This window comes from Schistocerca cancellata, chromosome 5 (assembly GCF_023864275.1).
Source record: "Schistocerca cancellata isolate TAMUIC-IGC-003103 chromosome 5, iqSchCanc2.1, whole genome shotgun sequence".
Classification (NCBI taxonomy): Eukaryota; Metazoa; Arthropoda; class Insecta; order Orthoptera; family Acrididae; genus Schistocerca; species Schistocerca cancellata.
The window spans coordinates 736214441-736286529 of record NC_064630.1 but is presented as its reverse complement, the minus strand read 5'-3'; the positions used below and the strand labels follow the sequence as shown (position 1 = coordinate 736286529).

At 42.1% G+C, this 72089-nt stretch overlaps 1 non-coding gene across 1 annotated transcript; it reads left to right on the top strand.

Annotated features, from left to right (window-relative positions):
- The first annotated feature begins 54926 nt into the window (after positions 1-54926).
- Positions 54927-55033, top strand: LOC126189819 (U6 spliceosomal RNA). Its single transcript, XR_007538230.1, has one exon. It is a non-coding gene; the product is annotated as a U6 spliceosomal RNA (small nuclear RNA).
- The last annotated feature ends 17056 nt before the right edge of the window (positions 55034-72089 follow it).

Here is a 72089-nt window from a genome sequence, read left to right as displayed (position 1 = left end):
GAAAGAAGCAATGACGAAAATAAAAGAAAGGTTCAAGTGTGGGATTAAAATTCAAGGTGAAAGGATACAAATAGAAAGATTCGATGATGACATTGCTATCTTCAGTGAAAGTGAGGATGAATTGCAGTATCAGTTGAGCAGAATTAACTTCATAACGAGGACATAATGTATACTGACAGCAAAACGATAGAAGATGAAAATAATCAGGTGTTGAATAAATGACACTGACGATAAACTTATCAAAACTGGGGACACGAAGTATTCGGAGTTACGGAGTTCTGCTACCTTGGAAGCAAAATAAGATATTGTGGACGAAGCAAGACGAATATGATTAGCACAAGCGAATAGGAACCAAAGAAGTCTACTAGTTTCACATATCAGTCTTAATTCGAGAAAGATAATTGTGAAACTTCACGTTTGGAACAAAGCGTTGAATGGAAGTGAATGACGGACTCGGGGAAACCGGAAAAGAAACGAAGTGTTTGACATGTAGCTCTACAGAAAATATTGAAAATTAGATAGACCAGAAATGAAGGGGTTCTCTACAGCATCGGCGAGTGTATGAACATATGGAGAATGACGTGAAGGGACACTATGAAAAGACAGTAGGGACAAACTTCGGCATTATAGAAATATGTATAGGGCAAAAAGGGTACTGGAAGACAAGGACTCGAATATATCCACTAAATAATAGAGGACGATGGTTATAAGTGCTACTCTGAAGATGAGAGGATATTACAACGTAGGAAGTCTTAGTAGGCCGCTGAGATCATTCAAGAGAATGACGATCCAAATTTTTTTTTACACTCCTACAGCCCTAATCCTTTTAGTTGTCATTCACTGCAGATTTTGCACTGAACTCCAGTTCTTCCATATTTAATGAATGTTTTTTGTTAATTAGCTCTACGACATTGACTCAACAAAATCCATCTCTGCATAAAAAGTTTCCTACCGGGTGCTTATCTAAACCATCACTGCATGATGATACTCAACACAGGATTAACAAAATCCAACAACTACAAGGTACCAGCCAGATCCCAATAAAAGGATGTTGAGGAGGTTTGTGGGTATTTAGGCTCATGCCACAGCTGTAATGAAGTAAGAGAGCAGTCTTTCATCTTACCTCTTCGGTAGCTTGAAGATTGCTTAGATGTAACTCTCCACCCTAGTCTAAACCTTAGATTTTTCTCCAGTTCCGCCTAAGTACTACACCTTAAAACATGCTTCTTACACTGCTTGTTGCATTCAGTTGGTTTCCCTCTACATTTCTGAACCTTTTCCTCCCTCGCACTTGCGTCCATTAGCAAATTACCTGTCCTTGATGTCTCAGTGTGTCTCCCATCGATCTTCACATTGTTTTGCCAAATTGTTTGATAAAAGTCTTTCTTCGCCTACATCTCTGTGACGTAAAAACCTAAATCGCGCTATCACTCCAGCATTTACAGGTAGAAGTAGGTGGACGAAATATTTAGTTGAAAGAATTCTGTAATTTACCCGTCCTGAGGAATGGGGGTGTCAATTTTAATTAGATTGGGTGTTAGTGGACTGGGTGAAATTCCAAAGCTGACCGTAAGTGATGACGTGGTGACCGAAAACAGCAGGTCCACGAATTAGCACGGCTTTAGAAAGCATCGCTCGAACGAAAGTCACCTTGCTCTTTCCTCACGTGATACACTGCCAGCTATGGATGAAGAACATGAAACTGATTCCATATTTCTGGATTCCCCAAAAGCATTCGACACTGTATCCGACTGCCTCATGTTGAGGAAGGTACGTGCACACGGAATACCCTCCCAGATATGTGACTGACTCGAAGATTTCTTAAGTAATAGAACCCAGTAAGCTGTCCTCGATGGAGACAAGAGTAACATGACGAGTGCCCCAGGAAAGTGTGATAGGATTGTTTCTATTTCCTGTAAATAAAAATGATCTGACAGACAGTGTGGGCAGCAGTATGCGGTAGTTCGCTGATGATGCTCTGGTGTACAGGAAGCTGTCAAAGGTAAGTGACTGCAGGCTGATACAAGATGACTTAGACAAAATTTCTAGTTCTGTGGTGAATGGCAGCTGGCCCTTAATGTAGAAAAATTTCAATTAATGAGGATGATTGAAAAAAACCTTAACGTTCGTATACAGCGTTAGTAGCGCCTTGCTTGACACAGTCATGTCGTTTAAATATCAGGGCATAACGTTTCGAAGTGATATGAAATAGAACGAGCATGTGAGGATTGTGGTAGGGAAGGCAAATTGATCGACTTGGGTTTATTGGGAGAATTTTAGAAAAGTGTGTTTCATTTGTAAAGGAGTCCGCGTATAGGACGCTAGTGCGACCTATTCTTGAGTACTGCTCGAGTTTGCGGAGTCCGCACCAGGGACGGATTACAAGAAGACATCGAAGCAATTCAGAGGTAAGCTGCTAGACATCAGTGGGCGTGATCAGCATGCAAGTGTTACGGGTGTGCTTCGGTCGCTCAAGTCAGAGTCCCTGGAGTGAAGAAGTCATTCATTTCGAAGAACACTACTGAGAAAGTTTAGAGAACCGTCATTTGAAACTGACTGCAGAACGGTTCTACCGCTACCAACATACAATTCGCGTAAGGACCACGAAGATAAGGTACGAGAAATTAGGTCTCATATGGAAGCATATACACTACTGGCCATTAAATTTGCTACGCCGCGATGATGACGTTCTACAGACGCGAAATTTAACCGACAGCAAGAAGATGATGTGATATGCAAATGATTAGCTTTTGAGAGCATTCACACAAGGTTGGCGCCGGTGGTGACACCTACAACGTGCTGACATGAGGAAAGTTTCTAACCGATTTCTCATACACAAACAGCAGTTGACCGACGTTGCCTGGTGAAACGTTGTTGTGATACCTCGTGGAAGGAGTAGAAATGCGTACCATCACCTTTCCGACTTTGATAAAGGTCGGATTGTAGCCTATCGCAATTGCGGTTTATCCTATCGCGACATTGCTGCTCGCGTTGGTCGAGATCCAACGAATGTTAGCAGAATATCGAATCAGTGGGTTCAGGAGGTTAATACGGAACGCCGTGCTGGATCCCAACGGCCTCGTATCACTAGCAGTCGAAATGACAGGCATCTTATCCGCATGTCTCAATCCCTGAGTCAACAGACGGGGACGCTTCCAAGAGAACAACCATCTGCACGAAGAGTTCGACGACGTTTCCAGCAGAATGGGCTATCAACTCGGAGACCATGGCTGCGGTTGCCCTTGACGCTGCATCACATACAGGAGCGCCTGCGATGGTGTACTCAACGACGAACCTGGGTGCACTACAGCATCATGATGGTCGCATCCGTGTTTGGCGTCATCGCGGTGAAAGCACATTGGAAGCGTGTATCACCCGGCGTGATGGTATGGGGTGCCATTGGTTACACGTCTCGGTCACCTCTTGTTCCCACTGACGGCACTTTGAACAGTGAACGTTACATTTCAGATGTGTTACGACCCGTGGCTCTACCCTTCATTCGATCGCTGCGAAACCCTACATTTCAGCAGAATAATGCACGACCGCATGTTGCAGGTCCTGTACGGTCCTTTCTGGATACAGAAAATGTTCGACTCCTGCCCTGGCCGGCACATTCTCCAGATGTCTCACCAACTGAAGACGTCTGGTCAATGGTGGCCGAGCAACTGGCTCGTCACAATACGCCAGTCACTACTCTTGATGAACTGTGGTATCGTGTTGAAGCTGCATGGGCAGCTGTACCTGTACACGCCATTCAACCTCTGTTTGACACAATGCCCAGGCGTATCAAGGCCGTTATTACGGCCAGCTGTGGTTGTTGTGAGTACTGATTTCTCAGGATGTATGCACCCAAAATACGTGAAAATGTAATCACATTTCAGTTCTAGTATAATATATTTGTCCAATGAATACCCGTTTATCATCTGCATTTCTTCTTGGTGCAGCAATTTTAATGGCCAGTAGGGTAGATTGTCGTTTTTCCCTAACTGTATCTGCGAGTGGAACGGGAAAGGAAACGACTAGTTGTCGTAAAGGATAATCTCCGCCACGCACCGTACGGTGGCTTACGGAGTATGTATGTAGATGTAGAATGTTACACCGTCAGTGCTCTTTTTGCTGCCTGGGGACTTTGAGCTACACTTCTCCTCAGCATTGTGCAGTGAGGAGCAGGATGCGCGCCGCCCTCTCCTTTCATTTATTTATTACTGATGCACTGCAAATCAAGCGCAATACAACGATCCAAAAGCACCAATAGCAGTTAACTGCTTGCCACATTAACAAATCCGACACATCGTGGTTGGGTGACGGAAATGCACTGTCAAGGTCATTTCGCAAGCAGGTGGTGTGTGAGTGTTACGGCACTATTAAAGTCAGTGTTCTGTATGGCACTCTAGTAGTAGTTAATCGCCCTAGGCAAATCTGTGTCGAGGTGTGAAGGAAAGCGAGTACGCCACGTGGTAATGCGGGGAGCGTCCTTTGTCGCAGAATTACGTGAGCTGTGCCGCGCGCCGGGCAGCGTGGAAACGGCAGAACCGGCCATAACCGGTTTCGTGCCCAACTGAACTATCCATGTCCGGCGTGTCTCGGACAAGTGGCGATTGCCGCAAAAAGAAAAGGTAAACCCCGCTCGCCGGTAACATACGCGGCGTTGCCTAAGGCGCTCAATCGTGAGACAGCTCCGCTACTAACTGCGATGTTATCTGCAGCGCCTCCACGGCTGCTCTGCTCTCCCTTCTCCAGCGCGAGACTACTCTTGTCTTCAGTGTGTGCTGAGAAGGCAGCCTGTGATATATCTCACGGGGGCACAGAATTGCATTCTGCTTCACTTATCACCGTACATGGAAAAGCGAGGCCAGTTCTTATGTGAGCAGGTTAAAATTTCAATTCCCGGTACAGATGTTGAAAACAATTGTCCTCCCCATAAACTATCGTTGCTGCGATCTCACTCATATCCCGTACATATTACCTTACACTTCCGATAAATCGTACATGGTAAGTGGGAAAGGAACTAGTGCAAAGGTCCGTTCGTGAACCTCATATTAAAAATTTAAATAAATTTATGTTACAGCCATAAGTTGGTTTCTGTGAATAATGCTTTGTTATCATTTTCAAGTCTACCTTCATAACGAAAGGGTCGGCCGATGTGGCCGAGCGGTTCTAGGCGATTCAGTCCGGAACCGCGTTGCTGCTACGGTCGCAGGTTCGATCCTGCCTCGGGCATGGATGTGTATGATGTCCTTAGATTAGTTAAGTAGTTCTAACCCTAGGGGACTGATACCTCAGATGTTAATTCCCATAGTGCTTAGGGCCATTTGAACCATAAAGAAAAGAAAACTACAAGAAAATATTAACCGTACAATTATTTTTATAAATGACAGTTAATTGAAACCTTTATCCCAGAGAAGGTGCACGGTCATCAATGGTATCTGTTCTTTCGACTACAGTTACTATCTTCATATATTGTTAAAGGCTACCCAGCCATTGATCTTCGTCTGTGTGAATACTCACAGGTTGCCCAAACTCTTATGAGAATCGTCATCTTAGTTGACGCAAGTAATGAGCGGATGGGCAAATATCTATTAGGAACATTACGTATGTAGATTGTGGACAGCTGGGAAAGTGGGTCTCACGGGAGGCGTGCAAGGGATAAGTCCCTGCAGTCGCGCTATTCATCTGTATTCTCGGTGGCTCAGATGGTTAGTGTCTGCCCTATGAGCAGCAGATCCAGCGTTCGAGTCCCGGTTGGGGCACACATTTTCAGCTGTCCGCATCGACATATATCAACAACACCTGTTGGCAGCTGAGAGTTTCAATTAATTATCATTAATCCTAGAGAAGCTGCACGGTCATCAATGGTATCTGTTCTTTCTAGAACAGTTACTATCTTCATATATAATTATTTTTATATACATGGCAATCGCAGTTACAAGCAGAAAATTGAGCATAAGTTCTTACATGAAAATACATTGTAATAAAATATCTTGGTATGATACATTAACAAGTAAACTGTCATATCCAAATTAACAATCGTCTTGCTCAAAAAAGTTTACCTCACAACCTAGAAGAAAAGACGATTCAGAGGTCGGCATGTGTTGTGCTACACCATATATGTATGAAGAACGAAACCACATTACATCAGCTAATGCCGTACAGTCCACAATGGTCAACTCAATCTATTCACTATACATACGATAGATATACGTAAAAAAATACCTTCGATACTGCTGCCGTACGTTCTCGACATGACGTAACAACAGAGGCCTTTCACAGTCGTACGACGTACATCAACACGTCTAACGTCTGCAAATGAGACTCTCGCTGCAGAGATGTTGCAGACTATAAAATAAATAAAATAAAAATATTGTTTAAATATTAATTATTCTATCTGTATGATGGTGATTGTAATTGTAATTGATATTTGCTTATCTGGAACGTGGACGTTTAATTATTCGGTATCAGACGCTTGACAATGGCTTTTTTCGTAAAGGCAATGTTACTCGTAGTTGACCGTGAAATAAAACTGAAATAATCGGACTTCGTAAATAAATCGTTTCCAAAGACTGCTGCGGTAGGTGCGGACTCATAATCTAAATCTCAATATTTCAATAGTTTGCCAGCCATGCCAATACGTCGTACAGAGGTGATTGTCTACTAAACATAAAAAAGTTACACAGTTAGTTAAATCAGATATATTCAATGAATAAGCCTACAGTTCATAATCCTACTTACTTTTATAAATATAAATTCTTTACAGAATCGAGTGCCTAGTCTGGTTGCAACTCGCAGTATTCTTCTATAACATGAAATATGGCGGTGTGCCAGACAATAGAATAAAATACGTGCTTCTCGCACCACTTCTACCAGAGCTCTCTCATTTCTTAATCAAACATAAGAGTAACGTAATTGTGCTTTTGTTTTATCAGCGACACAGCGCTGCAGTTGTGTGCCATAGGCTTTATTTATTTGTCACTGATTATTTATTTAATTAATATTTCGAGTTTCCGAGGAAGCTCACGCTCGGCATGCAAATGGGCCTTTATATTGCCCCCTGAATTGCGAGGCGAAAGGACACACCTGCAGGCGAGCAATTCACCTAAAGGCACAAGAAAATCTAAGTTATCTACAACTATTTACATGACCTACATTATACACATTATACACATTATATACAAAATTTGAATGACGCGGGTGCGCCGTAAAAGTTCTTATGTTGGCAGATAGAGTGCGCGCATGCGCAGAAGCGTCTGTGTGACTCTGGCACTGCCGTTATATCGTACAGTTAGATCACGCGGCACAGTATTGCAGTTCATATTGTTCGTGTGCGCGCGTTTCTCAGTCGTTGCACAAAGAAAATATTCAACCAAGATTACATATGAAGACTACATTCTATGACAGGTAACTTAGTTTTAAATTTACAATATTTGTTATAACACAATACAACTTAGATTGTTGAATGTTCTTAGTTACATAGTATTGTTTTGAAATACTTCAAAGAAAAATGTCCGTATGTTTCAGGTGCGTTGACCTATACACATCGTGTCGTTATTACAGTTCATATTCAACTGCTGCACAATAATTTTTTACAGGTTAGTATCGTCGTGGTAAAGTTTTTTGATCACAGTAACATCGTTGTATAACAACGTGATTAATACATAAGCGTGTCCATTTCCCATTTCCATTATAGTCGTTGTGATGCAGTTCGTTGTGACTAAAAGCATTGCTTATTACAGATCAGACGTGACCCGTCGAGTAATTGGTCCACGTGCAGTTCGTTTTTTACATTCCGTGGAAGCTTGGTTGCAGAACCTCGGACGGCACATAGCTGGCGTCGATCCTTGGACAGTCCAGGTAAGAGTGTCCGTCACATTTCGAGAACATTTCATTCCCTGAAGTTCCAACCAAAATTCTTCCACCCGTCGTGTTGTTTTCTGGACAGGCACTTTGTGTCCATTTAATCCAGTTAACATCTTGAAGTTAGGTACTGTAGTAATGTCACTAGACGATGCACGAATTATGCCCTTCACATTTTCAGTTTTTTGCTGAATATAGCTCACCTAAATGTTCGTAGTTATTAATCAAAGAAATCATTCATCGCGTTTACATAGATACGCTGCATAATGAATGGCATTAACCGTTTCTTTCACATAGGTTTCTGCGTAGTTGCAGAGTTAGTAATGTTCGTTAATGTCCGTGAACAGAGGTTCACTATGCAATGTCTTTTTGGCACTCGTTTTGTTCAAATTTTTACATAGTAACAGTTACATGATACATCAGTTAAAAAAATAAGTAATTATACATACACACGTCACATATTTTCTTAGCATAAACATAATAAAGTTGCACATAAACATGTTTGCATCATCATTACATAGCTGTAGGTTATTACATTGTGTCACGTGATGTCATCTGAAATTAAGATAGGTTAGACACAACATTCATTACATCAGTAGGCAAGACCAGGCGTTTTCACTACTCAATAAATATTCAAAATAGTAAGAGAGAGAAAATGTTCGATTCCTCGCGTTTTGTGCGTGTGTGTAGAGTATCTGTGTGGCCTTGACTACTGATAGATGCTTTTCGTGTTGAGAGATGTGCGTCTAATCTATTTCTCAAAGTAAAAGATCGCTTCACAGATGACGTCTGTCGGTTCGTCAGGTGTCATATCAAGTCAGTGGTACCTACAATAACAAATGTTCAGTGAAAAATTAATATATCATTCACTGCTACGTAATCATGAATTTCATTTTGATATTCCGTCTTCCAGGTGGTGGCGCGCGCTGAAAGAAGAGTTCTTCTGCCTTCAACTGCGACTCTGGAACCGCTGAAATGAAAATTTCTACACTACTTATTATCTGTGTTGTAACAACAGAGTTTTTCGAGTTGCTTAGCAATATTTTGATGGGTATGACTTTGACATTATTCAGCATGAAATGCTCTAAGATCTCGGTGTGCGTATTTTTCTAAAATTCTTTGAAGTGTGCCAACGTGTTCCTTCCAAGACTGTGTAGCTATCAGTATATCATCTACATAGTGTGTGACTGTCTCAACTAAATCGTCGCCAAGCACGGTATCCAGGGCTGTAATGAATACCCCAGAGCTGACATTCAGTCCGAAAGGTAGAACACAAAACTGATAGGTTCGCCCCCCGAACATAAATGCAGTATATTTCCGTGAATCAGGAGTGATACCCACCTGCCAAAACGAATTAGTGAGATCTATTGTGGAAAAATATTTTGCATCTAGAAATTTCTGTAATTGCTCTTCTAAATTTTCGGGTTTTGTGTGAACCGGTAAAATTATTTCATTAATTGCTCATGCGTCTAACACTAACCTAATGCTTCCATTTGATTTTTTGACAACAAGTAGAGGACTACAATAAGGTGAGGTGGATGGTTGAATGACCTTCCAGTCTAACATTTGTTTTAATTCTTGCCACACAGCAGGTCGTTGAGATAACGGTACGTTATATGTCTTGTGGTAGAAGATCTTGTGAGGCTTAACTTCAATCTTGTATACATACGTGTTGATAACACCTAATCGTTTGGTAAAAACTTGTAAATATTTGGATAACACTTCCTGTAGTTTTATACGTTCATGTACACTGAGAGCTGTAGCTTCACTTATCTTATGATCAAGCAATGTTTTCAAGTCCAATAGCTCTGTGTCAGATGAGTGTGTTTGCATATCTTGAATGTCATTGTCAAGTACTAACTGAACCTTGTACCCTGTACAGTGTTTGTCATGCTTTAGAGTTCTCCTGTCCAAATCAATAATAATTACACTGCCTTTATCATTTAAAATACATTTACCTTTGGAGAAGTCTATAATAGAGTCCTTCTCGCTCATAATATCTATTCCTAATATGCAATTAGTCACAAGGTTTTGTACAACCAGGAATGGCCATTGTACCGTTCCATTACCTATTTTAATGTTTACAAAAACTTGCTTCGTAACCCTACATGACTTATTACCTAGTGCAGTAGTTATTTTACAGTTTTGGGCAGGAAACTCAGGCACAGGTTCCAATTCACACATCTTTTTATAGAAATTAAAAGACAAAACGCTCACAGCTGCACCTGTATCTAGGATAATAGTAGTTGGAATCCCACCTACTACACCAGTAGTAGATGCTAAAACAATTTCATTCGTGTTTGAACGACATTGTGTACTGTCTTGTAAAAGTTCATCTGATATATTGTTATTGTAGTTGTATCTTATAAATAAAACAGGTAATTTTTGTTTAGAATTATTCGGCATATCATTATTCTGTTGTTCAAGTGTGGTGTCAAATAACTGATTAACATTGAAGTCGCCCCCCAAGAATTCTTCAGCCACGACCTGGGGCATAGAAGTGACTGTTTCTAGTTTGTTGGATTAGCATTTGTACTAGGTACTGACACAGATTGAGGTTGTGCATCAGGTGTCATTTCTATTATATTCACATTTGGATATTGCCTATTATGATCTCCAAACTTTTGCGGTTGTTGTTGCTGTTGCGCATTATAACTTACCTGTCGGTCGTAAGGTATGCTCCAATTTTGTCCTGGTGGCTGCTGTGGTAAAGCAGAGTTTGAATGAAAGTACTGATCGTTACGAGTCCAACCTTGATGCTGTCTTGGCTCGTAGTTATTATTGTTTCTATTTCTGTTTGTGTTTTTGTTGTTGCCTTTGTATCCGTTGTTACCGTTGTAGTTATTACCGCGGTGCCTTTTGTATGGATTGCCGCATGAAGTGTTATTACTGTTGTAACTATTGTTTGTATTGGAATACGCGTGTTGATTTTGATTTTCGTATTGAGACGGCATGTGAGTTTGCTGCTTTTGCTGTACCGCGTATCCAACTGTGGGCGCGCCAGAATTGAGTTGGCAAGCCTGCATGTTTTGCATACCACTAGTGTAAACATTGTGGCTGCTGTTTTGCCGCGCGAAGCGCTGATCTTCAAGTAACATGTCAACCGAATCTAAGGCTGTTAAAAAATAATCTGAATCGTCATCCGGGATATGTAGGAGTTTTTCTTTAATGTTGAAAGGCAATTTGGCCTTCAACGCACGGAGTATATCACGCGTTGCGACTGGTTCGTCTAAAAAGTGTCCCATGTTCAAGTATTTTTCAAAATATCTGCGTAAGTTGCCATTTTTACTGTTAAAAGTTTCAGGTTCTAAAATTTGTCTTCTGAGTCGCTCCTGGACGGATTGCGACCAGAATTTGTTCAGAAAAGCACGCTCAAACTCACTGTACGTGGTACATACGTCAGCTTGACTGTATGCCCAGACAGCTGCATCGCCTTGGATGTAACCGACAATATATGAAATCTTTTTCCGGTCACTCCAAGTGCGTGGAAATGCGTTACTAAAAGATTTAAGAAAACTCACCGGATGAATGGTTCGTTTTTCTGGGATAAAAATCTGAAATTGCCTGTGTTTCATTAAGCTTTCTTCTTCCTTCGCTTTGTGATATGGATTTATTCCACTGTAATTACTGGTATGTTCAGCTGGCGAGTAATTACGATAATGTTGCTGTGGTTTACCATGATAATAGCTTGTGTTTGTGTTTGCACATCGTGGTATGTGTTGTAGTCGTGGTGTGTTTTGTTCTTGTGTGTTTGTCGTGTGCGGTATGTGTGTGTCATACTCGAATGTATATTGGTTCCTGAACTGTGCATTTTGACTGATATTTTCGTTACATTCAGACTGTGGTCGATCGGTGAATTGTCTCAGTACGGATTGTACTGCGTCACTGATCAGCTGTTTGTTATTAGTAATGTATTGCGCTACGGAGTCGTGCACAATTGTTGGTAAATTTTCACGTAAGCATCTATCAAAATGTTTGTCTTTGTTCACTACCCAATCATGAAATTCTTTATTAATATTTTGAAAATGAGCTGTGGCATCAGATTGTAAGATGTCAGTCAGGTGTTGTTCAACATTGTCAAATTTATTCTGTACGTCAGTAATTCGTTTTTCAAGGTTGTCATGTACTGAAGGATATGTTTGAATTTGTTCAGTAAGAACTTCACACGTGACATTAAGGTTTTTTACTTGTGTCTGTAAAAGTGCTACGTCAGTTGTAGTCTTTTCTTGTCTCGTATTAAGCTGGGAAAATTTAGTACTGAGTTCAGTCATCTGTTTGGTCAGTGTGGCGTCTATAAGTTCCACACGTTTACATAAAGTGTCATTACCTGTCTTGAGTGCTATGAGGTCAGATTTAATTGCGTCATTTTGTGTCTGTAAGGTTGCCATGTTTTCGGCGTTCTGTTTCCTTATGTATGCCATATTTTCTGCGTTTTGTTTCATTAGCATTTGTAACATGTCGGCAATGTTTACTGTTTGCAAGGTCTGTGCCCCCGTCGCGTCATTAGACGTGACGTCATGCATCAACATGGGCTCTGACTGAGACTTTGAAATTTTTGTACTGGACGGCCTATTGCCAAAATTTCCGTCAACACTTGCGTCAATGTTTGATAAATCGTCACTACCGGTTGCTGTCGTAAAGTCATTTTCTAACATTTGTCTCTCGTCCGAGTCGGATTGCGTCTGAATAGTACGTCTTTGCTGTTCCATTTTTGCGTATTGATTTCTAGTTATTACCATGCCACACGTGATATATGTTTCAAGAAAATATTTGACACTGATTTTAAAATAAAATGCAGTTGAGCATGAATCGCTCGTAGCAACAATGGCTGTCTGTTAATTTAAAAATATAAACTGAGTTTGAGATTATTGGTAATGGCTGCTGTCCATGTTACTACGTATAGTACAGAAGTCGGCCATATTGTACACTCGTGTATTGGTATTGTTGCATACGTTATTGTTTAAGGAAAAGTACTGAGAATGAAATTTATCACTGAAAACTGTTATGCGCGAAAGAAACACTACAGAATCTACTGAAAAGCTAATACACTGAATTATACGTCTGGTCAAGCCTGCTAATGCAAAGATGCTGCGTCTTACCTTATTTTGCTGGAAGTTTCATTGCGTCTTCCCGCAAAATTTTAGAATTGGAAAATATCTTCAGATTTTTTGTTATCTCTCATACATTCACGTCCAGGTCCAGAAAGTTGATTTTTCACATGAAACAAAGAGAACAATGTAACAAATGACAAAATAACAAGTCCGACACGCAGTCGCCAATATAAAATAAATAAAATAAAAATATTGTTTAAATATTAATTATTCTATCTGTATGATGGTGATTGTAATTGTAATTGATATTTGCTTATCTGGAACGTGGACGTTTAATTATTCGGTATCAGACGCTTGACAATGGCTTTTTTCGTAAAGGCAATGTTACTCGTAGTTGACCGTGAAATAAAACTGAAATAATCGGACTTCGTAAATAAATCGTTTCCAAAGACTGCTGCGGTAGGTGCGGACTCATAATCTAAATCTCAATATTTCAATAGTTTGCCAGCCATGCCAATACGTCGTACAGAGGTGATTGTCTACTAAACATAAAAAAGTTACACAGTTAGTTAAATCAGATATATTCAATGAATAAGCCTACAGTTCATAATCCTACTTACTTTTATAAATATAAATTCTTTACAGAATCGAGTGCCTAGTCTGGTTGCAACTCGCAGTATTCTTCTATAACATGAAATATGGCGGTGTGCCAGACAATAGAATAAAATACGTGCTTCTCGCACCACTTCTACCAGAGCTCTCTCATTCCTTAATCAAACATAAGAGTAACGTAATTGTGCTTTTGTTTTATCAGCGACACAGCGCTGCAGTTGTGTGCCATAGGCTTTATTTATTTGTCACTGATTATTTATTTAATTAATATTTCGAGTTTCCGAGGAAGCTCACGCTCGGCATGCAAATGTGCCTTTATAAGACGTGCATTTAGAAGAGGACACTGCCAGTAGATAGTAAGATGGCCTCTGTCACAAAGCGACTTGCATTTCGTAAAGAGAATGAATATGTGAAACGTAGTATCTGAAATAAAAGCCGAATAACTTCAGAATAAGCGGAACTAAACATCCGGTCATGGCTGTAGTATGTGCTCACGCAAGACGTGAGTGAATATTAGAAACACTGCACCTTACAGTTAGTAGTTATAACAAAATAGTTTTGCTGTGCCGGCCGAAGTGGCCGTGCGGTTAAAGGCGCTGCAGTCTGGAACCGCAAGATCGCTACGGTCGCAGGTTCGAATCCTGCCTCGGGCATGGATGTTTGTGATGTTCTTAGGTTAGTAAGGTTTAACTAGTTCTAAGTTCTAGGGGACTAATGACCTCAGCAGTTGAGTCCCATAGTGCTCAGAGCCATTTGAACCCATTTTTAGTTTTGCTGTATAATGTATAGAAGAAAATTAACTGTCCACACGTATCGCAGAATCAAAATGTCAAGCGTGTGAAATAAAGCGACAATGAGAAAAGATGTTTTAGTCCATTCTGTCGAAATATATAGCGGGTTCTTAAATTACTATTCTGGCAGACTGTAAGAAACATCAAGGGTACAAGTCGCTACCTGGTATATTAAAAAATATTTTGTGTAAGGTCTTGCCTCGTTAGGTTCTTTCTGTTATAAAATAAATGAAGTTATCAATGATTTTCTTCTTTCTTTGTCCAGTTTGTTCAATGAGAATAATACTTCGGTCGGTCATTGTGTGGATGTATGCGAGTATTTCGACTTCTAAGAAAGCCATGTATCGCCTTTTCGCTGCTGTGTGAAGTACTTGTCAGTTATCACCAATATCTCCGACTAAATGCTATGCATTTTCCATTGTGAAAAGAGTTTAAGTATCATAGACGGCAGTTTACTACTTTGTGCTTATTTTGTTGCAACCACTTGTCTTCGTCTATCGTCAGAAATCTGTGTCTACTATATTCTATTTATGCTAATGATCTGCATTGGAATGATTTATTTTATACTCGTACATTTCCTGAGTTTGAATTAGTACTTAATATAGTCAAATTCATTTAGAAGTTTACAATATTTTTATTAGCACGCATTTCAAGTAGACATCTTTGACAGTATATTTAGTAAAGTTTGAAGAGACTCTAGCCTACAAACTAAATGTCACTGTTCAGGGAGAAAGATAGTCTAAGGCAAAGTAGTCAAAACACCGCCTCGGACTTACATCGAGTGAAGCTCTCTGCCTAGTGCTTCCTACTTACAGGGTGACAATTATTGAACTATACGAAATAAAATCGTCATAACTTCTAAACGGTTGCGTTAGGACGTACAAGCTACACGGGATGTTATGGGAATCAGTATGCGCATGCGTGGTTTGGTTTAGTGACGAAGGTCACTTTCATTTGGATGGGTTCGTCAATAAGCAAAATTGGCGCATTTGGAGGACTGAGAATCCGTATTTCGAAATCGAGAAGTCCCTTCACCCTCGTGGGAGTGATGGTGTGGTGTGCAATGTACAGTATCAGAATAATCGGTGCGGTATTCGTTGATGGCACGGTGGCTACCAAACGGTACGTGAAGGTTTTGGAACATGATTTCGTCCCCATTTCGACAAGGTGTGGTTCATACAAGACGGAGCCCGACGCTATCGAAGCAGAAGAGTGATGTCCTTGAGGAGCACTTTTGGGACCGCACTCTGGCTGTGGGGTACCCAGACGCGATTGCCATGGGCATCGATTGGCCGCCATATTCTCCAGATCTGAACACATGGGACTCCTTTTTGTGGGGCTGTATTAAAGACGAGTTGTGGAGCAATAACCCCAAAAACATTGCTGAGCTGAAAAGAGCCAGCCAGGAGGTCATCGACAGCATCGATATTCCGACACTTTAGCGGATCATGCAGAATTTCGCCATTTGTCTGTGCAACATTATCGCTAATGATGACAGGCATATCGAACATCTCATAACCTAGATCCGAATATCTGTAATGACGTGTACATGTTGAATAAGCTGCCCATGCAGCTTCAACACGATACCACAGTTCATCAAGAGTAGTGACTGGCGTAGTGACAAGCCAGTTGCTCGGCCACTATTGACCAGACGTTTTCAATTGCTGAGAGATCTGGAGAATGTGCTGGCCAGGGCACCAGTCGAACATTTTCTGTATCCAGAAAGGCCCGTACAGGACCTATAACATGCGGTCGTGCATTATTCTGCTGGAATGTAGGGTTTCACAGGGATCGAATGAATGGTAGAGCCACGGGTCGTAACACACCTGAAATGTAACGTCCACTGTTCAAAGTACCGTCACAAGAGGTGACCTAGACGTGTAACCAATGGCACCCCATACCATCACGCCGGCTGATACGCCAGTATGGTGATGAGTACACGCTTCCAATGTGCGTTCACCGCAATGTCACCAAACACGGATGCGACCATCTTGATGCTGTAAACAGAACCTGGAATCATCCGCAAAAATGACGTTTTGCCATTCGTGCACCCAGGTTCGTCGTTGAGTACACCACCGCAGGCGCTCCTGTCTGTGATGCAGCGTCAAGGGTAACCGCAGCGGTGGTCTCCGAGCTGATAGTCCATGCTGCTGCAAACGTCGTCGAACTGTTCGTGCAGGTGGTTGTTGTCTTGCAAACGTCCCCATCTGTTGACTCGGGGATCGAGATGTGGCTGCACGATCCGTTACAGCCATGCGGATAAGATGGCTGTCATCTCGACTGCTAGTGATACGAGGCCGGTTGGATCCAGCACGGCATTCCGTATTACCCTTCTGAACCCACCGATTTCATATTCTGCTAACAGTCATTGGATCTCGGCTAACGCGAGCAGCAATGTCGCGATACGATAAACAGCAATGGCGATAGGCTACAATCCGACCTTTACCAAAGTCGGAAACGTGATGGTACGCATTTCTCCTCCTCACAGGAGGCATCACAACAACGTTTCACCAGGCAACGCCGGTCAACTGCTGTTTGTGTATGAGAAATCGGTTGGAAAATTACCTCATGTCAGCACGTTGTAGGTGTCGCCACCGGCGCCAGCCTTGAGTGAATGCTCTGAAAAACTAATCATTTGAATATCACAGCATGTTCTTCCTGTCGTTTAATTTCGTGTCTGTAGCACGTCATTTTCGTGGTGTAGCAATTTTAATGGCCAGTAGTGTAGCTGTTCTGAAATAAGATGTCAGCCCCAGCGTTGAAGCCACAAACAGCCGCTTTAAAACAATCCATACTTGCTCGTATATTCTCTTTGAATTTTCATTGCGCCTCACACGTTGTACTCGTACAAGGCTTTCTGGAGGTTACAACACACACGTCTCTGCGCTTCATACACGTACAGGCAAAGGAGATAACTGGTGGATTAGTCCGTCGTCGGCAACTTATCGCCCGTGTAACTGCGAGAGCGGGAGCGAACATTGGCCTGTTACGTACAGATTTGCCTCAGACATCCATTTGGCGTAATTCGCTCCGGAGTTTCTCCCCGATGATGTGGGGAAATGGCTGCCTGAGCAAGCTGCGACGTTTCCTGTCTCATAGAGAAGCTATTCTTCTCGTCGGCACTCCTCGTCCGAGGGCCGTTATTCGCCAAAAACTATGTTCCCTGCGGACCGGAAGTTACGTGTCGGTAGTAGAAGGAAATTCGATCCTGGCCTCGGAGGATGACCTTTGGTACTGCCAAGACCCGTCACTCCGTTCCGGTGCTCTGGCACACTGACATTGCTCCCAATGCCGTCAGTCGAAAACGGACAGGTACTGTTAGGGACCAAACTCGAGGTCAGTCTCAACAGTGTGGTTGTCCTCTGGTAAAAATCTTTCCTCGCTATCTACAGCTACAATGATTTCAGACACGATAGGTGACTGATCTTTCATCTTTTGAGCCTGGTATACAGGGTGTTCCACAATTCCTATTAGAGGCTTCTAGGGCTCTTGAGGGAAATCACCAGATTAAATTTTGGTAAGGAACAAAAGCAAAACGAGGGTAATGGAATGTAGTCGAATTAAATCGGGTGATGCTGCTGGAATCAGATTAGGAAATGAGACGCTTAAAGAAGTAAATGTGTTTCTCTATTTGGGGAGCAAAATAACTGGTGATGGTCGAAGTAGAGAAGATATAAAATGTAGACTGGTAATGGCAAGGAACGCGTTTCTGAAGAAGAGAAATTTGTTAATATCGAGTATAGATTTAAGTGTCAGGAAGTCGTTTCTGAGAGTATTTGTATGGAGTGTAGCCATGTATAGAAGTGAAACGTGGACAATAAATAGTTTAGACAAGAAGACAATAGAAGCTTTCGAAATGTGGTGCTACAGAAGAACGCTGAAGATTGGATGGGTACATCACATAACTAATGAGGAGGTATTGAATAGAATTGGGGTGAAGAGAAATTTGTGGCACAACTTGGCTAGAAGAAGGGACCGGTTGGTAGGGCATATTCTGAGGCATCAAGGGATCACCAATTTAGTATTGGAGGGCAGCGTGGAGGGTAAAAATAGTAGAGGAAGACCAAGAGATGAATACACTAAACAGTTTCAGAAGGGATGTAGGTTGCAGGAGGTACTGGAAGATAAAGATGCTTGCACAGGATAGAGTAGCATGGAGTGCTGCATTAATTTATTCTCTGGACTAAGGACCACAACAACAAGAAGGAACCCATGTACATAAATGTACTGTTTGGATACCAAATAATTGTGAAGATGGGATCACTTTCGAATTCCCTGCTTCACGGTACGGTACGTAATGACAGAGGTGCACAACGCGTGTTTCTGGAACTTTTCCTGGATGGCCTCAAACCGCCACGTCCCATTTACGTGCGGCTGCAGCTACAGCTACGAGAAACTGGTACATTCAGAACTAGGGGGACTGAGTGTGACGCTCCACGGACGTGCATCATGGGTTGTGTCAAACCATGCGTCTCAGATATACCATGTGCAACGAACAACAGTTTCGCCACGTGTGGCAGCTCCTCAGGAACACACAGTTATAGATCAGAACGTAAAGATTTCTAATCCAGCAACAGTATTGCGGAAGCCATGTGACTGCTACGCTCTATGGCTACGGTATTCAGCTTGATTAAATGCACTGCTTTGACCCACCTTAAGAGGAAGTGAATTTAGTCGCCGGTTGATTGTGATGGATCACTGCCGAAGTTGGTGCTGTAGAGGGTGCTCGGAAACAGTCCGAAAATTTTTTAAGTGAGTTTCAGGGCAGATTGTGCTATGAAATCATTATTAAAAAACAAATTCGATACGTTGCACCGTTTCCGATTTAATGAGCATTAACGTTAGCGGGTCAGGTCGCTTGCAACCGCTAAAATGCGGTAATGCGCTGACGTCAGTGGTCTGTGAGTTATACTTTTTCAAATGCTCATTACCAGTTAAAAGTGTTTTGTTTTCAGAAGTGATGAAATCATGCTAGGTAGCGAAACCTTGGACTCTTCGGTTTTACGAAACAGAACGAAGAACACGTTTGGGGACACCGTCGCAGGCAGGCTGTTTGAATCTGCCCAACTGGCTAATTAAATCGGAAACGGAAGCACCATTACAAGTTTTTCAGACTGTTCCTAACTATCCTGCACATACGCGCGACACCACGTCATGTCTGCGGATGTACCAGGTGATTACACTGCGCATCGCCTGTAGCCCTTTTGTACCAAACCACTTAACGACTAACACCGTGTGGGCCAACTAAAGCTAGTTTGAAGAACTCTTGTCGATCTCTTTTTCCATCTATCAATTCAACAAAAGTGTTCGAGGTCACTGTCCAGAATTTGCAGGTGAATGGCGAGAAGAGTATGAGAGAACGATACAAGCTTTCTTTACCCTGTCTGCCGTAACCACGTCAGTACCATATCTACACAGACTCTCTCTCTCTCTCTGCACTTAAATGTGGTACTGAATCTTGCTATACCACTAAGATCAGTTGCAATGGTCAGTGCGGGTTGCCTACATGCAGGGGTAATGATGTCACACTCAAAGACGGCGGTAAGCAAAATCGCTCCTTATCAATGATGGCATTATCCTCAAGTGCCCCAATCGCATCACAGTATTAAAATGAGGCAGCCAATCACAATGTAGTAGTCAATCGGAAGGCAGCTTTGAAATTACGTTAGCTTCATTTCATTTGGATAAAAATGGTGCCAATTAAGCAAAATGAGGTCACATACAACATTTCCATGTCGGAAAAATACCTCAGTTTCATTTGAATTGGGCCGTGTTCAAAGTTATTTGAATTTTACAAATTGGTGTCGAACTTTAGCGTGGCCACTGGCTGGATGCCCTAGAGAAAGACGGATAGAACTTGGGGTATACATAATAAGCAAAGTGCTGTTATCTTTCTCATCAACAGATCTTATATTTATTGATCTATGTTTTGTGTGGTCATATTGGTTCACTAGATATTGCTCCTTATCAAGTCAATTCAAAAACTCTGAGCACTGAAATGTTTAAAAATCTTTACTTTAAGAGTTCTGTTGAACAGCTCCACAACCGAAACTTTCAAGGTTGAAAATCACTGGCAGCGATTAATCATGTGCTTCTCCATCAGTTTCTTCAAATGGCTGTCAGAAAATCCCATGCCTAAGGCAGTTCGTAAGTGATTTGAAACTCTGTTATTTCTTCTGCGTAATTTTACAAATCGATCTGCAAACTTAACAGTAGTTTCAGACTTCAAATCAGCGACCCAACATTTTTGGAGCACAAATCAGTTACTGTAAATTCATAACCTGAATTGTAGTTTGAATTTGCAATCAGATCAACAAAATAGCTTGATGAAGGTTAATAATTACTTTCGAGATAACCACTCGCTTTCAAGAAACTCTAAATGCTGAGCGATGCAGTTCTTCAACTCTTTCAGCTTCCATGCTCATTAGAATGAAGTCAGTACCAAGAGCAAAATCTCACTACAATGAAGTATCAACAATAAAATATTTCTTTATACAATACCTTACAGACGGAGGGGGAGGAAAAGGATGAACGCATAAATCACTCTAAATATAAATTTTATCATTACATTTCCTTCATTGTTCAACAACAACAACAATGTCTGTTCCACTCACTGTTCAACAACAAGGTCAATTCCAGTCATTGGCGTCATATGGGAAACCTCACAAATGATGATGAAACCACCACTTATCTAACAACTTCACATTTAAACCTCTGGTCACTGGTTTCTATTTGCCAACACACATTCTTGGTCAGAGTGGAGGAGATGAGTGGCAGAGCTTGACGTCAGTGTTATACACATCGTATTCTGGCAACAAATCTTTAATCCACTTCACTTTCTCCACACCAGTCATGACGATATGCATCTCAGATGGATTAACTGCATGTTTACCATTCAGCAACAATAATGTGAAAATTTTTTCTTTGCTATCTGTCAATATATATTCATTATTCATTGCTACCTTACCAGCAGCAGCTAAATACACAACCTTTAATATTTGTATGTTTCATCTAATCAAAAGGGGTTTGGTGATGTGCTGTTATTTTAAGCCCTTGTAGACGTTTGGATTATTTATGAAGCATCTTAATTAATGAAATAATAAATTAAATAAACAGAGAGGAGGAACATTAATAAATGATCCTGTAGGATAATTATATTGGCAGACAGATTATTCTTGACTCAGTTTTTATTCCAATATTCACGTAGAAGTTGTATACAAATGCTGGTCTTACAAATACTGTTAACTCAACGTATCACTGAATCGCATACTATGAATGATTGATTTTTAGTGCAACTACAACATTTTGCAGGCAGTAGCAAGTAAAGACTGAAGGCTGAGAGCAGCAACAAAATCACTGAAAACCTGCAGCGATAATCACAAAGTTCAACAGTTGTATATAAATCTATCAATATTAACAAAATTTTATTGAAATAAGACTTAATGAGTCACTGGCATCTGGCCTGTTCACCATCATTAAGAGTTCCAAAATATTCTGTCTTGATTTTGCTGGGCATCGAAAGTCCAACCATTACAACCACACACTGACAATAGACCCCAAGCTCTGGCTTGCAAACCTTAATCACATGATCAATATTGCATAAACCCTTGTGTTTCTCAACCTGATCAACATTCATGAAATCAGATGTGTTACAATATTCACTCAACATTATTCATACTACATAGACTTAAATAAATGGTGTGATTTCGTTTTACGACATTCTCTCTGCACTATTCATTAACAATCACTTTTATTTATTTTACTTTCCACATACAAAGTGGCAATGGACAGCAGTCACCACCACATCTTTACACACATTAGCATTGCATTTCTATGTTGGTCAAATGATATCTTATCCATACATAATTATCAAAACATCATTAAATAAATACATGGACTGATCAGAAAAGAGGATAGGAACCTCATGCTGACAATAATCAAGTGTGTGTATATGGATAAATTATGGTTTTTCAATTCTTTTCAGATTATTCACAGAATAATATTGAACTATTTACTTATTTGTTTGACAATATTAGAGAGTTGTTCAAACCTTGGTTGACATCAAGAGCTATTTAACCATGTTTCACAAGCTTACATATGTGTCTGTATCAATTTATCTATATTATAAAAAACTTTAATGTTAAATGATGATAAATTTGCTAATAACAATTTTATACAGACGGTAATAACTGTACTGACATCATCTCACAAACGTTAATCAGACGCCGCCTTCAGATTTTTGGCAGTATGTCTATAAGTAGTTTCAGAATTTAAAGTGAATATTAATAGGTTTCCGTTTTAACACAGTTCCTAGTTCATCCTGCCTCAGTTCCTCAAGCTGTACATTCTCTTACACATCTGTACATTCTCTTACCCTTCCAGTCGAAATTTCCTTGTCACTGAGTCGCCGTAACCTGACCAGCAGCCCCTGGCCTCACACAGCTGACTGCAACTGATTGAGTGTTCTGCCCAGCAACAAGTCTGACTTACCTGCCCCAGCCAAGTCATGGCCACTTCTCAACCACACACTTCTCAACCAAATATTCTGCATATACATAACCAATTTTTCCGCAGCTCGTGGTCGTGCGGTAGCGTTCTCGCTTCCCGCGCCCGGGTTCCCGGGTTCGATTTCCGGCAGGGTTAGGGATTTTCTCTGCCTCGTGATGACTGGGTGTTGTGTGATGTCCTTAGGTTAGTTAGGTTTAAGTAGTTCTAAGTTCTAGGGGACTGATGACCATAGATGTCCCATAGTGCTCAGAGCCATTTGAACCATAACCTACTTAGCAGCTCCTAATCTCACATCCCCCACTTCATATGACATTAGCCTGTTAATTTTGACACTCAGTAGTGCCATAATAACTGTTTACCTCATACCAATTTCTCTGCATGCTTACATACTGTGTCACTAATGTGTAATCTAAAGTTGTAATGGTGGATTAGCCATCATGAATGTTAATATGGAAACGTGTGCATGTATATGCTCAAACATAAACAAACATACGTCTTGTCTCATAGGCACAAAATTCACAGTCACATATCGAACTAATGCCCAGCCTATTTTTCCTGTATCTCACACTCTTTCACTGCCCTAGACACTATCATATGTGGACATTGTGTGTTTTCCATTGATTGCACAAGGTGGATGCTACCAGTTACTTGTATCAGCGTGATTGCAGTTCATCAGTCGCTTAAGAGTACAGTCAACAGTGTTGTGCATCTGTTATCAGGCAAGTCATGACCTACCAAACATTCAGATGAACCTCAAATAAACGATTGTCCAGATAAATTGAGAGATGACTCCCAGTGATCAAGCTTCAAAACCTTTCCCTGCTTTTCCATGTTTCCACTGTGCTTAGCTAAAGCAATGATGAAAAAAAGCAAAGATGTAGATACAAATTTTTCCAGGCTTCAATTCTCTACTAAACCACTTTTTACTCATGTTCTCTAAGTTCCCCATAAAACACACACACACACACACACACACACACACACACACATATATATATATATATATATATATATATATATATATATATATATATATATATATATATATATATATATATATATATATAACACACTAAACTATATAAAACACTTCCAGCTCCTAGCTAAATACACAAAAATGAATAATTCACCTATTCCCAATACCAATTATTAATATTATCTCTATCAGTAAGCCTGAATCAATGAATTTATACACACGTTTTTAATAAACTAATTTTCATGAGCAGCCCTCTACTAAATCCACCTCAACACATATTACCATAATCCTCTGCTCAAGACCATCATTATCTCTTCTCACACGTGTGTAGCTTTTACGCATCACAAACAAAATGATTCCCCAAATTACTTTCAGCTTGCAAGTAACATAATTTTAAGCTAACTAAACAACCACATGTGTCCACATACACATCACTCGGATATAAGTTCACACACACACACACACACACACACACACACACACACACACTCACTCACACACACACACACACATGCAGCTTGTCCCTTCTAAGAACAGTCAAATGAATTTTCTCTTGTGCTTCATCACATTGAAGATATTTGCAATTTTGTTTGTGCAATGTGTAACTGGAGACAACCCAAACACAATGTATTCCATAGAATGTTCACCATAAATAAAAGCATCAGTTTGTTTCCCATCACAAAAAAAATGATTTTCAAAACAGAATTTTACCCACCCACTCGGCAGTGTGTTCCCAAATTAGTCTAGTGTGATATTTGTTTTAACGACATGTACCAACAGGGACAGTGAAACAGGAAGAACAACCAGTACGCCATGAGCAACATCACCACCATGGCCTGCAATTGACAACCAGTACTCCACGAGCAACCTCACCACCATGGCCTGCATTTGACTATCTGCAAAAATAGTTCGCTCCTATGATAGCGAAGTTCTGCCTCAATTCCTCGACACTACATCTGAAAATACCGCTGGTAAAAAAGGATATTAGACCAGTTAAGTATAACTCGTATGCTCCACAGCACAGCACGCAGCAGACATAAACGTCTCCCTCTTAGCAACAATACGCCAATGTGGAAAAACTCGCGCAGGTGAAAATCCAATTTCCAAATCCGTGATGCCAATTGAACAGCACTGCACAGTAAACCATATGCAAAACTACGCAACGTTGGTCTTTCATTGGATAGTACAGGACGCCATGTCTGAATGATCACCAGCACCTTCAGAGCCAAAACAATCGAAGCTCAGCCGTCTATTAAGAAAGTATCAGATACTCTACTGCAACCAATGGTGCGTTCGGAAGGCAGCCACAATGATGATTATCTGGATAACCTTACGTATCACTGAGGTCAGACAAAACAAACTATCAGCCGACTACTGAATGTGAGCACTATTTCTGGCCAGCTCTGCACGCTGCCGTAAGCCTGAGGTCGCAACACGAGACGCAGAATGGCACACTTTGCAAGGAAAATGCTGCATGCCGAAAAGACGGGTTTTCAAATTTCCAAAGAGACAAGAAGCATCTTTTCTGTTTTATTAAGGCAGGCACGGCTGTCAAAACTTGGTTGTCTAATGAGGTTGTCTCAAAAATTCACTCAAGTAATAACAACCTAGTGTTTGCAGTATATGATATTGTAAAATTCGTTGATGCTAAATTCGAATGTTTCCACTGTCCGTGTCAGTATAAAATTTGAAACGATTGGGCTGGTACTCAAAATTCACTCTGAATTATTTTTATAAAAATGTAAAAATCATTTATAGTAAAATTTATATCTGTAGTATTTTTGGATTGCTATTTTTTTCCTTTCGTTTCTTCTCTAATATATTATAATATTGTTGTCTTATTAAAGTAAGCATTGCATATAAAGTAAATTTACTGTAGTGTATAAATCGGAGAGATGATGAGATAAATGTGGAAGTACAGCAAAAATTTTTGTTGTTATTGTGTCCGCACACATGAAATTTAATGATGAGGCGCTGTGGAAGTATCGTACAAATTTCTTTTTTTTAATGTGTGGACACATATGAGATGAAATGTAATGCCAAGGCAGTACAGTACTCACATTCGTAGGACGTTCTGCAGTACTGTGTGTGTGTGTGTGTGTGTGTGTGTGTGTGTGTGTGTTTGTGTGGGTACCTGATTCAGGTGAAAGTATCTATGAACATGGCAACAATTCATGTGAAGCTTACTTATTATTTTCCGACGATTTACGCAAATATACTTGAGCTTGGTGCCATTTTACGCAGTTCTTGGTATAGCTGCCGTCTAAAATGGTATGCTGTCATTGGTTGATACGTTTTTAACACTTCACTGAGATTGGCTGGAAAGGGGGAAGTGTGGGAGTTGGGGAAAGAGGAGGAGAAGGGGCAACGGTTTTCACATGATGATGTCATTGATTAGGAGCGTCGCTTACCACCATCTACGATTGTGACGTCTTTGCTCCTGCATTTAGGCAACCACCACTAGAATGTGCAGTTGACATCAGTTATGTCGGAAGTTTCAATAGCGCATTTGCCAAGTGCAAAGTGCGCCAAAGTCGTCGTGGTTAAAGAGCTCACGTCGATTTTACGTTCTCGTCATGTACACCACATCATCGTCACGTGGGTTACAAAGCTTTCTAAGTATCTTGGTTTTGAAACAATATTGTATTGTTTAGCAATGTTTTCAGGTAAAATGGAAAACGCCCTTGACTGAGGCAGTGTCTACATACAGCCAGGCACCTAGGCACCCAGGAACTCTACTCTTACAAGATCTTTACGCCACTGCTCAAAGTCTATAAGTCTTATTACACATAGATGGAATCTAAGCATATTTCTGAAAACCTTCTACACTTTAGATATGAGTTAATGTTTCGTATGAGACGATTTTTTAATTATGTAACCGTTTGGCACCAGTTCGAGATAAGTGAATAAAATGCTTTATACATTGTCTATTACACTTTTTCTGTAATTTTATTACTGTGTTAGGCTACACTGTAAAGCAATTTAAAAACGAAGAATGCAATTTTTTTTTCATTTTGTCTATAGCCATGTCGCATGTCAGTGATTTTGGGAATGGGCTCGATTTTTCCTTCTTCATGCTAATTCTATGTATTGTTTAGCAATGTTTTCAGGTAAAATGGAAAACGCCCTTGACTGAGGCAGTGTCTACATACAGCCAGGCACCCAGGAACTCTATTCTTACAAGGTCTTTACGCCACTGCTCAAAGTCTATAAGTCTTATTACACCGGTTGCTGGAGGTTCCCCACATTGATTAGTAGTCAGCGATTACATTCGTGATATCAGTGAAAAAATTTTCCATGCGTTTGAACAGTTGGTATTATCAAACACCAGACGATACAACCATCGAACACGAAACATTAGAAAGCTAGTGAGAATATAGTCAGTGGTTCAGGCTGAGGTGTAGAAAGGCGTGGGGATTCTATACGCGGAATAAACTCATCGGGCAAGATGTTTATTACCCTCATAACCAAGCACGCCGGTGTGGAACTAGCACTAGGTGGTCACGTGACCCTCCACCGACGGTCCAAGTCATTATAGTGGAGTGGAGCGGTGTGTGTGTGTGTGTGTGTGTGTGTGTGTGTGTGTGTGTGTGTGTGTGCCAGTTGGTGGCAGCAAGGCGGGTCGATGCAGGGATGCGACAGATCAGAAGAACGGAGCTGTCATGCTGGGAGGCGCACACGACTACTTCGTGAATGAAATTCCACTATCAATTTGTGGCAAAGTGTGTGCAAGGAATGGTTTACCAATCCCAGCCATATGACAAGGAGTACGAACAGTGGCAGTAAAAATGCCCTAACCGACAAGGACCAGGGACGAGTACGGCGTCAGGGGGAAGCAATCTTAAATCAAGCAGGAATTACTGCTGTCAGTGAATTCAGATACATCTCAAATAGTTTCGGGACAAACACTGGGAAGGGAATAGCACGCAGAGGATATTTCGATTCGGATACCTTGCAAAGCTGAACGTCTTCAGCTGCCAAGGTACATAGAAACTGGTCAGCTGCTGACTGGAGGTATGGACTGTAGTTGGGAGAGTCACGATTTCACCTCTTTTCAGATAATCAGGTAATGGAAGCCACTGGAAGACGTCGAGTGCACCGATAGCCCGATGAGACGTTTAGCCCTCGGTGTGCTCTGCGCAGGTTGTCGTTCGGCTGCAGATCATATTTCGGGGGCTTTAAAAAAATTAAAAAAGAACTTGGGCTTAGTCTTTCGTGTTACCGTGTACATGAACCAGGATGTTTATTTCAGCATTCTCTCCGGCCATTGTGGCCGAGCGGTTCTAGGCGCTTCAGTCGGGAACCGCGCGACCGCTACTGCCGCAGGTTCGACTCCTGCCTCGGGCATGCATGTGTGCTGTGTCCTTAGGTTAGTTACATTTAAGTAGTTCTAAGTCTAGGGGACTGATGGCCTTAGATGTAAGTCCCATAGTGCTCAGAGCCATTTGAACCATCAGCATTCTCGGCAACCAATATTGCGTTTCCTTGTGAATCTCCATGGTGTGTCTTCAGGGGCCGCACACTCACCTTTATTGTTTGATGAACACTCAGGCAATTTGATAGTTCTGCGAGATCTAATTATCAGTGAACAGCTTTACCTATATACTTGCTTATCTGCATAAACTGTGGACTGTCCTGGTTGAACTGAGGCTATTATGAAGCCTACAGCCGGTGGCTGCTACTAAGGGTGACTAATTCTTTGCCCGGTGTGTTTATATCCAGCTGTTATTCGACCACAGAGGGAATATGCAAAAAAAAAAAAAAAAAAAAACCGTTTGTCACCTTCTAAATGATGCAGACATAAGGCAAAAAGTTCTCATCGCCTGAGAACACTTTGCAGATCTCTTTTGCTCTTTGTGAGAGGGCGTGCAGAAAAATAATGCTTCCGAATTTCTTATTCTGCCCACCGGTTGGGCATTACACATCGTGCATATTAATCAGTCGACGCTTCGGTGATGAAAGTTTCTACTCTCTGCCGCTAGAGGGCTCCGGACTGTGGCGAGTGACGTTACGTTGTGTAACGTAACTATGTAGGTGCACGAGAAACAACGTGCTGTAATCGAGTTTTGAATTAGAAAAGTTCGTCCACACATGTAGCGCCCTTGTAACGCGCCGACTGGCTGCACCCACGATCGAACTTACAACGACAATGGATCGTACTGTACCAACGTCGTTATGCCGTTAATGTACGGTTTCCTGCCGCGCAAAATATTTGGGCGAACCAATCGACCACTACCGCTTTAATTAGGTACAGTTTTTAATTTCACAGTCGATGTTACGACTGCGGATCGCTATCTGATTTTAGAAGATTCCAGTTGTAGTGTTGCGCCTGTCGACTACTCTAAGTCTAGCTCGTACCGTCATCGCACTCTTAAGGAACAAATTGATGACAGATCATCCTTAGTATAATAATGCGGCAACCTCAACCACTGACTATGCAGCCGGCTCGAATATCGAATAATGAAAGACATCACCCTTACTTTACACAACGTCGAAATTGAACAATGACACGATTACACTACGAACAGGCACATCTAAACATTCTAATGACAATGATCACCAATATCAAGCAGTAATTACGAGAGAGGGCAATTTAGATAACAACTCCCGTTGTCTAAACTACTGGTCGAATCCAAGCATCAAATCTCTTTAAATACAGTACCTGTTTATATTATGTCGAGACAAATGTCCCATCTAGGTTGCGATTGTTCTCCCACACAACGACATTCTCAAAACGCATTCTCAAAACGGAAAAGGCTCGTAACTTTTTATTTACTTACAAAACACCAATTCCATATATCGTCGTGTTATGACCAGTTCGAATTAAGACGCTTCCACAAATATCGATATGAAGTGAAATAGTTTATGCTACAACTAAATCTCTTTCCACCTAGCCCAGCGTTTCTATGTAAATAATACGTCACGTACTTCACAAATTTACTAATATTTGTCATTAGTGTAATCGATGAACTTTCCGTAATAAATTACAACTTCGATTCTACTTGCATTTACTTAGACACTCTTTCTATCAATGAAATCGCTTTAACTTTTTAGAATATCTACCCTCTGTAGGTTTATCGGGGTTCCACTCAATCAATGAACTTTTGATAAGGAAACTTACAAATACCAGCGTATACGTCCTGCAAGTCGGTATTAAGATCTCTGGAATTCACCCTTTTCTTTTCCCGTAATATATATATACACACACCAAGTAATAACTAAATGTTAACCCAAGAAAACTTGAATTTATTTTCTCTAGGTATTTCAATACAAGTTCATTCCCGTAAGTGAGCGAGTGCCATCAAAGACTGCAGCCCACAACACGGAAATTCAGTAATAAAAAAAACTAAACAAAAACCCCGAGTGCCACCGCCACTTTAAATCTAACCTTAAGTGACAATTTAAAACAATTCTGAACCTTTTCAAGCGTTGAGAATACGTGACCCGCTAAGTTACCTATTTGAATTTGGTCAGGCCGGCCGGAGTTGCCGAGCGGTTCTAGGAGCTACAGTCTGGAACCGCGCGACCGCTACGGTCGCCTCGGGCATGGATGTCTGATGTCCTTAGGTTAGGTTTAAGTAGTTCTAAGTTCTAGGGGACTGAGGACAACAGAAGTTGTCCCATAGTGCTCAGAGCCATTTGAATTTGGCCACTCGTCGCCTTGCCTAATCAAGTTTTTGTTTAGCAGCGTGCTGCTTGTAAAATGGCTCCTTTATTTCCTCGTCTCTTATCCACTCAACTACTGGTGCACTCTATCACAATATGGTGAAACATCTGTATTTATTCGAGCCAATTCTCGGTCCGCTGTAAGATAGTGGTATTTAAACAACAAGTACGAACATGTGTTCGAAGTTTTCCCTTCTCGACACACAAACCAACCACTATCAAACCACTTCAATAAAACTGCTAACAACCCGATTACCTCTGGGCGAGCCGCGACCACTGATCGTACAACACGGACAGGATATCGGTTCCACCGATTCCCAAAAACTCAGCACCTACAAATCTACTTCTCTCTCTACCCAGGCTCACACTGGATTTACCACAGCAAACTTTACGACCGAAACTGCGCACAAGACGACAATCAATTGATAGCTCGTGCACCTAAATTCGCCAAAAACGGTGTATCACCAGCGACTATTCAGAAAATCCCACAGAATCTCTGTATACACCGTTGCTCAGCTTTGGGAGGAAACAACCGTCAAAGGCACGTGTATGAGCAGGGGCCAACAGACTGAGTAGCCACGCTGACTCCGCGAACCGTACCCAAATTAAAATACTGGTACTACCAATCAAAACTCCTTTACCTCTCCCAAGCCTTAATCGGCAGCTGCGGTGCCTTAATACACCAGACAGAGGGTCGCTCTACTATCAGACCTTGACGCACACCGATATATCCACTTAGTCGGTGAGAGGTCTATACGGGAACTAACTCTTTATATCATGCCATAGGAACCATTTAAAACGAACAAACACGCAGCGCCACGCCAATTTTTGACAATTGATTATTCGTTGCTGCTGTCGGTTCTCTACGACAGCGGCCGGCTGCTGCGCGTCGTTCAAGCAGCATCTCTAGACCCAGCGAAAGCGAGTTGTTGCATCGCTGAAGTCGCGTGCGCTCACCATCTGTTTTTTCATGGACGCTCTCGGATCATCTACAACATTTTTTTTCTTAGTACATCGTACACGTATATTTACAATAACCACCAGGCGTTATTATTAAGTTATCGGGTAGCATGCTCAGCGCTAGTAAGGGCGAATGTTGCCCGTGTGTTTTGACACAGCACACCCTCTCCTTCAGGATGACAATACCAGGCCACGCACGAGCGCAGCGATATCTGCGAACTCTGATGTTTAGGCTTTACTGTCATCGACCATCTTCCGTAGAGTTTCAAATTGGCCCCATCCGATTTTCACCTGTTTCGAAAACTTCAAGAAAAAATTCGAGGACTTCAGTTTGATAGTGATGGAGCAGTGCAAGCAGAGGTGAGGCTGTGGCTCAGTCGACAAATTCAGACATTCTGTAGTGACAGTACCTATCAACAAACTAAACTCTTGTCAGTGGCTATGTAGAGAAATAAATATGTGAACATGAATAATAACGACTTAGACGGTTAATAACGTGTATTTTACTTAAACATCTTTACGAGTTTTCACACAAAAAATTCGGAGACATCACTTTTCAGTATGCCATCGTGACGACCATTTGTGACTAAGCACTGAGCCAGATGTAAATCCTATTGAAGAATGTTTCTCATTACACATCTAATTGTAAATTATCTAGCAATTTAATTTTCTTCATTTTGTACTATCTGCAACAGTGCAGCATTTGTACTGTTTGAGGACAGGATGAATTCATTACCAATGACGTTTGGAAACTCATGTCATTTTAATCTTAAGAGGAGTACCATGTTTTCTCTATAGTCAAAAACAGGAACAGTATTTCAGTGTTATAGTAATACATGAAGGAACACTGGTTTACAATACGAGAAATTTTACTAATCCAACTTACAGTATATGTTCACTTCGTTGCTTTACTGTTCACATAACCAGTGTGTTGTTAAAACATCATTTGTAGCGAGTCTGTTGCAAAACAAAACTTTAGTTTTGCTCACTCGGTTGACAGAAACCACACAGATGTGGTCTCTAGATTACGTGGATGTGAAATTCTAGGCTCTGAAGTTTCGCGAACCATTCGACTCCTTTATTGTCTTATTTCGCTGTGTTACAACTAACGAAAAATCTTCGATTAGCTTGAATGTCATTAAGTTTTATTTACTTGTTTCTGGTTATATATCTTACGTCATTCACTGTGATAGCATTTGAATTTGGTAACTGAACCGCGCGGGATTAGCCGAGCGGTCCGGAAAAATGACGTTTTGCCATTCGTGCACCCAGGTTCGTCGTTGAGTACACCATCGCAGAGACTCCTGCCTGTGATACAATGTCAAGGGAAACCGCAGAAATGGTCTCCGAGCTGATAGTCCATGCTGCTACAAACGTCGTCGAACTGTTCGTGCAGATGGTTCTTGTCTTGTAAACGTCCCCCATATGTTGAGTCAGGGACCGGGAAGTGGCTGCACGACCCGTTACAGCCAAGCGCATAAGATGCCTGTCATCTCGACTGATAGTGATACGAGGCCGTTAGTATCCAGCGTTCCGTATTACCCCCGTGAACCCAGCGATTCCATATGCTGGTAACAGTCATTTGATCTCGACCAACGCGAGCAGCAATGACGCGATACGATAAACCGCAATCGCGATAGGCTACAATACTTACATGAGGCATCACAACTTTTCACCAGGCAGCGCCGGTCAAATTCTATTTGTGTATGAGAAATCGGTTGGAAACTTTCCTCATGTCAGCACGTTGTAGGTGTCGCCACCGGCGCCAACATTGTGTGAATGCTCTGAATAACTAATCATTTGCATATCACAGCATGTTCTTCCTGTCGGTTAAATTTCGAGTCTGTAGCACGTTATCTTCGTGGTGTAGCAATTTTAATGGCCATTAGTACAGTCAAAAAGGTGAGATCTTGTTAGAGAAAACATAAAGGTAAAATGAAAATACAGAAATGACACTAGACGATGACATAGATATAATCTTTGTACTGGACGCTGGAAACCCAACACGACAAAGTTAAAAGTTTGCCAATGAAAAACAGACAAAAGCCAAACAAGCATCAGAGATTCTACAAAGCTGCCGTATATACGAGAATAATGAACATAGTTCACGGAACACGTGCTCAGTGATAATAAAAGTAAAACTGGAATGGATACAGCTGGGGATGTAGATTTGTAAAACGAATCCATAAATAATGATGAACAATAAATTACACGTAGATTGTAGAACAGTTACGTGCGACCATGAAAGTTCCCATGGCATTTTTTGTATTTATTTCATTGGATACCCTTCCTCCAATACACTTTTGACCACAGGAAATCACTACAAACAGACTCTTGCGTGACGTAGGTAAACCCATTTCCACTGCAATTCAGTACAGCGCACGATGCCTCCAATAGCGAAAGGAGCAGACTGGCGGTGGGTCAACATGCAGCGGAGAGGTCATTTCGAGTTAAAGCGCGCGAAGTCACTTTACAGCGAAAACAGTTGCCAGTGTCACGAATTTGCGTACATAGCAGCAACGTCATCTGAACGTTGAATCTCTATCTAGAGATACGAAACAAGGAAATGTGCATCGTACTGCTCGCCTGTAGTGAACACTAGCCGATGATGGGTGCCTACAAATTACAATTCATTCGTGTTCCAAGGAGAATGCAGAATAATTGTTCGTTGACTCTTTGGAGGCAACTAGGAGGGCTGTGTTCACCCAGAGAGCATCAGCGTTTTGACTTTAGACACGTGTTACATACCAGTTCCCCTGTACTGCAGTGCGTAAAGAAGGTACACAACGTAACAGAACGAATGGAATCTAGATAAGTAGCGAACGGTTTACTTCATCGACGAGTGTAGGATTCGCTGACGCCTGGTGATCATCGTAGAAGTACGTGTACGTGGCCAGACACCAATGCAGGTGTTACAAGGAACCCTTTGAGTGCGAGGACGCAGTAGGTCAATGATGTTTAGCGCATCCGACGCCCCATATGTTGTCTACCATGCAACCACAATATTGGCTGCTAATGGCAACAGGGGGCGGAAAAGGAGGCATCTAATGATGAGCACAGCATGAGGCTAGAGAGCGCAGTGGAACTGATTAACTCACAACAGTTTTACAGTACTAGTGGTGTAGATACAGAGCAGAGCAGTGGCAACGATAAACAAAGAATACATTGCATTATATCTACTACAACAAGTGCCCAAGTTGGCCTTTCATCAGAAAGGAACCTAAGGAATTTCGCAAAGAAGGGGCAGATGAATTATTAGCGTTTCTGCAAGGTGAGTCAGCGGAATGTGTGATGTCGTATACGCTCGACTGTGCGGACAACGTACATGAGTACAATGGTGGCGATACGTGCTGAACATGTGAAAGGAGTACTTTAAGAGGTGTCGAGTCATACAGTTCCCCTTTATTGTCGGACAGGGAGCCACAAATCCCGTCTCCAGTGAAATGTAGCGAAGGACAGTCTTTGTTCAAGGAACGGGTACTAAACATAATTACGTAACGAAATAACATCCGAAGCATTGTAAAAATAATAATTATGAACATATTTAGAATAAGTCCTCAGAAATACGACCGTATAGTGCATATGAAAAACTGCGGTTATTCAAGGGAGAACAAGACACCTTGTTGCAAAAATTGGTGTTTGTTCGTTTCATGGATGCTTGATACAATTTACAGGACGTGCATGATAGTGACGTACTACGTTATGCACATGAAACTGCAACTTCCTCAAGTGTGATCCTATTTCCATCATCATTCCTATCCCATTCTACCTCGAAATCTGAAACATTACTGATCGCATTTTCACCTACATTGAGCAACTCTTCAAAATATTCCCTCCATCTGCCCAAGGCATCCACGGGATTCACCAGCAGTTTTCCTGACCTGTCCAAAATACTTGTCATTTCCTTCTTACCTCCCTTTCGAAGACTGCTAATTACACTCCAGAATGGTTTTCCAGCAGCTTGACCCATAGTCTCCAACCTGTTTCCAAAGTCTTCCCACGATTTCTTCTTCGATGCTGCAATTATCTGTTTGGCTTTGTTTCTTTCTCTGTCTACCTGGGTTCTGGTATGTAGCCATTTTTGATACGCCTTCTTTTTCCTTTTACAGGCTGTCTTGACTGTATCATTCCACCAAGCTGTTTGCTTCATCCTACTTTTACACACTACTGTTCCAAGACATTCTTTAGCCACTTCTAGTACTGTGTCCCTGTACCTTGTCCATTCCTTTTCCAATGACTGTAATTGACTACATTCAACTAACTGGTACCTTTCTGAGATCGCTGTTATGTACTTGTGCCTGATTTCCTTATCCTGAAGTTTCTCCACTCTTATCCTCCTACATATGGACCTGACCTCCTGCACTTTTGGCCTCACAATCCCAATTTCACTGCAGATTAAATAATGATCAGTGTCATCAAAGAATCCCCTGAATACACGTGTGTCCCTCACAGCCTTCCTGAATTCCTGATCTGTTATTATATAGTCAATGACAGATCTGGTTCCCCTGCCTTCCCAAGTATACCGGTGAATGTTCTTATGTTTAAAAAAGGAGTTTGTGATTACTAAGCCCATACTGGCACAGAAATCCAAGAGTTGTTTCCCGTTCCTGTTGGCCTCCATATCCTCTCCAAATTTACTCATAACCTTTTCATACCCTTCTGTTCGATTTCCAATTCTGGCGTTAACATCACCCATGAGCAGAACACTGTCCTTGTCCTTTACTCTAACAACTACATCACTGAGTGCCTCATAAAAACTATCCATCTTATCTTGATCTGTCCCTTCACAATGCGAATATACTGACACGATCCTAATTTTCTTGCTAGCCACTGTCAAATGTATCCACATCAGTCGTTCGTTTACATACCTTACTGCAACTACGCTGGGTTCCATTTCTTTCCTGATGTAAAGCCCTACACCCCATTGTGCTATTCCTGCTTTGACTCCTGACAGGAGTTATTTAAACTTAAAAAAAAAAAAAAAAAAAAAAATTTACTTCCCAAACTTAATGAAAGTAATCACGTCATAATTTGGCAACAAACATCATTAGCAAACTTAACACTAATCATGCTCTGAAATAACCACTTCTTTAAATGGCCTCGCAAACTTAAGGAATTAAATATTTCAGTTTTATACTTCAGAAAACAAATTAATTTATTCCCTACATCTCTATTCATTTCTACTCCTACATCACAAGCTTTACATTCATAATTTATTGCAATCATTACATTCACAATTTATGCTGGAATCATTCATCCTTTGTATGGCATCAAATCCACTACACTCTTAAGGGCAAACTTCGTCTTTGATTTTCATAGGACCAAATAGAAGGCCTTTGAGTGATGCATCCTGGCTATTTCAAATGGTCCTTTGTACTCATTAAAAAATTTCGTTATTTCATTATCTACTTCCTTTATCCCATATGTCTTTACTAATACCGGACTCCCGACTTTAATATCAACAACTTTTACCTTATCATAAAGGCGTTTCTTCCTCAGCTTCTTCTCTACCGGTCCTCTCGCTCTATTCTTTTTTTCATCTCTGAGTAACTCATTCATAGGAGGTAAAGATATTTTTTCCTCCACAAAATCCAAAAGTCTCTCATCTTTCATAGACCCCGTTACATCATGAACAGCATTATTCATTACAACATAAATGTCTCCCGTAGTATCACCCTACTAATTATTGTTGTTGCTGCAGTTTGTGTGCCACTTTGCTGATTTCTCTCATATAATGTGGTTGGCAACGCCTTACTTCCATTCCTTACAGGTAAACTGTGATCCATTATCAGAAAGAACGGCTTATAGCTTCCCAAATTTCGCAATGTAGTCATTCTCTTGCTTAGTCAAGCTCCCTCTGCCAGTTAATTTGCGTAAAGGATACAGCTTTAAAAGTTTAGAGAACACATTCAACACCACAAAAATATCCGCAAAACGCCCTTTTGTGTTTGGCAAAGGACCATAAAAATCCACAGATAACAATTCCATAAAATCATTCAGTTTCACGTTTTGCATAGGAAATCTGCACATTTGGTTCGTAATTTTGGCTTTTTGGCATTTGTCATCTGTTTTGATAAGGTTATTCACACTTTTACCATATTGTCAAAAATCACACACTATTTTAACTTTCGTATACACTTTTAAGCATCTACATGTCAAAAACTCAAATGAACTTACTCCATTACTTCATCTACATACTCACTGGCCCAGTATACTTTCCAGGCTTCCCAATTTTCATTAGTTCACCCAAACAATATCCCACCATATACAGTGTAATATCCTGACAATATGTTTTCAGTACTCTTCTTACCAGAGTCCCTTTTTATCAGCTTCCATATCTCATCATGAATCTGGTACCTTTTGAAATTTCCGAAGATTTTTCAAATATTTCTCTTTTGAACTCCCTTTGTATAAAACAGCTTTACATGTTTCTCGTACATATCATGTTCTATTTTATCAGTCCATTGTATTTGCAGTCTGGTTAAAGCATCTGCCACATGTTCTGAGTACCCCTGACATTTTTTACTTCAAACTGAAATTGTTGCAAAAACAACATCCACCTTTACAATCATAAATGCATCATCTAAATTTTTTCAAAAATATAAGGCACTGTGGTCAGTGTAAATGATTGATTTGTTTCCGTGCATCTAATCTTTTAACTTTTGGAACCCCTAAATTATCATCAACGCTTCTCATTCAGTCACCCTGTAATTTTTCACACCTATTTAATGATATGCTTGCAAAAGCTACTGTCCTGTGATCTTTATCTTGATCTCCAAAATTCTGGGATAATTCCATTTCACTGTCATGCCCACTCGAGTCATTTCCTAAATATAATTACCTACTGAGGTCAGGATGGTGTAAAATTCTCTCCTCCTTCCAAACCTCCTTAAGTTCATTAAAAGTCTCTTGACACTTAATTGTCCAAACAAAAGGTACCTAAGGACACTATAATTCATTCAAACATGGGTTGTTAGAAACTTGTCCAGGCACAAAACTTCTAAAAAATTTGACAGACATCAGTTGCTTTCGATTTTTTGGAGATCGACATTCCTTGATTGCTTTATCTTTTCTGGATTAACTCTAATACCAGTAGTGGACAGGTCCTTCCAAAAAAATTTATCCCTTTGCGAACAAATTCAACTTCTTAAGTCTAAGGGTCAAGCTCCCTTTTCTTAAAGCTAAAAACATTGTGTTCAACAAGTTACAAATGGCTCTGAGCACTATGCGACTTAACTTCTGAGGTCATCAGTCGCCTAGAACTTACAACTAATTAAACCTAACTAACCTAAGGACATCACACACATCCATGCCCGAGGCAGGATTCGAACCTGCAACCGTAGCGGTCGCTCGGTACCAGACCGTAGCGCCTAGAACCGCAAGGCCACTCCGGCCGGCTCAACAAGTTACAATGTTATACCAATCACTCCATTGTAATCGTCAGGTCATCCACATATACCATTATTTTGGAATTCAACTCTGGTCCTAACACTTGGTCAAGTGCTTGTACAAACACTGAAACACTAATATCCAACCTAACTGGGACGACAGTGTACCGGTAACACTTCCCATTCACTAAAAGAGCTGTATATTTTCGATATTCCTTAGCAAATGGCGCTCGCCTGTAACCACTCGTCAAGCCAAGACTGGTAATATAATTAATTTCATATTACTCTTGCAATATCCCATCCACATTTTCTGGTCAATTGGTCTTTCCTCACAACAGTATTCAACATTCGGGACATCCATAGTGATTTAAGGACCGTTGAACCCGTTGTTACTTCTTTCTATGACTCCACGATCTACCAATCTGTCAACTTTAGCTATTTGGTTCTTTAAGTCTTTTATAATCTTGGTCTCATCTTTATCGCAGCCAAAGTCCAGAATCAAATCTAATTCTCCAAAATCAGTTTCTATTGGCATCGTCTTTAGTTACAGATGTCCCAATAAGTTTTTACTGTCTACTGAAAAATCCTCACAATTCACTCACTGTTTCGAACGTTAATTCTCAAAACTAACAAAATGGTCTTTAGAATTAACTTCTACTTTACGCTTCATTAACCAATGCATTCCATAAATCACAGGTACATTCAGGTCAGGAACCACAAAAATGTTCGCGCTAAACTTATGCGCCAAATTCCAAATTATGAAATTATTTGTTGCTTAACTTTACTTAATTTACCAGTAGCACCTGCTACTTCTAGTCTCATTACTGGCACATCCATTACATCATTATGCTCCTTTACTGTATTAAAATAGCTCTCTGCAGTTGCGTTAATTTCACTGCCAGCGTCCAAAAGGGCTTTCTCTTCACTAGAACAGGTGCCTATTTTCACAAACGGTTGTCCAGCTCTAATGTCATCAACTTCACCTGCTTCATGTAATAAACTCTGCTCAATACAACCATAGGTCTAGTCATTATGACTTACTTTTGGATCTATAACTTCTTCTGCGGCGTTTCGAGTTGCACATAAACTTGTTTCCGTCTTATCTCATGTTCCCATAGACCTACCTTTACTAATAATTAAAACATTAACTTTCTCTTCATCACTTACATTTGTTTCATTGTTCAAAGAATCTGTGGTAGTGTTCTCCTCAATAATTTCAGAAACTGGTCCTTTTCCTTCCCTCTGTAATTCCTGCAAGCTATTATGTAAAAGATATGCATCCCCTTGTATCATTTCCTCTTTTTTACTACCACCGTCACAAATATTTTCTTCATCACTATTATTATTTTCATTCTGTAACAATTTTCCTTCCATTTCCTTGCTGCTCCTCACATTCTCTAACTTCTTCATACATCTGGCGAAACATTTCCACACATGACCCTACTGATTCTACATCGTTTCCTTAACCAACCATAGGCACAGTCTCTTCAGCCACCAGGTTCTGACTTCCACACATCTAATCATACAACTAGTATTACTGTAACTACAAACTACTAAGCTTCATGTTTCAGTATGGTAACTTGTAACATTCACAGGGCCGAAAAATTGACCTGCCCCAGCAAGGACACTCACTGTTGCAAGAGTACATTTCACATCTGCGACTCTCCCATTCTGCAATGACCTTTACTATTACCCCTAAAACTGTTTCGACTTCTTCCTCCTCTGCCTCTCGCATTTATCTGGTCTCTTTTCTCATGCTACAACTCAGAATCTCTGTTTTCATGAAATGAAAATTTTTTTGCCAGCTTTCTACATCCCTCACTATAGTCAGAGAGTTTTTAACATTATTATTATAGCCAATCATCTCTTCATCTCTGATTAGTAGATAACTTCCCTCTTTATACTTCTATAATATTCTTTTCACTCTATGGACTATCCAAATGTTTCAGTTTATTGATCCACCTTTCCCAGTACTCATTTATTCTCTACCTATTTTTCCTATCATACCAAGAAGCCCTTTTAAAAGCCTCTGTAACATCACTTTGTTTTTCTTTGGACCAGTACTTTCCCAGAAATGCTGATACTAATTCCTCAAAAGTCTCTTGCTTATCTAGTGCATCTGTTCCTCAGTCCACACTTTCTTCCTTTAACCAAGCACTTGTCGTTCTCTATTTATATTTCTCTTGTCAATCTGCCATAAACTAGCTTTTCAAACTACACTCCTGGAAATTGAAATAAGAACACCGTGAATTCATTGTCCCAGGAAGGGGAAACTTTATTGACACATTCCTGGGGTCAGATACATCACATGATCACACTGACAGAACCACAGGCACATAGACACAGGCAACAGAGCATGCACAATGTCGGCACTAGTACAGTGTATATCCACCTTTCGCAGCAATGCAGGCTGCTATTCTCCCATGCAGACGATCGTAGAGATGCTGGATGTAGTCCTGTGGAACGGCTTGCCATGCCATTTCCACCTGGCGCCTCAGTTGGACCAGCGTTCGTGCTGGACGTGCAGACCGCGTGAGACGACGCTTCATCCAGTCCCAAACATGCTCAATGGGGGACAGATCCGGAGATCTTGCTGGCCAGGGTAGTTGACTTACACCTTCTAGAGCACGTTGTGTGGCACGGGATACATGCGGACGTGCATTGTCCTGTTGGAACAGCAAGTTCCCTTGCCGGTCTAGGAATGGTAGAACAATGGGTTCGATGACGGTCTGGATGTACCGTGCACTATTCAGTGTCCCCTCGACGATCACCAGTGGTGTACGGCCAGTGTAGGAGATCGCTCCCCACACCATGATGCCGGGTGTTGGCCCTGTGTGCCTCGGTCGTATGCAGTCCTGATTGTGGCGCTCACCTGCACGGCGCCAAACACGCATATGACCATCATTGGCACCAAGGCAGAAGCGACTCTCATCGCTGAAGACGACACGTCTCCATTCGTCCCTCCATTCACGCCTGTCGCGACACAACTGGAGGCGGGCTGCACGATGTTGGGGCGTGAGCGGAAGACGGCCTAACGGTGTGCGGGACCGTAGCCCAGCTTCATGGAGACGGTTGCGAATGGTCCTCGCCGATACCCCAGGAGCAACAGTGTCCCTAATTTGCTGGGAAGTGGCGGTGCGGTCCCCTACGGCACTGCGTAGGATCCTACGGTCTTGGCGTGCATCCGTGCGTCGCTGCGGTCCGGTCCCAGGTCGACGGGCACGTGCACCTTCCGCCGACCACTGGCGACAACATCGATGTACTGTGGAGACCTCACGCCCCACGTGTTGAGCAATTCGGCGGTACGTCCACCCGGCCTCCCGCATGCCCACTATACGCCCTCGCTCAAAGTCCGTCAACTGCACATACGGTTCACGTCCACGCTGTCGCGGCATGCTACCAGTGTTAAAGACTGCGATGGAGCTCCGTATGCCACGGCAAACTGGCTGACACTGACGGCGGCGGTGCACAAATGCTGCGCAGCTAGCGCCATTCGACGGCCAACACCGCGGTTCCTGGTGTGTCCGCTGTGCCGTGCGTGTGATCATTGCTTGTACAGCCCTCTCGCAGTGTCCGGAGCAAGTATGGTGGGTCTGACACACCGGTGTCAATGTGTTCTTTTTTCCATTTCCCGGAGTGTATTTATAAAAGACAAAGGACGTCTTTAGGATCATACGCCATATTATTAAAATTACTACCACCTATCATCTGCGCTAGCAACAGTGATGCTGCAAAATTTTTGCTTTGCACAGTTTTTTCTAATTTACATGTCATGTCTTTGATCTCTTCCACTTCTGCCTTAGCCTTTTCACTATATTCCTGAAAAATTTGATCACAATAGCCTTTTACTTAAATCTTCCCTTGTCTACACACTTTAGCATTCTACTTTTTCCTTTATGACATTCTCAAATTTCATTTGTTTTTTACTTAATTCAAATTCCATTTCCTTAAATGTCTCATTAACATCTTCTTGGAATTTATCTTTTCAAAATATTTATTTACCTCCAACTTGAACTCAGACATTTTCTTTTCTAGCCCATGTTCTAACTCCCTTTTAAAGTTCTTCAAGTTTTATTTGAAATTTTTATGTAGCTCATTTTTTTGACTCATCTAATATATCTGTCTGCCACTCAGTTATTTATCCTGTTTCTCCTGCCCATCTTCCGTTTCTTTCTGTCATTCTTTCATTTTCCACTGCCCCATTTTCATTTTTTGCACTTCCACTAACAGCAGTGCAAACATACTTTCTACTACTCCATTCCCTCTACTTCTCTTTTGACCCCTGTTTCCAATGCAATGGCTAATCCCCTTTAATAGTCACTTTTTAAATCCAATGAGTACAAACAAATGAAAACAAATTACACATTCAATCAATTTTCGAATTTCAATTCGAATGTTAACCTATTCCGTCACAAAAAAAAAGATTGTCCTGTGTCCCGCCACAACAGGGAACAGGTTCGACATATGTCGACATATGTGAAGAAAGCGTTCTCAGAGATCTACTTTGCGTAATTTCTGATCGTGAATTTCGATTATTTAAACTAAAAAAAAATTTTTACTTCTCAAACTTAACCAAAGTAACCACGCCAGAGTTTGGCAACAAAGATCAAAAAAACAAATAACTCGAAATTTCCTGAAAATAAATTAGCGAATAATTAAGGAAATAGCCAAAATTTTGTTGAATCATATCTGAAGGAGCTAAATAAACTCACATTTGGAAATGAGAATGCTGTAAATGACATCTTATTGAATGTAACACGGAGGAAAGAAGACAATGAAAATGCTTAACAGAAGAAGCGACAAGTTAGTGGGTCATTTGCTAAATGTCCGCCCCCGTTAGCTGAGTGGTCAGCGTGACAGAATGTCAATCCTAAGGGCTCGGGTTCAATTCCCGGCTGGGTCAGAGATTTTCTCCGCTCACTGACTGGGTGTTGTGTTGTCTTAATCATTTCATCCCCATCTACATCTACATCTACATCCATACTCCGCAAGCCACCTGACGGTGTGTGGCGCGCAAGTCTCCGAAGTGGCGTCAAATCGAAAGACTTGCACCCGGCGAACGGTCTACCCGACGAGACGCCCTAGACACACGATATTTATTTATTTACTTGTTAAATCGTATATGAATAGTTATATGAATAGTTAAACTGACGTTGTGAAAAACTGTAGAACAGAACATTATTGATGACATAGTGTCTAATATGCATGTATGGCTCGGCATAACAAATTTGGAGTCGGTGACAATTGTAAAACACCAAAGTACGTGTCGGTGACGATTTAAGCAGAAACGGACACACAAACCTTGTTATAGGAAAGGCAGATGCCAGAGAGAAAGTCACTAAGGAAATATTCTTCACCCAACATGAGAACAGCTTAAATCCCCTCGTCTCTACCCATTTTAGCCATGCTTCAATGTTTCTAACCAGTTTCGCGGAATTTGCTGGTCAGGACTAACATATAAGATGGACAACAATCAAGAAAGATCTGCTTGCCCCGTGACAGAATTGTCTAGAAGCATAAGAGCAGCTCCAAGGTGCTTCAGCAACATCAGAGCACGCTCAACATATGATGTGTTGTTCTTCTCACTGAAGCTTACACCCGAAATTCCATGTATGCTCATCCCGAAGAGTGCCTCTCTGCCTCGTGATGACTAGGTGTTGTGTGTTGTCCTTAGGTTAGTTAGGTTTAAGTAGTTCTAAGTTCTACGGGACTGATGACCATAGACGTTAAGTCCCATAGTGCTCAGAGCCATTTAACCATTTGAAGAGTGCCTGGCCAGATATATATCACAAATGGACTGTTGTAGATAAGAATAGTAATAAGGTGTAGGAACAAAATTGTGTTAGAACCCGCTGCGATAATGCTAGGCAGAACATACCCACGGTGGTGCATCCAGTGTCAACACTGGGAGTGCTAAAGCACTAACACACGGGAAGTCTATTGGCTCTTAGTCTGCGAGAGAGGAAGTCAAGAAACACCCGATTCATAACATGGACAACAGCGCCGAGCAGACACAGAGCTCTTCCCTAACGAGGCCACATGTAGCAGCTCTACCTAGGGATGTCGCAAGAACGCCTCTCAGGCTGCAAACTTAACTTCACGGAAACATTCATGTTGGATGCCTCGAAAACGGAGGAACAGCTGTGTGCCACTCATGTTGGTGTTCATATTCTGATGTTCATAGTGCCATCTATTGGTCAAATTTTCGCGTTGGTCGAGGTCCAATGACTGTTAGCAGAATATGGAATCGGTGGGTTCAGGAGGGTAATACGGAACGCCGTGCTGGATCCCAACGGCCTCGTATCTCTAGCAGTCGATATGACAGGCATCTTATCCGCATGGCTGTAAAGGATCGTGCAGCCACGTCTCGATTCTTGAGTCAACAGATGGGGACGTTTGCAAGACAACAACCATCTGCACGAACAGTTCGACGACGTTTGTAGCAGCATGGACTATCAGCTTGGAGACCGTGGCTGCGGTTACCCTTCACGCTGCATCACAGACAGGAACGCCTGCGATGGTGTACTCAACGACGAACCTGGGTGCACGAATGGCAAAACGTCATTTTTTCGGATGAATCCAGATTCTGTTTACAGCATCATGATGATCGCATCTGTGTTTGGCGACGAGGTAACACACAATGGAAGCGTGTATTCATCATCGCCATACTGGCGTATTGCCCGGCGTGATGGTATGGGGTGCCATTAGTTACACGTTTCGGTCACCTCTTGTTCCCATTGACGGCACTTTGAACAGTGGACGTTACATTTCAGATGTGTTACCACCCGTGGCTCTACCCTTCATTCGATCCCTGTGAAACCCTACATTTCAGCAGGATAATGCACGACCCCATGTTGCAGGTCCTGTACGGGCCTTTCTGGATACAGAAAATGTTTGACTGCTGCCCTGGCCAGTACATTCTACAGATCTCTCACCAATTGAAAACGTATGGTCAATGGTGGCCGAGCAACTGGCTCGTCACAATACGCCAGTCACTACTCTTGATGAACTGTGGTATCGTGTTGAAGATGCATGGGCAGCTGGGGACCGATGACCTAGTATTTTGGTCCCTTCCCCCCTCTTTAAATGAACAACAACAACATGGGCAGCTGTACCTGTACACGCCAACCACGCTCTGTTTGACTCAATGCCCAGGCGTATCAAGGCCATTATTACGGCCAGTACTGATTTCTCAGGATCTATGCACCCAAATTGGGTGTAAATGTAATCACATGTCAGTTCTACTATAGTATATTTGTCCAATGAATACCCGTTTATCATCTGCATTTCTTCTTGGTGTAGCAATTTTAATGGCTATTAGTGTAATTTAGAGTCCTCCAGACTTCTCTGCATTTCTGTTTTCCGATGGACTTAATTAAATGCTCATGAAGTAAGTCCATAAGAGGAATTCCCTTTTTACGTACCCCGCTGACTTGGGCTCTCATTTCGGTAACATTTGTACCAGTACCCTGCAGCCCAAAACTCGTTGTGGCGGTCTTCGCTAAGGTACCGCACATAAAACGTCTGAGCACCTCGTAAAACGTAACTTTTAGAGAAAATCTATTTAGGGAAATTTTAAAAATGTGTTTTTACATGCGATATCAACTTCTACTATATTTCTTCTTTGGATAGTTGACTGCTAGGTTATGCGACCGTGGATATGATCTCCCCCTGGCGCCTGTTAAGCCCAAAAGAGTAAGATAAGAGGAACCTTGATATGCATTAAAGTTAATATTTCGTTTCTTACAGCAACTCACTGACGCAGTAGCAGCGTTATAGACAGCCGCGGCTTACAACAGGTCGATAAGCAGTTGAGTATCTAGCACGCTTCTCTATCAACATTTTTAGAACGCATTTTAGAGCCTTTGCGACGTTAGCAAGCATGTTAGCAAATTCAGATTCGTGTTTGAGATATAATGTTAATGTGAGTCAATCAGGTTTCCGTTACTACATAATGATGTAAGCAGCGAACTGGCAACTGTTGACGTGAGCCACCAGTGCGTTTCTTGTGTTCGTAGCGGCAGTTTATAATGAGATGAAAGAGATTGGTTAAGTTGTCATACCACCATTCATTACTTACGACCAACCTTCCTCTCATATTAGACTTTGTCTCTCCCACAATGTGATGCTATGTGCCCTTTTTCTGACTGCTTATGTAAGCGCCAGAGCCCTCTGGAAAGATGATACAGTCTCCATATCCGTCAACCAATTGCAAACTACTGGTTGGTCCAGGTTTTATACGTCAATATCCTGTTGCGTGGTAACAACGAGTGGTGACTTTCGTTTTTGTTCACATCAGAATGTGTATGCAGCGTAGGTAATGTGTATTAGCATTCTCGATCCGGACACACATTGTACAAGGACTGCTGCTGTCAGTCGGCTGCCTTTCTGAGACGCAGTTCACGGAAACAAGAGAATTCTGTGAAGTGGGCTGCGGCGTATTCTGTCCTCTACCTGCCCATGCAGGTGTGAGTGACAGCATCCAAGAGCACATCCTTGTGGAGGGTCACATTTCCGGTTCAAACAGCCGCAGCGTTACCCAGCTTCTTTTCACAACGCAAACACGTCAAACTTTTTAAAATCGTAAGAAATTACCCAACACCTATTGTGATCTAAGTTGGAATCTACATGTGCAATTAACAGAAAATTGTTGGTTTTTATTTCTCTGATAGAAAGCAATTCAAAAATGGTTCAAATGGCTCTGAGCACTATGGGACTCAACTTCTGTGGTCATAAGTCCCCTAGAACTTAGAACTACTTAAACCTAACTAACCTAAGGACATCACACACATCCATGCCCGAGGCAGGATTCGAACCTGCGACCGTAGCGGTCGTGCGGTTCCAGACTGTAGCGCCTTTAACCGTTCGGCCACTCCGGCCGGCAAAGCAATTCAAAGTTAGGGAGCTTTTAGAGTAAAGATGCACAGTAGTTGTAACCAGTACACGAAGCAGCACTCCTATTGTATCCAACAGCAGTAGTAATTTTCAACGGTAGACCAGTTGAGTCATATACAGAGTAGGCAAATTAAAAAGAGGCCCAGCAAATATTTCATGCTGCGCCATAAGTGTCCGAAGTTGAGTTCTATGCCCCAGATGTGGCGACGTAAGCTAGGTTGTATGTATGTATTAAACTGGGGACCTAAAAACGACGGACGGCTTCGTCCTGCCGTAGCCCTCAGTGGTTCACAACCCCACAACAGGCTACAGCAGTCCACTCACCCCACCGCCGTCCCACACCGAACTCAGGCTTATTTTGCGGTTCGGGAACGTCTCATACCAGACGAGTGTAACCCGCCGGCCCCGGTGGTCTAGCGGTTCTAGGCGCTCAGTCCGGAACCGCGCGACTGCTACGGTCGCAGGTTCGAATCCTGCCTCGGGCATGGATATGTGTGATGTCCTTAGGTTAGTTAGGTTTAAGTAGTTCTAAGTTCTAGGGGACTGATGACCACAGATGTTAAGTCCCATAGTGCTGAGAGCCATTTGAACCATTTGAGTGTAACCCCAAACGTTTGCGTGGTAGAGTAATTATAGTGTTCGCGTAAGTGGAAACGGTGTTTGTGCAGCAATCGCGAACACAGTATAACTGAGGCGAAATAAGGGGAACCAGCCCGCATTCGTCGAGACCTCGACATTAATCCACCGAGCGGATTCGTGGCAGGGACCGACACGCCTTCCCGTTTGGGAAGCAGCGCATTAGACCGCCCGACTAGCCAGGTGGGCTAAGCTAGGTCACTTATCTCAAGGTGCACTCAGTATTTTCTGTAGTAGTTTGATTTTGCTCACGCTGTAGATGTCGCCATCGCCATCATTATCATTATCAGTTATTTCACATGCAACATTTTATAGATAATTCCTGTAGACTTTTGCATGTATTATGGTCTGCAGCGGTATGTATCCAGTTTGCTTGTGCATTATTTCTCATGTCAGCCTCCCACCTTCCGTTGGGTTGCTGTCTCGCGCCGATCTTGTCTCTTGTGTTCCTGCAAAGAACTTTCCTTATACACTCCTGGAAATGGAAAAAAGAACACATTGACACCGGTGTGTCAGACCCACCATACTTGCTCCACACTGCGAGAGGGCTGTACAAGCAATGATCACACGCACGGCACAGCGGACACACCAGGAACCGCGGTGTTGGCCGTCGAATGGCGCTAGCTGCGCAGCATTTGTGCACCGCCGCCGTCAGTGTCAGCCAGTTTGCCGTGGCATACGGAGCTCCATCGCAGTCTTTAACACTGGTAGCATGCCGCGACAGCGTGGACGTGAACCGCATGTGCAGTTGACGGACTTTGAGCGAGGGCGTATAGTGGGCATGCGGGAGGCCGGGTGGACGTACCGCCGAATTGCTCAACACGTGGGGCGTGAGGTCTCCACAGTACATCGATGTTGTCGCCAGTGGTCGGCGGAAGGTGCACGTGCCCGTCGACCTGGGACCGGACCGCAGCGACGCACGGATGCACGCCAAGACCGTAGGATCCTACGCAGTGCCGTAGGGGACCGTACCGCCACTTCCCAGCAAATTAGGGACACTGTTGTTCCTGGGGTATCGGCGAGGACCATTCGCAACCGTCTCCATGAAGCTGGGCTACGGTCCCGCACACCGTTACGCCGTCTTCCGCTCACGCCCCAACATCGTGCAGCCTGCCTCCAGTGGTGTCGCGACAGGCGTGAATGGAGGGACGAATGGAGACGTGTCGTCTTCAGCGATGAGAGTCGCTTCTGCCTTGGTGCCAATGATGGTCGTATGCGTGTTTGGCGCCGTGCAGGTGAGCGCCACAATCAGGACTGCATACGACCGAGGCACACAGGGCCAACACCCGGCATCATGGTGTGGGGAGCGATCTCCTACACTGGCCGTACACCACTGGTGATCGTCGAGGGGACACTGAATAGTGCACGGTACATCCAAACCGTCATCGAACCCATCGTTCTACCATTCCTAGACCGGCAAGGGAACTTGCTGTTCCAACAGGACAATGCACGTCCGCATGTATCCCGTGCCACACAACGTGCTCTAGAAGGTGTAAGTCAACTACCCTAGCCAGCAAGATCTCCGGATCTGTCCCTCATTGAGCATGTTTGGGACTGGATGAAGCGTCGTCTCACGCGGTCTGCACGTCCAGCACGAACGCTGGTCCAACTGAGGCGCCAGGTGGAAATGGCATGGCAAGCCGTTCCACAGGACTACATCCAGCATCTCTACGATCGTCTCCATGGGAGAATAGCAGCCTGCATTGCTGCGAAAGGTGGATATACACTGTACTAGTGCCGACATTGTGCATGCTCTGTTGCCTGTGTCTATGTGCCTGTGGTTCTGTCAGTGTGATCATGTGATGTATCTGACCCCAGGAATGTGTCAATAAAGTTTCCCCTTCCTGGGACAATGAATTCACGGTGTTCTTATTTCAATTTCCAGGAGTGTATCTAGTGCGGACGCGTACGTAATTTTAGTGCTGTCTTGAGTAATGTCCAGGGCTGCAAAAGTGTCCTATGTTTCACGAGTATATGACTGGCGAGGATTTAGTTTTAATTTTAGACCCTTGTGTTCGACATGGCGTTTTTAAACATTCTCATACAGTTGTTTGTCTCTCAGCCAGGCAAGCACTGACATCGTTGGTTCCACCGCAACCAGTCGTTTGGCAACACAACGGAGGCAACATGCTTATGATGTTTTCGTATGTGAAGTAACTCATTTACACGGTTTTGGCCATTTCATTTTTTCTCTCATCGTTTGGCAATGGGGAAAATAAAGTGTGTGTCCAAGTATTATGGGTTTGTTTTTCCTACTCATTCCCATTAACTTACATCTTTCCACATTAAGAGCCAGCTGCCACTCATCACAAAAACTAGAATTTTGTCTGGGTCATCTTAAGTAGTTCGAAAAATATATCTTGGCTTGGATCCAAAAACGTATGGTAAACCTACTCTTATTGTGACCCTCATTTTCATCCACGTCCAACTCATAGTTTTCAAAACGTTGTTAGTTTAGCTAAACATCCTCACGCCATCTCCTCTCTTCCATTTTTTCTTGGTCATCCATCCAGTTATCGTTTTTGTCAGCCCTAAATTCAGAAACCCATGAAACGGATCTACATGTTATTTCATTATTTCAGTCGTTATTGCTTTTCAGGGCTACTTGCAAGCTTGCTCTAGTAAGTTCTGCCATTCTGCATTGTTGTTTATCAGTGCCGGAAGCAAGCGGTTTTCCTGTCCTCAGTAAAACGAAAGTGTTTCAGATACTTTCCATATGCACAAATCTCTTTTTCATTCACAGTTTGTCTGGACACTTGGGCTAGGATGGTGAAACAGAAGAAGGGATATGGATTCTGTTTATCTGCCTCACCTTTCTTTTAAGAATTATTCACTCTCCTGGTGAAGGCTAATGGCTTCTGAAGAACTGACATTTCTGTTCTACAGAATACCTTTCTGTATTGAATCAGTTCCTTGTTCCTCGAGGGCAGTTCATATTTTCTTGAAACTGATTCAAAAAGATGCTCAAACTCTATGAATACCAGCCAAAGCACAACTCATGCTAATTGCTCTGTTTGATAACTTGCTCCGTTTAATGACTAGCGAACGGTCCATTATGCAGTATGAACTCAGATTGTCAGCATTTTCGCTTGAATGATGAAACTGTAATGATTTTTCTGTTGTGAAAATCTTCCATATCTGTTCTTTTCGTTATGTTTTTGAATATGAAGGTTAATTGTGATGAATCAAAGTTGTGTTATAATCTTTGCTGCAATTTGCCTATAAAATGTGATCCGTTAGGCCAAAAGCAATCGGGCATGAAAAGCGGAAGTCATTGCTCAGTCAAACACTACATTAACAGTATAGGCAATAATTATAAGAGCGCGATCCTCAGCGGCGCCTCGTGCAGCGGCTAAGTCCAACTCAAGGTCACCCGCCTATATGGCGATGCTTACAGCAATGAGTAAATCCCACCCACCTCCCCGGGAGTCAGTACTCCCGCACCCATTAGAACTAATGATTTGTGTTTTTTATTTTTTTTAAATCTCACGGGACAGATAAGGATGGATACTTTATTAGGCATGATAATATACAGTAATATCTCCTTGAACTTGAATGTACTTCATTAAGACACATTCAATCTTGCACCAAATATTAAATCTTTCATTTGCGTTGAATCTCGTCCTGTTCCTCGTATGAATAAAGAACGGCTTGTCTGTAGTAACAACACAGGTTCCATAATTCCTGTCTGCCACAACTCCAAGGGCAAATGTTCTGTAGGCGATAATGTCTCTGTCATAAAATGACTCCAATCCAGCAAGAGGTTCTTCATTACCTCTCACTATTGCCAAGGTCATCCACGAATTACCGGTCACTACCTCGTTAGTTGCACATGAAAAATTAATCTTACAACCAACAAATGATACAGGACCCGTAAGTAGCTCCTGTTGTGCAACCTGGTTTGGTGTGAAGTTGTCTGCAGTGTGTAGCATTTGCTAAGCCTCAAGAGCTAACGTGCAATTCCCCGTGATAGGAAAACATCATTTACAAGTGTCCTTGCGAGCGCCAGTATAATAATAGTCAAATAAACATATAAAGCGAAAACTTCCCCTCATTAAAACACGCTTTGAGTGATATGACAAGACTAGCCAAAATACTGTAGCGTATTATAATCAGTAACGTAAAATGCTAAACTTGAGGCATGTAGAACAGTTAAATAAAGGCTGATTCACTTGCTACTCCATTGCACATAACCTCACGTAAAAATGCGCCAATAACCTGTGGCACCTATAACACCCCGTAAAATGAATGCCAGCTGCGTGACTGAAACAAGTAAGACTAATTATAGCTTTAATCACGCTTGAAGTTTGTACCGACAACTACATATCGAGAAAATGTAACTCTTGTGATAGCATGGAGAACCGTTGTTAGCTGTGTCACTGTCACAAGCAGCATTTATTCCAGACTCGACCACATTGGCATTTGGTTATTACTTCCACTTTATCTGCTAACTGATTCTTGAGAAATAATAGGTAAGCCTTTGAGAGCTTGTAATAACTGTACCACTTTGACGTAAGGTAATATGCATACTTCGTGATATTCGAATACGGTAGCAAATCGGTTACGTAAACAGAATGATTCTTTGCGCTGCTTGGCGATATCGTTTCACTACACACAATAAAAATAGCTTCCTTTTGACCACGACGGAAAAGGTGAAGCAATCCACTTCTCATGTACAACATTTACTACACAGTTCTTAAGTTTTGAGGGGCGAGAGCTATTAAATTTACTGCTTCAAACGTTTTGGCACAAATTTTTTTCAATGTTCCACTGTACGTTAAATGGCGAATATTTCACTTAGGCCTACGTCGAAGGGGGGTTTACCACATAATTATAAGCTCATTTCACAAGTGATCAAATACTCCTTTCCTGTGAGCTTTTGTGACTATTATCTTGAAGTGTGGTCTAGAAACTCTCCATGACTTACTGTCGACTTTATTCTGACCACAATGCATATTTATAAGCCCACTTAGTTGGAAGTCACACTTTCAGCCTCAATTCATATTAAGTCGTTCATTGCAGTTTTGTTGCACGCCACACGTTTCCCCACTAACTAATACTTCGACACACTGTCTTTAAACTGCAATGCGTCGCCAAACTGCCTTTAAACATTAATGCTTCCCACCATTGTCTTTACACACTAACACTCCGTCACACTGTCTTACAACCTTGCCGTGCTGTACAGTACGGCACCAAAACTCCTTATAACGTCTTAATTTATCCTAGTCTGTTTATAGTCAGCTGTCCTACCAATTATATGTGAGCAAATCACTAGTAAATTTAAAATTAACCTCTGCACAAAATCTCTCTCTCTCACGTTACAAATAAATTGTACAGATTCTTGGATAATTAATGAGATACTGCGGAATGCACCTACGTCACAAATTTACAAAACACAATAAAATAAAATTATACACATTTCTCTGGAAATGTTTAATATGATTTGTTGTGAACCATGGTGAGCACATCTATAAACTAGATGTACATAAATTCGCAGTTGTCTTGCCCTACTACGATATATCGCAAGCGTACTCATTCTATCATTAGTACATCTATCATTCGTTTATTCACACCTGCAGATTACATGTCCTCATTCACAGAAGTCACGGTAGGCATTCATACTTTCTATTGCGACATGATCCTTTGATACGCTGGACCAGGGCAGTCCAAACGGCGGCCCACGGGTCCCACGTGGCCCAATCCAAGTATCAGTGAGTCCCAAGAAGGTTGGTAAAAAAAAATTCGTTTATGTAAAGTTATGATACCCTCCCCCCACAGTGGTCAGTGGTAATTGTGTAAAGTATATTTTGTCCCGCACTCAGATACTCGTTTTCTTCCGTTGTGGCTCACGTAAGCTAAAAAGATCGACACTCATGCGGTAGAGTACTCCGATAGTGATAATTTAGTGCATACCTTGTACGATACGCTTAGGACTTTAATAGAACAATAGTAAGCAACATAATGTCGAGCGTCGTACCCCAGACAACAATAATAACAAAGGTAACAGTAAACCGCTGCGTGAATGCTACGTCTTGTACCGGAACGTCCATAATATCCGGAAGCGAATGTCTGACCAGAGAGGACTTGATTTACTGGAAAGTTATTTACTTCCCAAGAACTGTAGATTTGGTAGAAATTATTGGTAACATGATTATTTTGATACAAAACTGACCGCCTCCACATTTTGTTCGTTTGATGATTGCAGCCATACATGATAAGTTTGAATGAAATGATAATTAAATGGACACCCTAGCTGCAAACAGGCGTTGATGTACTCCTTTGGGGACATGCTGAAAATGTGTGCACCGACAGGGACTCGAACCCGGGATCTCCTGCTTACATGGCAGACGCTCTATCCATCTGAGCCACCACGGCTTTCCGGCCATTGACCTTCTTGTGCGAACGCACACGCTATGCCCGAACTCGTACGGGACTTGGTAGATTAATCTGCCATGAGTAATGAGTATGATGGGCAAACATCTATTAGGCGCACTACGAATGTAGTGGTGTGGAGATGTTGGGAATGTGGATCTCACGGGGAGCGTGCAAGGGATAAGTCTCTGCAGACGCACTATCCTCTGTGCCCGTGGTTGTACTCGCTTCGGCGGTACATATACTAAAATTGGTACGATACAGAGAAGATTAGCATGGCCCCTGCGCAAGGATGACACGCAAAATCGTGAAGCGTTCTTAATTATAGCCGGCACGGTAGCTCAGCGTGTTCGGTCAGAGAGCCGGTTGGCCTCTTTAATAAAAAACTGAGTGGAAGGATCAACCACCGAACTTTAACAGGATGTCTTGCGACGTCCGCAACGACGAAACACAACGATCAATAACGAACAAAATGCAAAAAAAAAAAAAAAAAAAAAAAAAAAAAAAAAAAAAAAAAAAAAAAGATGGATAGAGCGTCTGCCATGTAAGCAGGAGATCCCGCGTTCGAGTCCCGGTCGGGGCACACATTTTCAACATGTCCCCAATGGAGTACATCAACGCCTGTTTGCAGCTAGGGTGTCCATTTAATTATCATTTCATTTCTAGCAAAGCTGCATGGTCATCCACGGTAACTGTTCTTTCTGGAACAGATACTACCGTCATATATAAGTTTGAATGTTATTTCAGCCATTTGAGTGTACAACTTCTTTATTTTATATTGCTGTCATGATTTCGACCTTAAGCCATTAGCAAGTACAACAATGTTGCATTTATTTATACTTTGTTTATTGCAGTCATCGTCAAGATCTACTGAACTGGGTGTCCCTTAGACTAGATAAATATAAAGTCATCGAAATGTATGACAGTATCAGTCATGCGTTATTACAGGACTGTGGCCCAAAAAGTGATAAGATTATACATGACATGCACCGCAGTTTTCATACATTGGTGGTATGTCCCCGTTCAATGGCATCAGCACTACCCTAATCCCACTTCTCTGGACTTCTTTTTCACACTGAAATCAGTGCCACTGCAAATACGTAAAAGCTTTGGTGTATTTCCTCATTCTTTAGATGTTCAGAATAATTCGACTGGATGTGCTAACCTGCCTACGACTTAAAATATCACAAACCGACTCGAATAGGGTAAAACAAGCATTCAAAAGGTCGCAGCAGTTAGATGTAGTGTCATAAATTGGTTCACTGAAAGAAAAAGATCCATGTCAGGGTCCCCGTAATCTGGATAGCTGGGGTACTGTAGTACATAAGACCAGCGGCCGAGTAGGAGGCTTTTGCAACGCCGAGTGGATTACTCACTGTGGGAAGGACGCTGCAACGAAAGGGACTGCGGTAGACGAAGGTCGGCCGACCTACTAAAGTACTGGAGCGTACTGCCAGCGCGTGGCGAAACTCTACGCGATACGATAAACATCTTCCGCCGAGCGCAATAAATTTTTACACCGCGTCGCCCGGCGCGCACTAAGCGACTGCACCGCAGCCAAGGCCCCTTATCGCCCGCTTCCACGCTGAGTGACTGGCGCATCTGTCCCACGGAGCACCACCGCCCCATCACTGTTTTCGCAGCATCTCTCCCGCGGAGCACCGGTCTCTGTTTTCGCAGACGCGGCAAGTGTAGAATAGGTTTCCCAGTGCAGACAGAAATATGTCTTCAATAACACACAGATTTTGGGTGTCGATGTTCTCTGCAAGCCTTGGTGTCATCTTCCCGCTTCAGCCGTGCTTGCTCGTCGTTGGGCCTCACCTATACACAGATATGTACAGGGCGTAAATTTTAAGTTGACAAACCAGAATAACTCGAAAAATAAGCTTCACACGAAAAAATGTGTAGAATCCAAAGTTGATTATTTTCGAGGGGGACATCTGCTGGTGCTAAAATTAGCCCGCCACCCCAGCCCCTTGGTGGTGGGGCAGGCGGCAACTAAAAAATTTTAGATGGGTACCCCCATTTTTATTGGAGGATCAGATTCTACATTAAAAAACTTCGTACATTTTGTCTTAAACATTTGTTTTGATTCTTGCTAGCTGGCGTGTAATTCAAGAAAATCCATGTTCTCATTTTTGCGTGAAAAATGGTTATGGATAAATAAAAAATACTTATTTCTTCGTGAATTTTGATTCGCTAAAACTAAAGCTCTCCCTCTCTCCCCATAGGGTGCGGTTTGAGAGAGAGGAATTAGAGTTTTACAAAGGTTGAACGAAAAATTAATTTTTCCGCAGATTCGGATAAGTTTTGTTTGTTTCGTGGTGATGAAGCCACACAACTTTTAATAATCAAACAGATCATCTGACGAGCTAACCAAATAATCAAAAATAACCACAAAACAAACAAAACTTATCCGAATCTGCGGAAAATATTAATATTTGGGTCAACTTTTGTACAACTCTGATTCCTGTCTCTCAAACCCCACCCTATGGAGAGAGAGGGAGAGTTTTAGTTTTAGCGAATCAAAGTATACGATGTAAATAAGTATTTTTTATTTATCCGTAACCGTTTTCCACCCTAAAAATGAGAACATGGATTTTCTTCAATTACAGCGCCAAGTACCATGAATAAAAACAAATGTTTAAGACAAAATGTACGTAGTTTATTATGTATAATCTGATTCCGCAATAAAAAATGGGGGTTCCCATTTGAAATTTTAAAGATGTCTTCCACCCCACCCCCAGGGGGCTTGGGTGGCGGGCTAATTTTAGCACCAGCAGATGTCTCCCTCGAAAATAATCAACTTCGGATTCTACACCGTTTTTTTCGCGTGAAGCTTATTTTTCGAGCTATTCTGGTTTGTCAACTTAAAATTTACGCCCTGTATATAATCTGTGAAGTCCTATGATTCCCAAGTGTCATGGACTGTGCGACTGGTCCCGGTGGAGGTTCGAGTCCTCCCTCGGGCATGGGTGCGTGTGTTTGTCCTTAGGATAATTTAGGTTAAGTAGTGTGTAAGCTTAGGGACTGATGACCTTGGCAGTTAAGTCCCATTAGATTTCACACACATTTGAACATTTTTTTTTATTCCCAAGTGTACGCTTTAAAAAAGATCAAACTTACCGGTAAAGCTATCTCTTTTCTTACGCAGAAGATTATTCACTTTCTTCAGAGGTCTACGATAGAGAGGTTCTGATCGAGCTTCTGTGTTCTGGTGTCGTAGGATTGTACAGCGAACGCCTCTGAATGGCATTACCCGTGGCTACATCATTAGTGTACAGAATATCAGTTTCTGTCAGCAAGGGCTTGGCTTGGAGACGGTTTTCGCCACTTCAGTGCTGTGCGAACCATTCCAGCGTTGAGGAAACAATAGCTGTGCCACAGGAAAAGTTGCCGACGCGCTATCGTCGAGTTGCCGGATCGTAATCTTGCAGTATGTCGTCGGAAGACTTTAACCGAACACAGCGACTGCCCTGGCTAACAGATTTCTTGGCAGCCTCACCGTGAGACACCTCCCGCCAGACTATCTTAGGTTTCGAGAGATTACTGAATACGTTCGGTGATCGATATTCCACCGACACAAGAGTTCCGCGAATAGCTCGTTTTCAACCTTAGTAAATGAAGGAACAATGACATTGTGCTCTGTTCATACATGAACTGTGGATCTGCGAATAGTACGGAAAGGGATCGATATGGCGGCGCCAGTCGTCTCTCCTGGAGCGTGACCGTGTTACAAGCCTTTGCCCAGCTGCATGTGTTCTGTTTGGATTACTGGAATTAGTCTGTTGCGATGACACACAGGAGCTGTAAGGTAAAATGATTTGCTGGCATATGTCTAAAAAATGGTTCAAATGGCTCTGAGCACTATGGGACTCAACTTCTGAGGTCATTAGTCCCCTAGAACTTAGAACTAGTTAAACCTAACTAACCTAAGGACATCACACACATCCATGCCCGAGGCAGGATTCGAACCTGCGACCGTAGCCGTCTCGCGGTTCCAGACTGCAGCGCCTAGAACCGCACGACCACTTCGGCCGGCTGGCATAGGTCTATTGGAGCCTTTCATGTCCCTGCTTGTTCTGACTCATGAAAGTAACTTACACGGGAAGTTTTAAGGGCTAATAGACTTTTTAACATAAGAACTATATGGCCCATAATGGACTGAACCACAGACATTTGGATCAATAATTTGACACGTTCTTACTTAGGCATCATTCGCTGTACAGTCCTGAGACACCAGAACACATAACACTCCAGCCACACTGCCCAGGCGTCCATGTTCTTGGTTTCTACGCACCTAGATTTCAGATGACAGTCAATCAAGTACGAACACACGGGAGTACCCGCAGCATCGAAATATGCGTCTGGGGCAGTCAACTCGCTTCATGAACTAACATCCCACAGAACATGGATGTTTCATAGATTTAAGATCCGGTCCTTGCAATGTACTTGAAAACACATCCCAAATTAAAACCGGATAAGATATCTTACAGGTATGACATCTCGTCCCTACAAAAGCCTACTCCTTGTTTCTGTTACTTATTACAAATTTTTACAACAGACATGCGTTAACAGATTTTCTATATGGCTGGCATTCGTCAAAACCTTCGCACGAGCCATAGCGGACCTGTTAGAAAATACCTTCAAAGTATTTTGGTTTCCTCGTTTTTACAGAACACTTATAGAATCACTTTTTTGTCCGTCAGTCTGTCTGTTTGTCTGTCTGTCCGACTATTCAAAATCCTTTTTCTCAGGAACGGGTAGACGTATCAAGCTGAAATTTATGTCACATACTAAGGTACATGGTTCCTTTGTGGTATAATAAACTTTAGCTTCTAACAAGCTGCGACATCGTCGCGAAAAAACAGTGACCCGTGTATGTAATAAGTTTCCTTTAATTTATGTCTATGGTCACAAATTTTTTGTTAATAGATTACCGGTTTCGGTCTTTAATGACCATCATCAGATCTGCAGCAAAAATAGGAAAAACATAAATACACTCGCAAACTGTATACAGCTTAAGAACAATACATAGACAATAATGAAAAGTAGTACTGACGAAATTTGCATTTGTGCGCTTAAATATGAAGAGGCATAGCTGTTTCATAAAAACAAAGTCCTAATGTACTGCAGCCATAGTGGCATCGTCAAATGTTAAATGCGGAATCAACACCAGCATCGTCAAATACATATAAATAACATCACATGCACGAGTCATGTTGTGAGTAGTACTACTGTTTAAAACAAGCTGCCTTACAGTAGCCACAAGATGTTTGTGTTGTAAGTTCACCAGATGTCGCTAATGTCGGCATACACTAGTTTTCAATAATTAATTGAAACAGCGAAAATAAAGGGGGATACAATAGTTGAAGTCTGTAATAAGCTTATAACGTATAAAAGGCAGTACAGTAATAAAAAGGAATACAAAGAAGAGCACGACGAAAGTAATATTGTTAAAAAGAGGAAGAATTAAGAAAACAGTGGTTGACATGTGCTCTAGTGCCAATATTCTTGATAATGACATAAATATTAAACACCGTTGATAGTGCACCGGGTAATATTAAACAACCATAAAGCAAATCGCTAAAGGAGCCACAAATGAAAGAAAATTTAGTGCTGCACATATTTTATGAAACAGCTATCCCTCTTCTTATTTAAAGCGCACAAATGTAAATTTTGTCAGTACTACTTTTCATTATCGTCTAAATATTGTTCTCAAGCTGTATACAGTTTGCGAGTGTATTTATGTTTTTCCCATTATTGCTGCAGATCTGATGATGGTCATTAAATTCCGAAACCGGTAATTGTTAACAAAAAATTTGTGAGCATAGCCGTAAATTAAAGGAAACTTATTTAGCTTCTATGTTAATCAAAAGATACGGCAGTTATTGTCACATATTTCCATACTCGCTTGCTTATTCATCAAAACCTATAAATGAACTATCCATATACATAATTAAATATCTGCAGAATTTGGAAAATTTTTTGTTCTTCGTCACAGACAATGGATTTTCAAAGGGTGTAACGCAATATTGGATATAATATTTGATCTTTGCATATAATGAAGCAAATAAATTCTTGAATAACAAGTACCTGACAAATTCACTCTGAATTAGAAATGGTTCAAATGGCTCTGAGCACTATGGGACTTAACATCTGAGGTCATCAGTCCCATAGAACTTATAACTACTTAAACCTAACTAACCTAAGGACATCACACAAATCCATGCCTGAGGCAGGATTCGAACCTGCGAGCGTAGCGCCTGAATTAGAAACCTGAATGAGTTTCTATATGCTACTTTTATTCCTTCACTCAAAAGTAAAAGCTCACATGGAATTGATGGCATTTCCTACTAGGTACTAAAAGCTTGTTTGCTACAAATAAGTAAGATTTTCAGCCACAAATGTAGTAGCTCACTGAAACAGGGCATTTTTACAGATAGACTGAAATATGCTATTGTTGAACCATTGAATAAAAAGGGGGTTGATGTGATGCTAACAACTACTGCCCAATCTCACTTCTGACAACTTTATCCAAAATTCTTGAAAAAGTAATGTATTCAAGAGTAGCATCACATATTTGTAAAATGAAGTACTAACAAAATGTCAATTTCTTTTTCAGAAAAGCTTTTCAACAGAAAATGCTATATATGCTTTCACTGATCAAATATTAAATGCATTGAATAACTAAACATCACCCATTGGGATATTTTGTGATCTATCAAAGGCTTTTGATTGTATGGATCATGAAATTCTTCTAGATAAGCTTAAGTATTGTGCTATAAGTGGGACAGTGCACAAATGGTTCAATTCATACTTAACTGGAAGAATGCAGAAGTTTGAAATTAACAGTGCAGATATTCTGCAAAAAACCCACAGAGTCCTCTAACTGTGGAGGTATCAAGAATGGTGTTCCACTGGGTTCAGTCTTGGGTCCCTTATTGTTCTTAATATATATTAACGACTTGCCACTCTATATTCATGAAGATGCAAAGCTCGTGGCCTGAAGACGGAGTGTTAGAGTGTTATATTCCTAGATATTCCTGCAGGGGTCTTGTCCCGCTTAGTAGGATTATTTATTCGCACTTGTAAATTCCTCATCAGATCGGAGGACATTTCAATAACAAACCACAGCAACTGACAGCGTGATGGACCAAAGACACAGTAAAGCTAACGACAGCTCAGTACGAATCCAGAGCATGGAATACTGCTACCGTACTGTGAATTGAATTGCCCGCTCAAGGTGACATTCACTGAAGCTACAACAGAGGAGACCATTCTCCCTTCGGAAGAATGCCTTCCCAGTTCGAATAACGACTTAAGCTGCTAAGCTCCAATCACAGCCACAGAAAGCTAATAATGACTTCATATCTGAGCCGATTTTCTTCGTTTTTGTTACATCTGTGACAAGCAGATTAAGTTTACCGCCGCGAATCAGGGGCGCGGCTTTGTTTTCGCCTCGGCGCCCGGCGGTGAGTCAGCCGGCGCCCACTCCCACGCTCCGCTGGCCGCCACTCCACTCCACTCCACTCCATTACCGGCAAAACAACCAGCTGGCCGCCCACACCGTAGCCAATCGCGTCCTTCACTCAGGGCCTTGAACTTGAGTTCCAACCATGACGCGAACCAAAACAGTCTAGCAGTTAGTCCGTCACTGGAGTCCTAATGATGCTCCAACAATAACTGAATCTCACATTCCAGTGCCGCTTTCTCATAAATATTACTACAGCATTAGCAATTCATCCCTATGGGAGAAAAACTACAACGTACGTATATGTGAATGAGTATAGTACAGTAACTGAATCTGTAGACCTCTGTGTTTTCAGGAAGCCTCATTAGAAGTTTTACGTTCCATTGGGCCGCAGCATAGAATGCATCATTATATGAGGGTGAGTCAAATGAAAACCTTAAATACTTTTTAAAATATTATTTATTGTGCAGAAGTGGTACAAACCTGTATCACTTTTCAATATAATCTCCCCCACACTCAATGCAAGTCCTCCATCGCTTACAAAGTGCATAAATTCATTTTGGACAAAATTCCTTTGGTATTCCGCGCAACCACTCGTGCACCGCGTGGCGAACCTCTTCATCAGAACGGACCTTCTTTCCTCCCATTCCGTCTTATGGAAATCACTTGGGGCAAGGCCTGGTGAGTATGGTGGATGAGGAAGACACTCAAAATGCAGGTCTCTGATTGTTGCAAGTGTTGTACAGGCAGTGTGGGGCCTTGCATTGTCATGTTGCAAAAGGACACCTGCTGACAGCAATCCACGTCGCTTTGATTTGATTGCAGGCCGCAAACGATTTTTTAGATCTATGTATCATGCAGTGGTGACAGTGGTCCTTTTAGGCATGTAATGCTCCATAATGACGCTTTTTTCGTCCCAAAAGAGCATAACCTTCTCTGCTGATAGTTCTGTTCGAAACTCTTTGGTTTTGGTGAGGAGGAATGGCGCCATTCCTTGCTCGCTCTCTTAGTTTCCGGTTGGTGGTGGTGAACCCAGGTTTCGTTCCCGGTAACGATTCTTGCAAGGAACCATCACATTCTCGTTCAAAGCGCCCGAGAAGTTCTTCACAAGTAACGTCATTTCAGGAGTCAGCTGCCGTAGCACCCATCTTGCAGACACTTTGTGAAACTGGAGCACACTATGCACAATGTGGTGTGCTGACCCATGACTAATCTGAAAACATGCTGCAGTGTCATTCAGTGTCAGTCGGCGGTTTTCCTTCACTATGGCTTCAACTGCTGCAATGTTCTGTGGAGTCACAACTCGTTGTGCCTGACCTGGACGAGGAGCATCTTCCACTGAAGTCACACCATTTGCGAACTTCCTACTTCATTCGTAGACTTTCTGCTGTGACAAACATGCATCACCGTACTGGACCTTCATTCGTCGATGAATTTCAATAGGTTTCACACCTTCACTACGCAAAAATCAAATAATAGAACGCTGTTCTTCCCTGGTGCAAGTCGCAAGTGGGGTGGCCATCTTTATACTGATACTGCGACGGTATGTGTGCATCTGCACTATGCTGCCACCTACAGGCCATTTTGCACGCTGTTTGTAGCACGCTTACCAACTTACAGGATAACGGCGCAAATTTCGATTTGTTATTACAAATTTAAGGTTTTCATTTGACTCACCCTCGTAAGACACAATGAAAATGGAAGCTCCAAAATAGATCCAGTAAGGATATATATCTAATATTTTACACGGTATTCTTGTTTCGGCTTAATTTCCATTATCAATCGACCAGCGAAAATAACATTATCTACACGTAAACTGTGGCTGTTGTATGATTACATTTGCATTGGTACTTTCGTGTGGTTGGAAGTGACGACCAAATTGCACGTATGACAAATTTTTTCTGTCAAGTCTTAGGCAGTATAATATTTTTTGTAGTTACAAAACGTAAAAGTATGTTTTTGGGAGACATTTTGACAGTTCAATATTTTGACTGTTTCATTGTTTACCACTGATAATGTAACATTTCGTTCTTTTTGTTTTCCTTTGAACTATATCTAAGATCTGGGTATGTCTTGATTTCCATATGACTACCGCTTTTTCGTTTCCTGTTATAACAGTAAAGTTGCTTTGGTTGTGCTTTCCCGACTATGAGATCCACACAGTCGCAGCGACCGGGAATTATGCAGTTTTTCTTTGAAAATGTTTCATATTTGTAATACAGTTTGGCGTGTGCACTCGGAGGGAACTGATCGTTTAAAGCAGAACACACTATAAATAGATGAGCTTTCTTGTTTCTTTCACTTAAAGAGCCACAGAAAATCTAATTTTCCATACTGAAAGCTGCAGTGTAAAGGGTCGCTATGAGTGACATTAATTGCCGGCCGGAGTGGCCGTGCGGTTTTTGGCGCTACAGTGTAGAACCGAGCGACCGCTACGGTCTCAGGTTCGAATCCTGCCTCGGGCATTGATGTCTGTGATGTCCGTAGGTTAGTTAGGTTTAAGTAGTTCTAAGTTCTAGGCGACTGATGACCTCAGATGTTAAGTCGCACAGTGCTCAGAGCCAGTGACGTTAATTGTATTAATAGTAGTTGTGTTGATAACAAAGTTAAGTTATGTTTTAATTAGTATGAATATTCCAGGATAGCCTCTCCGAAGAAAACGAGAACGGCAACGAGCAGAAATGGCGCAGACGGCATAGAAAGTCTGGATGCAATAAGACAGAACGGTTGCCACACAGCCAGAAATGGTACGGAGTCTGCGTCAAAAGACGCAGTGACTGTAAGTAACAGAGCGCAAACGCACAGCAACTAAATTTGTATAACGCGTCCAGTGCCCGATGAGGGTAGTGGGGAAATAGCTTGGACATTTGCATTGACATTAATCTCCGATGTACAACACAAATAAACTGCAGCAGTAAGTAGAAAATTCAAGAACAAGATAAAGGTACTGCGAGCTGTGGTATGTGTAAACCGGAATGCGAGCTACAACATATGCACGACCGTTCATCGTGTTCTAGGACATTTGTATATGTACTTCAGTAAATCCCTTCTAGGTGTGACTGAATCGACGTTGCGGGTGCTGTTGTAGGCATCTTTCATCTGGGTACCTGCTCGTGGCTTAAGGTCGCTGCTTTTATACAGCTTGTTTCGAAACTTCTATCACACGCGTCTAGCGATTGTAGAGGGACTTGGCTGATAAAATTTTGATAAGGAATCCATATCCGGAAATGTGCCGTTTGCAGTTTGAAGTTCTGATCGCTTTCAAATCTCCCGTTTCGCAATACGGGGTGCGCAACGCATGTATCGAGAAAGATTTCCGCGTCGCCTCAATTCATCACATACGATTTTCGCTGCAAGGAACTGGTACGTTCACAATTAGGGGTAGACTGTGATAGTCCACGGCCACGTAACATGATTTGTGCTCATTGTCCCCTCTGTGTGCGTATCGTGAAGCGAAAGCGATCCGATCCTCAAATTTGTTGTACATCCAAACGGTACATGTCGGACTTGGGTTCCTTACCAACACTTTATCTACTGAGTATCCTCTAAAACGGCTAAAGCGGCGCGTGGTATGAGAAAAGAGACGTCCCTGGTATTTGAAAAGGCCACCTCTTTCCACTCCGTGGACGCCTAGTCGCCGTTTTCGCGTGCAGACTCTTGCCATCGACGTAGTCAGCAGTCAACATGCTTACATGAAATAGGCGCCTGTTCCGGAGGGCCATACGCAGCGACGTTCGCGGAACGACCGTTGAAGAGACCCTGTCGGTAGTCCCTTTGTTTACCTGGACAGTTGCACGTCGATTCACCCGTACACAGCTCTGTAGCTGTCACTCACCCTTGTCGTCTCTGCCCGTGGTTCACCACAACTGACTCGGCGCCGGGTTTGGAAAGCACCATTTTGCCGTGCAGGTGTACTTTAATCACAGCGGCCGCTGACAGTTTACAAACTCAGCCGTTTTGAAAATACTTCCATTCTTAGTCCGAAAGCTAATAATCATAGCCTTTTGGACGTAAGATGTATCGCTCAGTTTCCGCATTACGTCAGCGATAGCACTTTGTATACCCTCATCTGCTAGAGCTGGACACTGGACCCTGACGTCGAACATAGGCTGCGGTCGGATTAAATGTGACTGGGACGTGTGGTGTGATCGCCAGACACCACACTTGCTAGGTGGTAGCCTTTAAATCGGCCGCGGTCCGTTAGTATACGCCGGACCCGCGTGTCGCCACTATCAGTGATTGCAGACCGAGCGCCGTCACACGGCAGGTCTAGTCTAGAGAGACTCCCAAGCACTCGCCCCAGCTGTACAGCCGACTTTGCTAGCCATGGTTCACTGTCTACATACGCTCTCATTTGCAGAGACGACAGTTTAGTATAGCCTTCAGCTACGTCATTTGCTACGACCTCGCAAGGTGCCATATTCAGTTACTATTCATATTGTGAATCATGTACCGTCAAGAGCGACGTTCATCATTAATGGATTAAACTTAAGTATCAAACCAGCTACGTGCGCTTTCTGAATTCTAATTTCCTTGTCATGTTCCAGACCTCACGTCAGTATAGTTCTTTCCTCCCCACGCCAGCCTGCGTGAGCTAAAACGCGTCCATTTCGGCCTCCTCTAGTAACACGGTGTTGGATCTTCAGCCAACACAACAGGACGTCTATATCGTCTTGCTTTCAAAGCTTCCCATTTATATTTCCGAACATATCTGTTACACTTTCGCAAGGGCTAAACCGATTTGTTACATTCCTACTACTGCATCTCTTAATTCTACGTTTGTTGCCGTATCTCCTCCATAAGGACTCTAGTGCTGGAACAACATCTACATCTACATGGATACCCTGCAAATCACATATACTCTGCCGGGCAGAGGGTTCATCGAACCACCTTCACAATTCTCTCTTATTCCCATCTCGTATTACGCGCGGAAAGCATGAACACGTATATCTTTCCATACGAGCTCTGATTTCCCTCATTTTATGGTGGTGATTGTTCCTCCCTATGTAGGTCGGTGTCAACAAAATATTTTCGCATTCGGAGGAGAAAGTTGGTGATTCGAATTTCGTGAGAAGATTCAGTCGCAACGAAAAACGCCATTCTTTCAAAGATGTCCAGCCCAAATCCTGTATCATTTCTGTGACACTCTCTCCCATACTTCGCGATAATACAAAACGTGCTGCCTTTCTTTGAACTTTTTCGATGTACTCCGTCATTCCTATCTCGTAAGGAACCCACACCGCGCAGCAGTATTCTAAAACAGGACAGACAAGCGTAGTGTAGGCAGTCTCCTTAGTAGGTCTATTACATTTTCTAAGTGTCCAGCCAATGAAACGCTGTCTTTGGTTAGCCTTCCCCACAACATTTCCTATGTGTTCCTTCCAACTTAAGTTGTTCGTAATTGTAATATCTAGGTATTTAGTTGAAGTTACGGCTTTTAGATTAGACTGATTTATTTCACCATTCAGATATCTTTTCTAAATCGTTTTGCAGTTTGTTTTGATCTTCTGATGACTTTATTAGGTCGATAAACGACGGCGTCATCTGCAAACAATCGAAGACGGCTACTCAGACTGTCTGCCAAATCGTTTATCTAGATAATGAACAGGAAATGGCCTATAACACTACCTTTGGGAATGCCAGAAATGACTTCTGTTTTATTCGATGACTTTGCTTCAGTTGCTACGAAATGTGACCTCTCTGACAGAAAATCACAAATCCAGTCACACAACTGAGACGGCATTCCATAAGCACGCAATTTCACTACGAGCCGCTTGTGTGGTACCGTGTCAAAAGCCTTCCGGAAATCCAGAGATACGAAATCGATCTGTAATCCTTGTCAATAGCACTCAACACTTCATGTGAATAAAGAGCTACTTGTGTTTCACAGGAACGATGTTTTCTAAACCCATGTTGACTGTGTGTCAATAGACCGTTTTCTTCGAGGTAATTCGTAACGTTCGAACACAATATACGTTCCAAAAGCCTGCTGCATATTGACGTTAACGATATGGGCCTGTTATTTAGTGGGTTACTCCTACTACCCTTCTTGGATATTGGTGGGACCTGTGCAACTTTCCAGTCTTTGGGTACGGATCTTTCGTCGAGCGAACGGTTGTATATGATTGTGAAGTATGTAGGTAATACATCAGCATACTCCGAAAGGAACCTAGTTGGTATACAGTTTGTACCAGAAGACTTGCTTTTATTAAGTGATTTAAGTGGCTTCACTACTCCGTTACACATGTTGGCAGCTGTTCTCGATTCGAATTCTGGAATATTTACTTCAACTTCTTTTGTGAAGCATTGGTCACACAAGCGTCTTCACCAAAACCCTTCCAACAAATCCAAGTCTTCCCCAATACTGGTTTTACGTGTTCGTCCTCCTTCATACCACATCTTAGTATTACCCTTTACTATTTATGCGACGATATGTGCCTCACATATTTGTCAGTGATGTTTCTCGTTGTTATACGCATGATCTTGCATTCAAAGATAGCAGATAGCCGTCATTCATTACACAAAGCGGAAATTACGTGCGAGTCATACCTTGCGATGGTATAAATATTTTCCTGTAGACAACTGTCAGCGAAAAATCTGATTGTGCTGACTGTGATATGTGATAAGTACTTTATGAATATTGATAATATTACAGACTGTATTCCACTTATTTGGGATACACCCAATGTTACTCCCATTTCTGTTGAATACTCGCCATCCAGTAATGGCTTCTATTAGTCTGATATCACAGAGACAGCAGCATATCTGTGTAGCTTCTCCGTATCATCGTGTCTTGGTTAGCAGTCGCCCATGTAGAGTTCAAATGGCTCTGAGCACTATGGGATTTAACAGATATGGTCATCAGTCCCCTAGAACTTAGAACTAACCTAAGGACATCACACAACACCCAGTCATCACGAGGCAGAGAAAATCCCTGACCCCGCCGGGAATCGAACCCGGGAACCCGGGCGTGGGAAGCGAGAACGCTACCGCACGACCACGAGCTGCGGACCGCCCATGTAGGGAAGTGTGGAACTCCTTATGGCAATCTAGGAAGGCGGAGCGTAGAGCTGTTTAATAGTATATACTGTATCATACTATTTGCGCTTGTAACTTACTCTAGGGTCGTACAAAAGTGGACTTCAGCGATAATGGTCCGTAATTCTGTGCGTACGTCCTTTTGCCCTTTTTCCAAACGCACTCTTAGCCAGACACTCGGGACTATTCGCGTCGCAAGATAGTTTCGGTAAAAATTAGATTGGGATGGAACCAGTTCTTTACTAGAGAGATTATTGTGGGTTTCACGCACTGCCCTGCTCACGGAAGCACGAAATGCGACAACGTCTACTCTATCAGTCCTTTCGTAGCGAAAATGCATTTGTCTCTGTTTGCGTAACATTCTCTAGCAGGCATCATTAGACCAAGGTCTAGCTTTTTCGTGTTTCATTGCTTTCATCGTCATTATTCTCCTGCTGTGCTAGCAGCTCCTTTCCGCCTTCATTTCGGCCGGTCCATCGCTTCCGTCTACGTGCTTCTGTCTAGTGCACAATCCGGAATCTGTTCCTAGTTTTCTCTTCCATTCCACATACCATTCTAAGACTGCTCTGCACAAACCTCCCCTTCTTTATGAATATATCTCCACTCCTGTTTCTTTTCTTTCTTTTTATTACAATCAGTACCTTGTTATTTTCCACCCTGGCCATTCTTTCCGAAATCAACATCAACACCATCAACATCTCAAAAGCTCCAGCCTTGTTCTATCTCTCTTCCTCAACACGACATTACAACATAATATAGGAGCACATCCCATAAAAATCACTTCACCAGTCTTTTCCTCAAATGTTTGTCCATATGGCTGCAGAATATTCTCCTTTTCTTATGAAAACCCTAATTCGCCACTGCAATCCAGGTTTTAATTTTTTGCGCTGCACTTTCATTCGCTTTCTGTTCTGTTTATTAGGTATTTAAAGTCTGATACTCGTTCTAATGTTTCTCTATTCGGCATTATCTTTATCCTTTTCTTTTTAGTAGCGCTATTGCTTTTTTGTGTATACAGCCATTAGCGGATGAACATATTGTTCTTCCGTGCCTAGAACAACTCTACTATGATATTCAACTTTGATTCACAGCTCCGTAGAGAGAGGCGCAAACCTGGTCCAGCGATTTAAGTTTTTCTCAGCTTGCTACTGCACATCGGGAAAGCACCCGAGCACTTGCTTTCACAGTCCTTTGCTTTGTGATCACCTGCTTGCCGCACATCGTTAACTCTAAAAATGTTGTCAAAGCGTCTAACAGAACTGGGTAAAATGTACAAAAGTCGTAAACTATGAAACAGAATAATGATACTAAGTCCTGTGATATAGGGAAATTATTTTTATTAGTTAGTTATCGAAACATAAAGTGCTATATTCCCAAAAGTTACGAAGCCAGGTGGGATAGTAGTTACGACTTCGGCTGACGGGGAAAGCAACTTAAAGCCAATTCCAGCCATCCTAAAGTAGATCTTGACGCGTTTCCCTTCGTTTCATATTAAGACAAGATATTTCCTTCATATTGGCCGCCATACTATATCTAGTGCTCGTCCAATCTCATCTTTAGTGACCTGAACTTCAACAAGACTTTTGACTACGACTAGTCTCTTTGTAATTAAAAATAGCGATCTTCATCATTTGTGTTGTGTCATATAAGAATTCTCTGATATAAAGGCCATTTCAGTCGTATGGATTGTTCGTTACGTCATTTTCAAAAGCTTTTGTGCAATTTACTTTTATTGCCGGCGCATTTTATATGTCCTCTTAAGGCTCTGAAGTGTTAAGGTTAACACAAGGTCTAGGACAATGGAAACAGCATACGGGCATAAAAACAACGAGACACTTGGCAATGCATTTGGTGCATTTTCTGGAAAATGGTTGCATTGACGGTTCTCTTGTAACGTATAAACTTTGTGAAGATACGAAATCCGCACACTTATTAATTACGAAGCAAATAATAGTTCTGAAATGTTGTGTAGAGGAAGCTAGACAGATGGACAGGAGAAGAACCCTGATTTCGGTGAGGGGCGTTACACACTGATGACAGAGGAAGATAAATGAGACTTAACAGAGAAAGCAAGGTGCTGCCTTTCGTTGAAACTGATAATTAGAAGTAGCAGGTCAGTTTCGAGACAATAAATTTTTAATTATTCACTCTGGTGTCATTTGTAGTAGGATACAGCTCAGATACATCTACATGTACGTGATTACTCTGCCTGGTAGAGGGTTCAATGAACCAACTTCAAGCTGCCTCTCTACCTTTCCACTCTCGGACGGCACGCGGGAAAAACGAGCACTTAAATTTTTTTGTGCGAGTCCTGATTTCTCTTATTTATCGTGATGATCATTTCTCCCTATGTAGGTGGGTGCCAACTGAATGTTTTCGCAATCGGAGGAGAACACTGGTGATTGAAATTTCATGAGAAGATCCCGTCGCAACGAAAAACGCCTTTGTTTTAATGATTGCCACTCCAATTCACGTATCATGTCTGTGACACTATCTGCCCTATTTCGCGATAATACAAAACGAGCTGCCCTTCTTTGTACTTTTTCGATGTCGTCCGTCAGTCCCACCTGATCCGGATCCCACACCGCACAGCAATACTCCAGAATAGGGCGGACGACGTAATTCTGTGGAATAGACTACAGCAAGTGCTCTACAGTTCTCGCACTTATTTCACACCGTTAGTGAGACGTATTTATACACCAGTGACAAGCTTACATAAGAGAGAGCAGACATTATTACTGAGCCCTAACAGGGTGTATGGTTATGGTGAACGACCAGTATTGTTTTTAGTCTGTGTAGCTAGGTTTACTGAAAGAGTGGTCACCATAAACGTACTTTTTTGCCTTCTTAAGAAGAGAAGGTCTGTAGCAT